Source organism: Neovison vison, chromosome 2 (genome assembly GCF_020171115.1).
Source record: "Neovison vison isolate M4711 chromosome 2, ASM_NN_V1, whole genome shotgun sequence".
In the NCBI taxonomy this organism is placed as follows: Eukaryota; Metazoa; Chordata; class Mammalia; order Carnivora; family Mustelidae; genus Neogale; species Neogale vison.
The window spans coordinates 176363314-176435402 of NC_058092.1; the positions used below are offsets into that span (position 1 = coordinate 176363314).

The 72089-nt window shown below is 37.3% G+C and overlaps 1 protein-coding gene across 1 annotated transcript; it reads right to left on the reverse strand.

Annotated features, from left to right (window-relative positions):
• Window positions 1–4781: 4781 nt before the first annotated feature.
• On the reverse strand, window positions 4782–58467 carry TMEM26 (transmembrane protein 26). Its single transcript, XM_044239591.1, has 6 exons — window positions 58082–58467; window positions 34605–34683; window positions 27838–27951; window positions 25685–25905; window positions 11842–11918; window positions 4782–8926 (listed from the first exon to the last, which is right to left on the reverse strand). Exons 1-6 carry the CDS (start codon window positions 58270–58272, stop codon window positions 8502–8504), a joined length of 1107 nt encoding a protein of 368 aa, XP_044095526.1. The 5' UTR covers window positions 58273–58467; the 3' UTR covers window positions 4782–8501.
• Window positions 58468–72089: the final 13622 nt, after the last annotated feature.

Consider the following 72089-nt stretch of genomic DNA (forward strand, 5'->3'; position numbering starts at 1 on the left):
AAAAAAAAAATAAAGAAAGAGTCAGGGTGAGGGTTGCTGGAAGCACCAGCAAGAACAAAGTCCCCAAGACAGAAAAAAAACTTGTTTTCTGGGAACAGATAAAATTTCAGTATGTCTGGAGCTGTGTGGTTTTATGATAGACTATAAGAGATGGCCTATGCCCCCAAACAGCTCATAGGCACAGGAGAGACAGACACATAAAGAAATCATTACATATATTATGATAAACACTGAGACAGAGGCAAGTATAAAGTGCTATGAATACACAGGAAGGAAGGAGAGTCACTCCGTTCTGGAAGCTGTGAAGATATGAGAAGTAAAGGAGGAAACTTCTGAGAGTCATTGGCCTGCTGCCTCTCCTATATAGCCTCTAGTCTGGGACCATGATAACTGATGAATCCCCCAGTTCTACACAGAGTTGTTTCTTGGAGGGAAACCCTAGAAATCAGAGACCTGAGACTAGAGCATCCTCTACTCTCCAATAATACTTGTGTTCACTCTCCTAGAATTCCTACAGCATGCAGAACAATCTTGGCCAATGGGATTGTGTCTCCTCCCCTTATCTATCAACTCTGGATGGTGAAATGAGCCACCCAAGAGAGATGAGGGCTGAGTAGACAAAGAATCACTAATAGACTAGTAGTAATGAAGTGCATCACTGAAAAGAGAAATAGCCAAGTGTGCCAACTTTACATTGTTATGTGAAATATAATGACATATTTAGGGGAGCATGAGTACTATTTACAGCAGAAGGGGTGTGTGTGTGTGTGTGTGTATGTGTGTGTACTTGCGTGTGTGTGTGTGTGCACACATGTACATGGTGATGGTAAACGAAGTTGAAAAGTCAAGTTAGGGTCAGCTTATGAAAGGTCTTCAGTGATTTTCCCGGGACTTTATACTTGATCTTGTTGGCAATGAGGCACCATCATTTTAAATAGAAGAGATACACGATCCATTGCACATTTTGGAACAGCTCTAAATGCAGTTTGAAATATTTATGGGGGATTAACCAGGAGGTTGGAGGGTCATTTGGGAAATGACAACAGTCACTGATGCAAGAAATGATGAGACGCTAAAAGAGGACAGTAGCTGTTGAAAAAGAGAGGACAGGTTAAAGATTTAACGAAATTATGAGCAGCATAACTGAAAAAATGAGGTGATTACTTGGGTAGGAAGGATAAGAAAGAAGAGCAGAAGGTCAGGGATATCTCCAGATTTAGTGTGGGTGCCTGTGTGGCTAGTGATGCTGCTAGACATTACATGGACCACAGGGAAGAGAGTCTATTGGTAGTGGAGTGTGTCAAATATGTATTCTATATAGACTGAGCATGAGATGCTTACAGAGCAGCTGAGGGAGATGCAAATCCAGGCATGGAGTTCAGGAAAGAGGTTGAAGTTAAATACCAAAATCCCCACAAGCTACAGAAGTTAGTTGAAACCAAGGGAGCTGATGATATAATTATAGCTTTTGACCCAGCTGTTAGCTGTCATTCAGGTCATATGGGAACCTTTGAATAATAGGGAAGAACATTCTTTGCCAGAAGGTAGAAACAATCCCCAAGATCCCAGAACCACAACCATCTGAATTCTCCAGCTATGCACTTGGCAGACACTAAACAACAGCATCCACAGAGAAAACATATTTTGTCTTGTAGATTCAAATTTCCTTGCCCAAAATTCTTAGTTGGATACAAAGACTATACAATATCTGACATATGGTTGGTTTAGGAATTTTTGTTTTCCTCAATCAGATTTACATATGATCCATTTGATCACTTACACAATCAATTTTAAGTTTAGTAAATATTTGACAAAAATCTGAAAAGCTTATATACACAAGTTAGATGGACTATGAATATGGACTTGGGAACAGATGCACAGATTCCTTCTGACTTCTCTTTCAGGGCTCTTTTAGCTATCCGTTTCTCCTGGGAAAATCAGTTTGACTCTGTAATTCAATTGGGAAATTCCTCTGTGGTTTGTTTTGGTGGCTTCAAAAATGTAAGGAGGTGTGAAAGTATCAGACTGGCCATTGCAAAGTAGCCTTCGTGGTACCCATCGAGAACCAGTGAATCGTTTTGCTCAGTTTGATTTTTCTGTGGTCTTATAAGTCTATTCATTACTTAATTACCTAAGGTTTGACGCTTCATAAGGCAAGCAGAATTTGACATGGTTTTAACGTTGATTCACCTAAAGAGTCTAAAGATTGTTCTTAGTTATAATGGCAAAGTCTATATTTTCTTTAGTGAAAATGATTGATGTGCTTTTGCTCTATTTGCAAAATGATATCAGAGTGTCTTTACATGGCAAAAGGCTCTGTAAGTTGGTGAGGTTTCTTTTTTATTAATAATTATTTTTAAAATCACTAAAGTAATGAATACTTAAGACTTTCAAACTATGAAAAGTATAAAAGCTAAAAAAAAAAAGCTCAGGAAAGGTGGGAATGTCTATGATCATCAAAAACTTGGGGATCATTTTCTAGGCTTACCAGCCACTTATAAAGGTATGAATAACATTTATAAAAATAGCGACATACTAACCTCATGGTTTGATCCCTTGGTGTTACCTAACAAAATTTTAAAGTGGTTTTTCCTTATCAGCACTTACGGATCTACTTTACTCCCTTAAAAAGCTACACACTATTATGTAGTATGGATATTTCATAATTTAATAATGACCCTATGGATGGACACTATGCTTCTGCTACAGAAAATACTGCTTTGATCCATCTTATACACACATTCTTGTGCACATTGTCTGTAGAATACTTCCTTAGAAGTTGAGTTGCTGGGTCAGATGACAAATGTATTTTTAATTCAGACTGTTACTGCCAAATCATTTTCCAAGTTATATCCTCACTAGCATTGAGTAAGAATTCCTACTTCCCTTGAGCCCCTCTAATGCAGCATCCTAAAACATTTTTGAATCTTTGCCAAGCTGATAATTGAAAAATGGTATCTTGTGGTTTCATCTGCATTTGAAAAATGGTATTTCATTGTGGTTTGATTTGCATTTCCTTGACTATTCCTTTCACATTGAATCATGTATCTTTGGTTGATTTTTCCAAAGGATTTTTTTTTTCTTATTTGTAAGAGCTCTTTGTTCATTAAGAAAACTAATGCTTTGTTACATTTGTTGAAAGAGTAGTTACCCAGTTCATTGTTCAATTTTTCAATTCACTTATGGTATATTCGTGATGTTAAAACTTTTTTTTTTTTTTTTAGATTTTATTTATTTATTTGACAGAGACAGATCACAAGTAGGCAGAGAGGCAGGCAGAGAGAGAGAGGAGGAAGCAGGCTCCCTGCTGAGCAGAGAGCCCGACGCGGGACTCGATCCCAGGACCCCGAGATCATGACCTGAGCCGAAGGCAGCGGCTTAACCCACTGAGCCACCCAGGCGCCCCAAAACTTTTTAATTTTACAAGTTGAAATTTATTCATTGCCTATGGTTTCTGGTTTTGTATCTTGCTTAGAAAACATTCTCATCATTGCAGGGTTTTTGTTTTTTTTTTAAATTTGAGTGTTTAATTCTTTGGTCCATCTGGAAATATTTTGGACATAAAGGTTGAGGAAGGTATTTAATTTGATATTTTAAAGACCTTAAGGCACTTACAATACTTTATCACTCCCCACTCATGATTTATCATATATCAAAATCCTTATGTACTTAGGTTTATTGCTTGACCTTATTCTGTTCTATTTTCTGCCTGACAGAATTGAATTTTCTTGGTTATTGTCGATCTATAATATATTTAAATATCCTTAAAGCTCTTTCTCATTTTTTTCTTTACTTTTAATGTTTCCCAGGTATTCTTTCATGCTTTTGTCATAAAATCTTTAGAATTAACATGGTTCATCTTTGAAAATAAAAATCTTGTTGCTGTCATTGTGGAGATTGTGCTAAATTTGTAGATCAATTTAGGAGAAATTAATACTTTTTAAAATATCAAGGTATCTAACCATTCCCTAATAGAAATATAACCTTCAGTTTGTTAAATTATCCACTGATGCTTTTCAAAATCATTTTGAAGTTTTCTTCACATGGATCTTGCACATTTACTAAGTCTATTCTTACATATTTTATGGTTCTAATTTATATTACAATGGAACTCCTTCAAATATCTTATGTAATCTTTGTTTATGTATAGAAAAGCATTGATTTTGGCATAATTTTAGATTATTATTTTTAATAGTTTCTTATGTTTTTATGTGCTTTTCTTGGATGTTCAAGTTTCAATCTTCTACAATTAAGTGATAAATTTGACTCCTTTCTAACTTCTATAACTCTCACTTCTCTTGTATAACTGCACTGACACCATTCCCCAGAAAGGAGAGTAATAGATATATTTATGACACCTTTGGCCATTTAGAAATTTTAAACCTTTATGTAGAAAAATCTGTCCATCTTTTCTCTCAGAGATTCTGGATTTCACGTCTTGCTTTGGAAGATCTTTTCCATTCCCTGAATGCTAAAGACACATCCTGTATTTTCTTCTAATATTTTATAGTTTTCACTTTTATATTTAGTTCTTTAATCCATCTGGAATTTATTTCTATATATTGCGTGAGATAAAAATCTAACTTTATTTTTTCCAGATGGTTCACAAATTCCCCAACATCATTTATAAAGTTGGTCAGCCTTTCCTCGCTAGTTTGAAATGCCACTTTAGTCACATTCTAAATAGATCTGTTTTTTAAAATCAAAGCTTAAAAATGAAATGAAATGAATGACAGTAGAGAACAAAGACAAGAAATGCAGACAAAAAACAGACATCAAGATAATGTTGTATACAAACTCTTTAATGTATATAATAAAATACAAAGGTCATTCGTAGTAAAATAGTATTGACATAAATAATTTGGAGAAAATATTCTCACAAAATATTCTAGAAAGGACTTAGAGGATGGACATGCGTAAAATATAAGGCTGCAGCCGTAGATTATTTGAACACTGTTTAAAGTTCCTCCCATCATATGGAATGTTATTTGAAGCCTCAGGGCTATAAATGTCCTCCAGCTGCTGATTTTTACCCCCAAATAGGTTATTTGCGAGAGTGGGTCAGAATGGCCCAAAGTACAAAGAAAATAGCAAAACCAAACCAAAACAAAAACCCAAACAAAACAAAAAAAGTAACAGTCTCTTCTTATAATTCAAGATTTTTTGTGTGTGTATGTCGTTAAGTCTCTGCAATATATTTCAGCATTTCACTTTCCTAGCGCCAAAGCAGAGTGAAGGTGGACAGACACTTGGCCTTCTACAATTCTTTCTCTCTCTTAATCAGAGAATAGATTAAGAATTGAAACTAAGTGCCAAAGGGAATAGATGTCAGTGCTGAAATCTGATACCTTGGAGGAAACGTAAACCATGTGCACGTATAATGCATACTTTTTCAGAGCTTTGGAAGCTTTCTATTAAATCACAAATCCACAGTTAATATTACAGTAGAGAATCCCAATGCTTCTTGGTTGTGTCTTTCTGTTTTACAGGGCCTGAAGTGCTGCAACATATTAGTGGAAGCACTACAGGTCCGACCGGTAAATTTGTGTAAGAGTCTTCATTTTGGAAGATTAGCTAGAATGTTATTGGCCAATAAAAATTTTTATTTTCCTATGTTAGCAGTTCCAGCTGAAATAAAAATTCACAGAATAATGAAAGATAAAGACAGTTTAAGGATCTTGCAATGGGAAATCATCTTTGGGACTCATCTAGTCAGGGTCAAAAGAAAACCCATGCCATGGTTACATTTCCATGCAACATCATTAAAACATGTACCCTGTGTTTCCTCGTGAGTAGAATGATATGTTTTTAGGAAAGACATTTGATTGAGTTTCCAGTCTACGGCCATACCACCCTGAACACGCCCGATCTCGTCTGATTGAGTTTCCATCAAGGAATTAGGTAACAACAACCACAACAATAACGACACTACCACAAACGAGCCACTCTCCTCATTGGCTGGGGATTTGGTGTGTTGTGGGTCTGTGAGGGATCGTAGAGAGGTATGGCTTGCAACACATCGTACAGATGATCTGAATAGTTATCTGCTTACACATACCATGGAAGCAGGTCCCGGGTTGTCAATATACGCATGGCAACTGCTGTTCTAATCACTTTATAAAAAATGCTGGACTGTTTTCAAACACTACAACGTTTAGCAATCTAGAATAAAAACAGACAATTACTGAATACAAGGTTAACTCTTTTCATCAGGGGTCTCAGATTTAGGTTGGATTTAAGTTTTGTTTTTAAATGACCTAAATGACTATAAAAATAGTCCATGAGAGTAGGGGTACCCGTGGTTAGGTTAACGCATGTCGCCCTTCACAGATTTTCCTGGAAAACCTGTGGGAGCATGTGTCTATTCTGCCACCATTTATTGCCGAGATGGTCCTCCATGCCCTCTGCCTTCCTGGAACACTAAGTAAAGCCAGACTCTGGACTTCCCATTTCCAAGGCCTTTGGAGGAGTGCTAATTACAAAATACTTTACTGAAACACTAGGAACTCATTCACGAAGCCAAGCCAAGTCTCAGATTTGAAAACGTTTAAAAATATCCTTGCAACAGCCGTACTACTTTATAGTTTATCTATTTTTAGATGCTCAATGTTTGTTTTGCTGGAAGAAAAAAATTAAAACATGAAAAGTATGCCATGAGCAAATCTGCAATAATAAGCAGCACATACATGTTGTAGAAGAAAACATTCAACATAAAATAGTCAACAGAAAAACAGATTCTGCCGAGGCGTTTTTATAAATAGTAGCACTTATTATTTTGCTTCCAATTGCTAAGCATTTTAAATAACATGCCCTTAAAAGTTGTCAAGTTCTTTTCTTTATATAAATATAATTTCCTGATCTTAACGTTCATAAAATTATTATGAAAATTATAAATGTATTCCACTCGTCTCATGTGTAATTTTACAATCATCATACTGTTAAAATTAGAAACACAAGGAAGAAAAGGATGAAATAAAAACATGCTATCAGGCACTGAAAAAGCCAAGGAGTGGAAAATATTAATTTCTCTGTATAAAAATAGAATTTGCCAATGAAACATTTGAATCAAATATTTTGAACAGATATCCTGTCACACAGATTTATAGATAAAATTGTCCCCAGTGGTTGTCAAACAGTCACACCCAATTTAAGGTCATACTCCAGTCTTATCTTTCATGTCCCTTTGAATTCCTCAGCATAATAACAAGGAGGAATTCTGCTTTGAACCCTAAAAGAGCAGTTTCGTAACTGCTTGCCTCGAATGTAATCATTGCTATACAGTCAGGTAAATTTTCACACTGGATCTTTAAAAGCAAAAATCATTTAAAAATGTTCTGAATGACCTCCATCTGGAAAGTACAGAGGTGTGTAAGGGGAAAGAATGTCTATTTCAACACTGGGGAGGTGAAGTCTTAATGCGGGGAAGAAAAGCGAATTTCCTGATTTCCACAATGCCATGGCGTGGCGTACTCTGAACCCGGTCACCAGTCAAGGGCTGCTGGCTGCGTGTCCGGCTGATGCAAGCCTCTATCCCCGACACCTTACCAGAGACCAAAGGCCGACTCCGGTTCCCATAGCCGCAGTCGGGAGGGGTTCCATCTACCTCTGGCTGACTCCAGAAACTATGGTAACTCTTAAAGGGCCTGAAACACCTTTACTCCCTGTTTCAGTGCTTCCTTGCATCAACCCACGTAATTCGACTTGGCAATACAGAAAATGGCAAAGTAGAGTTAAGAAAAATACTGATGAATACCGCAAATCATGTTTCAGAGTGGAAATTGTGACTTTGCTAGCATTACCAGTATTTCCTGCCTCACAACCGAAATGGCTTGCTGTGAATTTTGCAGCGCCCAAGCCAAAAGCAATAAAATTTCTGTAAGAGCATATGCACCATGACAGAATACCACATCAGCCCAGAAAAATGATTTTCCTGGGAAGGTCTGTGCAGCAATGGAGAGGGCTCTCAATGCTATGGAAGCTGGGCAGAGATTTTCACTGCTTCCAGCTCACAGTGAGGTAATTTTAAAAGCACTTTTCCCTTCATTTGTTCTGCATTCACTGAATGTACATTTTTTGATGTCAGGGACATTGCAGGAAAGATCAGATGAGATAGTCTGACAATGGAGCCAAAGTTCAAAGCTTCTCTATTTTCAGGTAACAGCCGTGACAGTTTGTCTGCACTAAATCTTTTGAGGGCATGTCACTGTAACCCTGTCCATAGCTTTTCAAACAGTTCAAGACAAACAAATCACTTAGTCGTTGAACAACTGTAACATCTGATACCATCACACAGAAGTTGTAGCGATAGCCACTAATCAAAGTTCTTTCCATTCAGTTGAAAAAAGAAAATTCCTCAGCTTTGGTTTAAGATCACTTTTTATGTTGTTCTTTTGAAAATTATTATATGCCAAAGTTAAAAAAGAGGGAGAGAGTGGAGATTCTGTCCATAAGAAGGACCAGGAAGTCAAACGTTCTAGTGGCTGCTTTCTGTCAGTAAGGAGCTATGGGGTGGACTGCGAGTCCTCAGGGGTGACTGGTGAAGTCTGCAAGGGGACCCCCAAGTCGCCCTTAGAGCCGCTCTCCGGGTCTCCAGATGAGATCCCACTCGCAGTGGGTTCACACGGGCAGTGATGTTTTGCTTTCAGGCGGCCGGGCTGATGCAGCAAGGAAGTGCGGACATCCATCGCCAGCACCACCAGGCGGTAGAGCTGTAACACCACCACAAGGAAATTCTTGGCGGCAAAGAACACCAGCATCTGGTTTATGACTTTGAAGTAGGTCATCAGTATGAGACGCACGATGAGGAAGGGGCCGTCTTGTATGAAGATGCTGATCCCAATGTTCCAAAGATCGGCGCTGTATTGGCAAAAGAAGAAGCTGGGGAACCCCCTCATTGCCATGGACAAGGGGCAGACCACATGCTGTACTGAGAGCACAAGACAGACCAATTAGTGCACCTCTGAAATGTGTAAGACAGAATGAAATGGGGACAAGTCATCAACGATGGGGGCTGTACTACTTAACAGTTAGGACTGATTCTATAGTTTAATTCTGGGGGGAAAGCGTGAGCTCATCCTTAACACTGAACACCACGTTTAGCCACCCCTTAACCACTTAACATCTGTGGTCATTTTATGTTTAAAATCAATTGTCTGTTGTAATTTCAATAAAACACACAAAAGAAAGTCCTCAGCTTTCCATCCATGTCACAAGTTTTAGATCACCTTCTAGTCCCCATCCTGGGGACACCACACCACCTTTTCTGTTTCTAGGGTCTGCAGTGTAGAGAGAGAGCACAGCAGGGCATTTTAGGCCTCAAGCCAGATAGGCTGGCTGCCTCGTTTTTTTCTTAGTAAGATGCTGGCCAAGTTACTTAACCTTCCTGGGCCCCAGTTTTTTCCTTAGAAAACCAAGGTAACAACGATGTCTGTGATGAGGGTGCCCCTATTCCTTGGCTCTTTTTATTTCCATGAAAGTAACATCCTTGGCTCCTCTCTGATTTCTCACTTCTCTCTTTCCCTTGGGATAATGAATGACTTAGCTAATGCTGAGTTTGGGATCCTTCTGTATCCTCCCTTTGGGATTTACCTGTTTTCTGGTTGACTCACTTAGCCACACGTGTAAATTATGTTGTGGAAATGCAAGTGTTTATAATTCAAATTCAAACCTAATTCATGTTAAACATATTTTTCTAATGGTGGGTGGACAAAAGCCCAAAATAAATGCCATTGTTATTTTATTTTGTCTAATGCCGTATGGTTTCATTTCACGGTTTACAAGAAACACTGGATATAATTACTGATTTTCCAGTTGAACAAAAGGAGGCCCAATCAACAGATGAACCTTTTTGTTTTAATTTCTAAAATGCAAATTTAATTCAAGGTCAAGGGCATAAAATAATCCTTTATAATAATGAAGCCTTCCATTTGGAATTTTCAAACAAAGAATGCCTTCGTCTACTGGAGCCTGCAAATATTATGAAGCTGCTTTGATATGGGTGAACATAATGTACTGTTTGTTGGAAAATACAATAGTGATTTAGTCAGAAGTAACATTTGGTCTTTGTTTTTCAAACAGCTGCATAACATTATCACCCCTGAAAGTTTATACAATTTCTTTCCCAAATAAAAATTTTCTTAGCAAGGCTATAAACCACAAGATATAAGAGGGTGAGGAGGAACAGTGTGAATAAAAAAAGAAAACCTAACATAAGATCAATAATGGCTTCTCTCTGTTTTTTTAAAAAAAAATTATTTATCTCTTTTAGAGGGTGAGGAGAGAGGAGGAGAGAGATGGGGAGAGAGAATCTCAAGCAGAATCCCTGCTGAGGGCAAAACCTACACAGGGCTTGATCCCACAACACTGGGATCATGACCTGAGCCGAAAACAAGAGTCAGATGCTTAACTGACTGAGCCACCCAGGTGCCCCAATAGTGGCTTCTCTTAAGAAGTTAGGGTCAGGAAATGGTTCCAAGGGACCTCCTAAGAGTGTTCTTCAACATCTAAAGTGATGGTACCAAATATTCTGTCAGGAAACACCACCTGATCAAGAGGTATAGATTGGGCACATTACAACAAAATGTGTTTGTGTGTGTGTGTGTGTGTGTGTGTGTTATTAGCATACATTTGTTTATAATTATTAACTGGTAATTAGATTTTGGGTATTTCTAAAACTCCACCCCCATTCTTTCCATCTATTTTGATGACAGTTTTGTTTCAGAGAGTGTTTGCTAAATTCTAAAATGGCCTCCGAAAACTCTGGGCCTATTAAAGTAAGCCAAAAGAAGATGCAGAAAGATTAAATATCTCTGTTTTAGATTAATTTGAATCCTGAGGCCATCGAGTAGGGTGCCATAAAAAAAGAAGTCAGGCTTAAGGAAAATATAATTATTTTTTCTTTTTTAATTATTAAATCCTAGAATTTCTTCAGGGTAAAGTAGCATCCTGGAGAATGCTCAAGTCAGAATTCCAGGTATCTTTCCTGGAAGTTAGGGGATGGCTCCAATTGACCTTCCTGAGATGGTAAAAAATGTTCTGCCTAATGCACTGCCTACTACAGCAGCCATATGCAATAGATGAGCACTTGAATTGTGGCTAGTGTGACCGAGGAACTGAACTTTTAATTTTATCTCATTTCAATTAATTTAAATTTAAACAGCCACATGTGGCTAGTGGATGCTGTATTGGACAAGCAGCTCTAGATCATCACTAGTATGCTATGCTTGGTAAACAGTTTCTTCTTGTGAAGTCTTAGGAGTTGATGTATTTATTAATATGACCAATGGAATTCGAAGGGCCACTACTGAGGAAAATTTTAATTTTCCTTGTGGCCCCCAAACTGCTCTTACTCCCTGTGATATTCTAAGATATGGGCCTGACAAAAGAATGAAAATGAGGTCTGAAAATATCAAGAAGTAATATTTGTATCCCAGCAACTATGCTAAGTACTTCACAAACTCTATCTTATTTAGTCATCACAAGAAACTTCAACTCTAGTTACTATGATTAACAGTCCCATTTCATTGGTGAAAATTGAGGCACAAAGGTCTTACGTAATTTGTGGGAGATTTTACAATGCTTAGGTGATGGAACCACTCTTTGAAGTGAGTGTAAAGCTGTGCTTCAGTACACGCAACTCTCTCAGGATCACCAGGTCCCAGAATGGATCCACTAGTGGTTTTCTTAAGTTTCAGTCAACTTTTCTTCTAAACTGAACCAGAACTAACACTGGAATATCAAAATGATTAAAAATGATAATCTTCTCAAATGCCTACAAAGATTATAGCTTGTAATCAGGAGTTACAATTTTCTGTTTCTTTGAGCAAATATTGAGACATTTACCTGCCAGGTCGAGTGGAAACTGTAACATGCTCCAGGTCCATATGACAAGGATGGCATAGACCAGGGCAGGACTATTCCTAGAACATAGACAAAATTTTAAATTAGTAATAAAAAATGATCATTTTTAAAGAAATATTTTCTCTTTTTTCCTCATATTTGAGCATACCTTAATAAACCTCTCAAGTGTTGTCAAAATATCTTGGTGATATAAGAAACCCATGAAAAAAAATCCATTCATGATAATAATGGATTAATGAAAAAGTAAAAAAAACTCTGAGACTTAAAATCCAACTTCCACATGTGTCAACATCTGTGTAAATTATGGCAAAGCCTCTTTGTCCCATATTGTCATCTTTAGTTTTACAAAATCATGGAAACATTATTGGAGATAGATGCCAGGGAAAATGTTAGACTTTGACTCAGAAATTCAGAGGGCTGACTTCAAGAATTTTCAAGGAGAAAATTTAAATTTTTTTTTCTAAGATCATGATACGCTATCCTAAAGATACATCTCAAAAGGACTACATGATGCCCAAAAATTAAAAGTTCAACACATAAAAGAAAACTACCTTCAGCCGGGAAAAGAAAGTGGGAAGATAAATCCAATAATAAAAAATTTACACCAATTTCTAGGATGAAAGTCAGGGAATGTGACAGTTTCATTCACTATTGTATCCCCAGTGCCTGGAACAGCAAATAAGAGAACCTCCACAAATATTTATGGAAGAAATTATTGAATGTACGAAAGAAGGGCCGTACTTGGCAAATATACAAATACACAAACGTCATTGACCTATGAGAATGGTCTTGAAGACTTAAGTCAGAAAGAATATGTGTTATAAAAATACAAAGGATATTAAAGAAATATCAAAATTATTTTTTTAGCAAAAATACAAAGGAAGGTAACAATTTGAGGTTAGTGGTATAATAGCAGATTTTATTGCCAACTTCTCTGTCAAGAGAGATTGTCAGATTGGAGGGGGATAGAAAGGCATCAAGTTGAAACCAAATATAAATGAGGTGGTTGCAAGAGATATCTTTAAATGCTTCAAGTATTGAGGCCTGGAAAAATTGGATCTCAAAAACTATGAGAGAAATTGTAAATGACATTTCTAAGCCTCATTATCTTGGTAGTTAGTGGCAGAGACAAGGGTGATGACAAAAAAAATAAATAAATAAGTCTTAATTTTCAAAATGAAGCAGAAGTGTATCTTAAAGTACAAAATGCACATTTACAATTAATCCCTAGTTAGGTTATATAAGTGGTTATTTAGAAGATTTCTGAAAGCCCTTATAGAAGACAATAATTACTAGGCATTAGCACGGGTTACTTGGAACAATTACACTCAGCATACTAAGATTTTCTCTCTCTGTCTCTCTCTCTCCAATAGAGTTAGGATTACCAAGCAAGTAATGATATATAAATTAATATAAGACATTTGGGTTTAAATAAGACTTGTGAAAAGGCCTCCCACAGTGTTCTTATTAACAAGATTAAGAAATGTTCTGGGTATAAGCACAGTTAGGTGGATTCCTAACTGTGTAAATGACTCCCCAAAGAGAGCTCTCTCAGGGTTGCTGCAGGCTCTGCCTTTGATTCGATTCCACTTCACATTTCACCAATGACTTGGTTGCCACATTGATGGAAGGCTTCTCATATGCACATATGACATCGAGGCTGGATAGAAAACAATTACCCCAGAAGACACAATCAGGATCTCAAAAGATCCTGACAAGATATAACCGGATGACCTAGAACAGGATAGAAGAGGTAGCATTTCACAGCAGCTGCCATAAAAAAGGCTCAAGGATTTTCCCTTACTATTATCTAATTATAAGTTCACAGTATGACATGGATTTATGACTTTCCAAAATTAAATGTAATCATAGGTCATTTCATAAGAATTATAAAGTCTAGAATTTTAAGTGGAGTTACCTAGGGAATGCAGTCTATAACTTTATTCCATCTTTGTAATGTCAATGTCTATACATAATAGACCTTCAATAAGTAGCTGAATTATTCAATAATTTTACCTACAGTTTCTGAACTCATACCGTTTCAGGAAGTTTCTAATGATTTAACTATGATCACACTTAATCCTCATACCAATTTCACAAAATAATTATACTTGTCCCTATTTGACCAGTGAGGGAGGCATAGAGTTGTAGAAACTCTAGTTGTCTAAAGTAATGTGGTTATTTTAAGTGTTGGAAGCAGAAGTCAGAATTGGATAGCTTGTTTCAGCATCCACACTTTTAACCATGGTACTATACTATTTCCATAAAGGAAACAGTAAATTTTAGCCCTGTTGTATCTATAATGTTCAGAATATATGAGAAATATTACATATTGTGCCTAATGTTTTAGGAGGAAAATTTATAGTTTTGGGGCTAAGGGAGAGAGGCTAGGATGGTGAGAGATCTCACAGTCATGTTATATGTGGGATAGCTCAAGAAATTTTATATATTTAAAAGGCTATCATATGGGGGCGCCTGGGTGGCTCAGTGGGTTAAAGCCTTTGCCTTCAGCTCAGGTCATAATCTCAGGGTCCTGGGATCCAGTCAGGCGGGCTCTCTGCTCAGCAGGGAACCTGCTTCTCCCTCTCTCTCTGCCTGCCTCTCTGCCTGCTTGTAATCTCTCTCTCCCTGTCAAATAAATGAATAAAATCTTTAAAAATAAAAGGCTATCATATGGAAAAGAAATTAAACTTACTTCTTCTGACTTCAGAAGACCAATTCAGATTCAAAGAACTTTAGTGGTGCCTATAAGAATGCAAATTTTATCACAATAGAGAAAAGTACTCTGTAATAATACCAACTCAAAATGGAATGAGTTGCCCTGAGGTTTCTGAAAATTTTCAAAGAAAGTCTGGACAAAAATTTGTTGAGAAAATTCTGGAGAGGATTTTGCAACAGATGTAAAATAGATTGTTCAATAGATGGCTACTTTTGAAGTTTCTTCTAATCCCAAACTTCAATAATTCTACCAAAAACTCACATGCAATTTGTCTGCAAGGCAGCAGGAAGCAATGGTAAAGAACAAGGTCTGGTGCCAGGTTGCTGGAGTTCAAATACCAGCTCCAAGCCTCACCAGAGAGGTAGGATGTGGGCCTTCAGTCCCAGATCCATATTTACTGATACATGACCATGAACAAGTAATTTCACATCTATATGCTTTAGTGTATCCATATTCCATGTGAGCATAATGATAATAATTTAATAGCTACTAGATTTTCTATGATAATTACATTAAATATATTATAAAAATGTATTAAACATATAAAGCTCTTAGAACAACACTCAAAACAGACTAATTATGAAGGTTAGGTTTTATTTTTTTATTACCATATAACCTTGAGACCTTCTCAACTTCTCTTGCCTGCCACAGTTCAACTTATGAAATGGTGATGACAGTACCTACCTCATAGTTTATTGTAAAGACTAAATAACTTACCATAACTAAAACCCTAGAACAGTACTTGGGACACAGAAAGGTATAAACATTACCTAGCAGTAGTAGCAAGTGGCAGCAGCAGAAGCAGCAGCAATGTTAGCAGTAGTATTTTTATTATGTGAACATATCTCTTAAATTTTTTGTTTTAATTCTATCATTTTACAAAATAAGGATAAATAATGAACACTAGCCCTTAGTAAGTCAAATTCTAACTCTACAATATAAACATATATCTTTTGCATATGCAATATCTGAGCACACACAAAATATAGGAAACTCAGTGTTGAGAAACATATTACTAAATTTATCAAAAATAACTTTGGAAAAAACGGCCAGAAAAAAATTTAAAGCAGACAAATTTGTACTAAGTCAGATAGTAAACATTACTCAGGAAGGTTAAAAGGAAAGTAAATAAATCACTGAGCTTAAATGATGATCACTCAAAATGTGAAGGAATTTTGGAGTAAATTTATTCAACATTATTTCCATTGTGTAATTGTCTCCCCTAATTGTCTCATCCCATTTTCTCATGTGTAATGTCTTCATAAATGTCAACTGAGAAGCATGTAAGCAGACAATGGTCTCTACTTATAAAGAGACAAAAGATCTTGACAAATACAATTATATATGTGAGCATCACTTCTCTACTTGGAAAATTAGAAGGATAAAAGACTGGAATTTGGTAGATCAGTGCACCAGATTTTATGGGTGTAAAGTAAAAATAAAGTCATACATTGCTAATTTGCTTAACTGTTTCTTTTTGGACTTGTAAATGTTCCTATAAATAAGAGATAACCAGTGGATAGAATCCACCTCATTTTTACTTTAAAAAAATGTTTATTTATTTTAGAGAGAGTGTGTGTGAGTATGGGGAGAGGGGCAGAGGGAGAGAGAAATGAGTGCAGAGCCCCAACATAGGACTCAATCTCACAGCCCTGAAATAACAACCTGAGCTGAAACCAAGAGTTGGAATTTTAATTGATTGTACCACTCAGACTCCTCTAATTCACCTAGATTTTAGGAAATCATCAACCTCTTCAGAAAAGGGAAAAAAATAAAGGGAAAAAGTAAATGAGAAAATGAAGTATTAACTGACCTTAGAAGAAAAGCAAAAAGAGTTAAATGAAAAGAAAATACAGTGTAAACATAGAAAAATTCTCCTTTGTGTGGTCAAATATAGTGAGATAACAGTAATGTTATGAGAATGGACTTTTTCCTCTTTAATAAATGATCTGTGCTCAAAAAAAAAGACTGCACATTAAAAATTATCTCTAAAAGTGTAAATAACCAGTTAGCTCTTCCTGGCAATGATATTGACATTCAGAATTTTAAAAGTGTTGGAAGATAGATGGCTGTAGCAGAATGAAAAGTTCAAAAACCTCTCTGCAACAAACATACTTGACCAATTGTCAAAAATAACCACTTTAGATCTCTAAAAAATCAACCAAAGGCAAAAAACAAATTGAATGACATTTATTTATGAGAAACTGGTAGAACTTCAGTTAAGAAGAGTGGGAGTTTGAGGCATTCTTTTCCATGGGATATTTTCACACCCCTCCAGCATGGCTATGTTAAAGAAAAATTGCATCAGACAGAATTAAGCAGGCAAGGAAGACTTTATTGTAGATTATTGCAAAAGGAGAGAAATACTGAGTTCATCCCTACTAAAACAAAAGGCAAGAGAGGCTTTAAGCACTGGAGTGAGCTAGTGCAAAGCTACTAAAGGACATTAGAGGGGGAGATTGGTCAACAGGATTTGACCTTTTTTTTTGAGTGTGTGTTTGCTAATGGGCGTTGAGGTAAGTTACGGTTCTAATATCACAAAGAGACAGAGAGATAGGAGTGCTATCTTTCTTGATGATCACATTTTGAAGGATTACTCTTTCACCCATTAGAAAGATTTCTGTGTAGTAAAATAAGAAAAAGGTTGGAAGAAGACTTAATCTTGAAGGGGCAGAGAAATAACTTATAATTCCAAGTTTTCTAAAGTAAATGCTATAAGGAAAGGGAAGTCAAAGGTCTATACTCAGCAATAGATCTTTTTTTTAAAATTTTTAAAATTGTATACCATCATCCTCATTTAATTTAAAAACTTTAAAAAATAATTCATTTTTTTATTTTTTATTTTTTCATAAAATGTTTCTTTTTTTAATGTTCAGTTAGCCAACATATAGTACATCATTAGTTTTTGATGTTTTGTTCCAATGATTCTTTAGTTGCAACAGATCTTTTGAAAGATTAGTTAAACTGAGAGGAATGTTAAGGCTTTCTTGGTAGAATAGTAGTTTTATGAGGGAGGGTCTGACAGTGAAAACCAGAGGCCCCTCATGGCCATAGTGTGCTGATTTGGCTTGGAGTGGATTGTGAAATCTTATGCTTAGAGGTGTGGTCAGCAAGAGTAATAAACTTTGTTGGAAATGAATGGGAGAGACCACAGCCTTGCTACTTTATGGTTGCAATTCCATTTGGGGTGAATGGTAGACTAACTTGAATTTTAATGGAGAGATTTTGAAAATAAGAGCCTTAGATGGGCTATATAATGTCTCCACATATGCCAGACATGTGTCAGGAAGATCAATGCAAACCCAGTGGAAATTGAAAACTGAGTATATATGAAAACTTTCTGAATTTAAATGTGCTATCCAACTCATACACAGATCCATTGGCAGAGAGTATAGGTGATAAGGGCTTGAAGTGTTTGATCACAAATCCTGTCCAAATCATTGGCTAATCACAAGCTCTGTAGTCATAGCTACAATCCTAATAGGCCATGCTAAAAACAAATAAGCAAAAGAAGGATTAGGGTAAAAAAAAAAAAAGGCAGAGACATCAGTGGCTACAATCTAAGGGATGAGAGATTCCTTAGATTAAGTTCAGAAAATTTACTGAGACAACAAAAACAACAACACTCAGAAACCTAAAGTATAGGGGAAGTTTGAGGATAATACATTGCTACAAAATATAATCTAAAATGTCCAGTTTCCACCAAAAATATAAAACATCAAAAAAAAAAAAAAGAAAAAAGAAAAAAAGAAATAGTGGCTGACCTATACACAGGAAAAAAAAAATTCAATAGAAACTGACTAATGGGGTTCAGATGTTGGGCTTAATAGACGAAGGCATCAAAGCAACTACTATAAGTATGTTCAAAGGATAAAATAAAACTATGTTCCACAAACTAAAGAAGAATATGATGACAATGACTCAACAAACAGATAATCTAAATAAAGATATATAAATTGTAAAAATAAATAGAAATTCTGTAGTTGAAAATAGAAGACCCCAAATGAAAAATTCATAGGTATAGTCTACAATTTGAGTCTGGACATAGATTTGAGATGGTAGAAGAAAGAATCAGTGATCTGGAAGGTAAATCAATGAAAATTATCCAAATTGAAAAAAAGAGAGTAAAACGGATGGGAGACAAAACAGAGTGTCAGAAACCTATGGAACACATTTAAGCATATTATCTGTAATAGGAGACTCATAAGGAAGGTGAGAGAATAGACCGGAAAATATATTTGAATAGGTGACTGAAAATTCCTAAATTTGAGGAAAAACACAATTTACAGATTTAAGATCAATAATCAACAAACTTATAGTAAGGTTAAGGAGACAAGGAGAAATACACTGACATACATCAGTGTCAAATATCCCATGCCAACAGTATCATAAGAGAATAGAATACCTAAGTTCATATGAGACAAAATGGACTTTCAGACATATTACTAGAGAAAGAGTGACATTTCATAATGGAAAAATAGTTACTTCCTCAGGAGGATGTTTTAAAAAATTAACATATGCACACCTAAAAACAGAGCCTCGAAATACCTGAAGCAAAAACTGACAGTATTGAAAAAGGAAATAGATAATTTAACAACTAGAGTTGAAGATTTCAATGTCCCACTCTCAAAGTTGATAGAATAACTGCACAAAAAATCAGTAAGGATACAGAAGAATTAAATAGCCTAATAACCAACATGACGCAACTGACATTTACAGAACACTTAACCAAACAACAGATAAATACACATTTTTTTCAAGTATATGTAAAACATTCTCCAGGATAAGCCATACACTAGGTCATAAGATAAGTCTCAATAGATTTTAAAAGATTAAAATAATTTAAAGACGACAGCAGAACTAAAATAGAAAACAACAGAAAGGAATTTGGGAAATCTCCATATGGAAATTAAATAGCTTACTTCTTTTTTTTTTTTTTTAAGATTTTATTTATTATTTGACAGAGATCACAAGCAGACAGAGAGGCGGGCAGAGAGAGTGAGAGGAGGAAGCAGGCTCCCTGCAGAGCAGAGAGCCTGATGCGGGACTCGATCCCAGGACCCTGAGATCATGACCTGAGCCGAAGGCAGCGGCTTAACCCACTGAGCCACCCAGGCTAACCCATGTGCCAAAAGATAAATCACAATGGAAAATATTTTGAACCATATTAAACAAAAAGATAACATATCAAAGCTTATGGGACACAGATAAAGCAACAGTTAGAGGGAAATCTGTAGCTTTGAATGTCATGTTAGAAAAGCAGAAAGATCTCAAATCAATAATCTAAGCTTCCATCTCAAGACACTTGGGGGAAAAAGAGCAAATTACATCCAAAGCAAGCAGAAGAAAGGAAAAATTAAACATCAGAGCACAAATCAATGAAATGGAGAACAGAATAACAATAGAGAAAAATCAATGAAGTCAGAAGTTGGTTATTTTAGAACATCAACAAAATTGATAAATCAAAAAAAAAAAAAAAAACAAGAAACAAAAAGCAGAGAAGACACAAATGACCAATTCAGAATATAAAATGGGGCATAATAAGTGACCCTATAGAAACTGATACAAGTTTAAGGGAATAATATAAAAAAACCCTTAATATTAAAAACTTTATATGTAAAACTAGATAATTTATTTGAAATGGAAAAATTCTTAGGAATAAAAAAAGAAAAATGTAATCAAAATTTACTCAGGCAGAAATAGAATAACTGAGTAGGCTTATAATGAAATAATTATGCCAAATTTGTAATAAAATATGTTCCCAAAAGTAAAATCTGGGCCCAGATGGCTTCATAGGTAAATTCTACAAAATATTCAAAGAAAAAACAGTACTAATCCTGTACAAAGCTTTTGGAAAATAAAGAAAGAAGGGATGCTTCCTGAGGCATTCACTGAGTCTAATATTATCCTAATACTAAAACCAGAAAAACATACCATTAGAAAATATTACTATAGATCAATATGCTCATGAGCATAGATATAAAAATTATTAATAAAGTGTAATTTTACCAATATCAGTGATACACTGAAACCATTATACACCATAATCAAATTTGATTTATCCCAGGAAGTCAAAGTTGGTTTAGCATCTGGAAGTTATAATATACCATATTTATAGAATGAATACAACCATGACATAATAATCTTGATAAAAATAGAAAAAGAATTTAAGAAAATTCAATGTCCAAAAGAGAGAGAAAGGAAGGAAGGAAGGAAGGACGAAAAGAAGGAAGAAAAGAAGGAAGGAAGGAAGGGACCCTTGGTAACCTAGAAATAAATAGGAATTCCCTCCAACTGATCAAGGGCATATACAAAGTGTATCTGTGCAAAACCTATACCTATCACATCATCCTTAATAGTGAAAGACAGAATGTTTATCCTTTGAGATTGAAATGCCCACTCTTACACTTCTATTTAACATTTTACTAGAAATCCTAGCTAGTGTAATAGAATAAGAAAAATCAATTAAAATCATACAGACTAGAAAAAATGAAAGCTACTTTTACTTACAAATGGCATTATCCTGTAAGTAAAAAATACTAATAATATACAAAACTAATAAAGAAGCTGACATTATTGCTGGGTACAAGATCATCATAAAAAAACAATTGTATTTCTATGTAGTACCAATAAGAACACGAAAATTATATTATGAAATTAAGAAAATAATTCTATAGAAAAAGAATAAAATATTTAAGAATAAATTTAGGAAAAGTAGGACAAGACCTATATTTTGAAAATGATAAAACATTACTGAGAGAAATTAATGGATATTTGGATAAATGATAAGATCATTCATGTTCGCACATTAAAAGACTTAATTTTAAGATGTCATTTCTTCATAGTTTTCTGCTTAAATTTAATACAATCCTTATCAAGACTCCAGCAGGATTATTTTGTAGAATTTGACAAGCTGATCATAACTTAAACAGAAATACAGAGGACCTAGGATAACCCCCTCACTCCCCAAAATTAAAAGAACAATGTTAGAAGATTTACAGCATCTACTTTCAAACTGACATAAAATTCCAGTAATCACAATAGTGTAGTGCTGGCATAAGGATAAATATACAGAGCAATGGAATACAATAGAAAGTCTATAAAAACTCTAACGTGTTGCCAATTGATTTTTGACAAAGATATCAAGGAAATTTAATAGGGAAAGGGTAGTCTTTTCAGCAAATATTGCAGAGACAATTGGTCTCAGGTAGGACAAAAATCTTCTGGGACAGTGTGAAAAACGAGACAAAATAAGACAAAACACAAATTTAGATCCTTACTACACACACACAAAAGTCAAATCAGAATATTATAGAGGGAAATATTTCTGATTTTGGGTGAGGAAAATATCTCTTAGGTATGACTCCCAAAACACTACTTAAAATTAAAAAAAAAAAAAGATACGTAGGACTTTATCAAAATTTTTTTTTAAATACTTTTTCTTTTTTTAACAGAGACAGATGCAAACCTTAAAAGACTCTTAACTACAGGAAACAAACTGAGGATTGCTGGAGGGTATGTGGGTTGAGGGCATGGAGTTGTGAACACCGGTTGTTGTATGCAACTGATAAATCACAAAATTCTCTGAAACTAATAATATAGTATATGTTCATTAAATTGAATTTAAATAAAGAAATTTAAAAGGACTTTTTAAATGACAAAAATGAAAAGCAAGCTGTATACTGGGGAAAAAATTCACATTTATGTATCTAATGAAGGACTTGTGTCCAGAATATAAAGAATATAAAGATCTCTTAGAATCTCTCACAATTCAACAACAAAAAAATCAATCCAACCCCCCAAAATGGGCAAAAATTTGAACAGGCACTTCACTGAAGGAAGATATAGGATTAGCTAATTAGCACATCGAAAGATGTTCATTTAGTAACTAGAGAAACAGAAATGAGAACTACAGTATGATACCACAAGAACCCAATAGAATGGTCATAATCAAAATATTGAAAAAAATGGTAAGGATGTGAAGGAATGGAATATAGAAAGGTACAGCCACTTTGGAAAACAGTTTGGGAGTTTCTTAAAAAGTTAAACATGTACTTAACATAAACCCATTCATTCTAATCCTAGGTATAGACCCAAGAAAAATGAAAACTGATCTATTCAAAGGATTTTAGTGTATGTTTATAAACAATATCATTCTTAATAGCAATAAGGTAGTAGTACGCATGTATATCAATGAATGAATGAATCAATTTGAATGAACAAATAAAATGTGGTGTATGCATGTGGTATATGCATCTATTCAGCAATTAAAAAGGAGCTCACTATCAATACATGCTACAGTGTGAATGAATCCTAAAAGCATGCTAAGCGAAAAAGCCACACACAAAATGCTACATATTTTATGATCCCAATTGTGCAAAATTTCTGGAAAAGGAGACTCGGTACAGAAAGAAAGCATATCAGGAGTTGCTTAGGGTTGGTCATGGGAGGAATAAGAATTGACTCCAACCAGCTACAAGGAATCTAGATTCTCATGATGGTTGCACATCAATAAATTTACTAAATATCATTGGACCACAGAATAGTTGAATTTTATGGTGGGTAAAATCAAGCTCTTAAGAAAAATTTGTAGCATCTCACAAGTCTATGTAAATTCATAAGAATTAGTCAAATGAACTTAAAGTGGGCATATGGAAAGAAATTGACTTAAGTTAAAAAAAAACTGGAGTTGAGGTGTTTAGCAAGGATACAGGAAAGAGAAGTAGACATCATTTCAGTGTATACATTATTGAAGATTTTCTCCTAAATCTTTCGCCCAAATTATGGAATTAAATAAAATAGAAAATAAAATGTTATAAAAATAGGTAAATGCTAAGCGGGTTATAATTAAGAAGCCAAACAAGTGAACATCTTTTATGGTACATTAAATTTATTTTTCATGATGGTCTTTTTGAATCTAAAGGGGAAAGCTCTGCCTCAGTGTGAGTTTGTCTGTCCTTTGAAGAGACAGATACTTGTTGTGTCAATTCTTACAGTATAGATGAGACCAGTGACAAAATCACGAGTCAGAAAGTGAGTTTTAAGAGGGAGAGAAAATTCTAGGTTCTTTCTGGGCCTCGACTTTGGAGTGATGGAGACAGGTGGGAGAAGAGACTACATATACACTGACACAATGTAGTTATATTAAAAATAAAATGACTTCAGTCTGAGACCACAAAGCCCGAGAAGAAATTTTAAAACAATAACCATGGTGTACTTTATTTGATCACTTCTTAGAATATAATGCAAGTTTGAAAAAAAAAAGATTTTTGAAACATATGATTAATTTGTATGTGGCAGAAGAAATTGCTGAATTGAAATCACCTACGTTGGGAGAGGACAGTGTGTCCAGAATTTCTCTCACCACTAACCATTTGCTCCCAGTCTCCACCTAGCACATTGCCTGGTACATACTAGATAATCAATCTGCAGTTGATGAATTAATGAATGCCTCATTATTTTCGAAGATTTTTTTTCTGGGAAATTAAGATTTTATTGATTAACTTATTGAATATTTAACATCTATTGGCAAATACTGATCTATAAAACGCATGTTGGTGTTATTTGTGGATGGGCCTAATAAACAGATCATTTAAGTAGCCAAGTTTGGCATTTCTCACATTTATATTACCAGCTCCACAAAACATATCCCTCCTGAATGCTCCATTTCCTGCCCCATATCCTTCTCATCTCCCTAGATATTAAGCATGTATGTGTTTATTTCTATATAGGTATAGCTGGTTATATTTATTGTTTTATGTCCTTGTCACTGTGGCTGTAGTTATTTATTGTTTTTATGTTCTTGGTTATGATTTCTTCACGTTTTTCTTGTAACTCCATTGTATTACAACTGTTTTAAAGTATCTGAGCATTTGTTATACAGTGTACAGCACTGACCAAATATAAGATATTAAAGATACAAAATTGACATCAATATTTTGAGGACAACAAATCAACTTAATTTGTATTCTTTTTAAAATTCTATGTCTACTTAATAAAGTGTAAGAAAAATTAGTATAACTGAAACAGGAAATGATCATGTAAAGGTAACCCCTGGTTACAGATATACTTCGTGCTATAATTGGGATATTAAGTTTACTCAGTAAGTTAGTGTATTTTGCTCAGCTTTATGTTTCATTATTTGAGAAACACAGCATAAAGTAAACTGTAGCATTAAAAGCCAGCTTCATTGCAATTTATTTTTATAGCATAGTGCAAAACAACCCAAGCTGAAAGTACATTCAGGCAGTGAGACTTAAATCCCTAAAGGTAAGAAAGTGGTTCCATAAACAGATGTGATCATGGATTCTGAGTTTATTTGCTTGTGGCAAAAATAAAAGTACCAACTCAATAAGTTTTAATTTATAGGCATCTACACCAGAAGGCCTTTAGGCACTTTGAACAAAACTGACTAAAAATAAAATGTAGTAAAATAAACCTAATCTGCCCCATTCTCCATTCACACCAGGGAATATCAATTCCCAGCAAGGTAGAGAGGAGAAATTTCTCCATGTCTTTTCTAGATGCTTTCCTGGAATTGTAGCTATGCTATGCTCTAGAAGAGAATTTTATGATTGGCTGCATTTCAGGACACTTGAGAACATGAGAGAGGAACTACGGGTGATCATTCCACCTCCTGAAGGTTTTCTAACAACCATGGCCCCACCTGCATATGGTCACGCAGAAGTATAGAGCTTTTCTGTTCTCACCCAAAGGAAATATTACTTGCCCTTTTTATTCAGCAGGAAGTTCAAATATATATATATATATATATATATATATATATATATATATATATATACACACACATACTGGCTGGTACCTAATATGTATCTGAACATTAAGAAATTCTATGATTCTATCATTGGACATATAATAGACTGAAAATCCTTATTTGTGTATAATATAAATACATATATTTATATTCATATAATAAACTGAAATAGACATATAATAGACTGAAAATCCTTATTTGTGTAGAATATAAATACATATATTTATATTCATATAATAAACTGAAATAGACATATAATAGACTGAAAATCCTTATTTGTGTAGAATATAAATAGACAAGTATGGGGGTCCTGACCTTGTAGACCTCCTTACCTCACATTTTGTTCTTCCAGTGTCTCACTTGTGAATTCCAGTATGTCAGCAGCTGTCCCCACAAACATAAGGAGAAGTTGAGAGAGTTGGTCCCGAGTGATCCCTCCTCCAATGGGTAGAAGCCATCTTCCAATTATGAGCATTAACAAGAATGTCTGATGGAGTCCCAAAGTCCAAACTTTCTCACATACTGTAGATAAGTTATTTACAAAAACTTGGGCCTGTGTAACAAAAATGTCATACAGTGAGAAGACTGTGAGCTACCACCTTGGAGAGATACGCCTTCTTCACCATGGCTTTCAATCAAGAGTTAGCTTTTGTGGAAGGTCATTTTCAGAAAAATAATTCCTCACTTACTAAGGAAAATAAAATTCCTTTCAACTGGACTTTCTGGGGGGAATAAAAGGCTAAGATGGTCGTTAAAAGGGGCAGCCTTATAACAGGAAATAATTTAAACCTCACACTTGCTAGTAGGATTGTAACATTTGATACTTAAAGAGTCAATTTGGTAATGTTTTAAAGATCATTTCTCATTTTACTCTTCTCCATAACAAAGTATTGCACACAGCAAAACTGTTTAAATACATATCAAAATCACACACACAAAAATCCTATATTTTTCTTTCAGGGATTTCAAGTCTGAATTTACTAATCTGAAACTATTTTAACATAGTACAGATATCTTGTTTTTTATTGGTTTAGAGCACTACTACATCAAATAAGAAAATGCATAATAATGTTTATTCATTACCTAAATGCAAAGAAAAAGATTAACTGTAGTTATTATTTTTATTCTGAATATTTAACATACTATTGAAAAATCCATTAACTAGTAACCAAATTTTATTCTGGCCTTAATCTTGAACTCAGAGAAAAATTTACATCCTTTTCATGGATTCTGAATGATATCTCTTGCCCATTTAATTTCCAAATAAGTTTTAAAATATATAAATTATTGGCTGTAAAGTCTATAATCTTTTTTTTAAAGATTTTATTTATTTATTTATTTATTTATTTGACAGAGAAAGATCACAAGTAGGCAGGGAGGCAGGCAGAGAGAGAGGGGGAAGCAGGCTCCCTGTCAAGCAGAGAGCTCCATGTGGAACTCGATCCCAGGACCCTTGAGATCATGACCTGAGCTGAAGGCAGAGGCTTAACCCACTGAGCCACCCAGGTGCCCCTAAAGTCTATAATCTTTTAAGGGACTCCAGCGGCTTGGATAGTTGATTGTGGGTCTCCAGCGGCTTGGATAGTTGATTCCAACTAATTTAGACAAGTAACTTAGCTATGTCTATGCAAAGCCTATTTATTACCCTATTGATGACTTACAGATGTTGAGTGTAGAGGTAGAGGGAGGATAAAGGACAGAGCAGGAGGCTAACGTGATTGAAGCCATGCGTGAAGATCAGTGATTTTTCATTACACAGTGTTTCATACTTTTTCTATTGGACTTCACATACATCCTACTTGATTCTCACAGGAAGCTTACTAGGCAGGGTGAATATTAATATTTTCAATTAGATGAAAAACTGAGATACAGAGTGATTAAGTGACTTGTTCAAAGTGGTATCAGTCAGTTGTGATTGGAGCTTGAATTAGAATCCAACGCTAATTCAATTAAACCTCTTAGAATCAATAATCTATTGTATTGTTGAAAATGTGACTTATTGGTAGGGAGGGGTCTGGGCCTTGGGTCTCTCCCATATACCATTTTAGAATAGGCCATGGTTAGTTTGACAAATATCAGGCAAGTGAAGAACAAAAACTGATTCATTCTGACTAGAAATCTTCCCTATTTTGTTAATATACACTCTTAAAAATATATAGGCCAGGTCTCAAACTTTTAAGTATATCATTCATTCACAAATAATATGTATCTCACCTTGTGCATGTAATATCTGAGCTGCTAAAGGCTACTTAATGCTGCAAGTTAAATATATCTATTAACATATATAAGATATATGTGACTATTATGTATATTAAATGTGTTTAATAAATAAAAATACAATTATTTCATAAATTCCTGAGCCAAACAATTAAACAACTGGCAAATTTCCTTAGGGAAGAGTGAGCTGAAAGGTGTAGAGCATGTTATCCTTTGAATGAAAGGTGATTTCCTAGATCCTTTAAAATACAATGGAAAAATCTCTCACCGTCCTAATGAGATCATCTGCTCCATTGTCTTGGTCACTTGATATCAGAGTTTGATTGAAGTTTTCTTTGCTACTGGAATTTTGTGATGTTCCTTCAGGTTGGCTACTGCAATACTAAGAATTTGGTAGAAAGCCAATATGTTAAAAAAAAAAACCCAAAAAAACCCCACAGTATGTAGAATTTAAAATGGCTTCAATTATCTAAGAGATTATGAGTAGATATGTGTATTTACACAATATGCACAAATATTTCAAGTTACAGTCTTAAAATAGAAAACCACTTTTTAATTAATATGAGATGAAAATCAACTATACATGTTTTATTTTCCCACAAGTCTATGAGGATGTAGTCTCCAAGTTCATTGTACAGAGCTGTAGAATTTTTTAAGTTCTTATTTTAATTTCAGTTAGTACACATAGAGTATTTTATTAGTTTCAGGTTACAATATAGCGACTCAACAATTCCATACATCACTTGGTGGTCATCATAACAAGTCACTGCTTAATCTCTGTCACCAGTTTCCCCCACTCCCCCACCCACCTCCATTCTGGTGAATATCAGTTTGTTCTCTATAGTTTGTTTCTTCATTTGTCTTTCATTTTTCCCCTTTGATTACTTGTTTTCTTTCTTAAACTCCATGAGTGAAATCAATGGTATTTGTCTTTCTCTGAATAATTTATGTAACTTAACATTATACTCTCTAGTTCCATCCATGTCCTTGAAAATGGCAAATGGCAAGACTTCATTCTTTTTTGTGGCTGAATACACACACACACACATATGCATGCCACATCTTCTTTATCCGTTCTTCTGTCAGTGGATGCTTTCGGCTACTTCCATATCTTGGCTATTGTAAATAATGCTGCTATAAATATAGGGGTGTATGTATCCCTTTGAATTAGTGTTTTTTTAATTCTTTGGGTAAATACCCAGTAGTGCAATTGCTGGATCATAAGGCAGATCTATTTCTAACTTTTTGAGGAGGCTCCATACTGCTTTTTACATTGGCTGTACCAGTTTGCATTCCCATCAACAGCGCAAAGAGGTTCCTTTCTCTTCATACCTTCACCAACACCCATTGTTTCTTGTGTTGTTGATTTTAGCCCTTCTGATAGGTGTGAGGTGCTATCTCATTGTAGTTTTGATCTGTAATCAAAGTGATGATGAACATCTTTTCATAGATCTATTGGCTATCTGGATGTCTTCTTTGGAGAAATGTCTATTTGTCTTATACCCATTTCTTTTCCCATATTCACATAACTTTTATTATAGTACATTATTTAACTGTTCTATTTTATTATTAGCTATTGTTAATCCCTTGCTGTGCTTAATTTATAAATTAAACTTTATCATAAGTATATACATATAGGAAAAAACAGTGTATATTGACTTTGATACTATACACATTTTTAGGCATCCACTGGGGAAACTTAGAACTTATCCCTCATGGATAAGTGGGGGGCAATGTATTTCTTCAGCTGAGAATTAAGAACTATGGGTATATCATTCACTTTCTTTATGCTATCCAATGTATTTTTATTTATTTCTCTATTTATCTATTCATTTATCTATCTATCATCTTAGATAGCTTATGTGAGCGAGTGGGGAAGGGGCACTGGGAAAGGAGGAGAGAATCCTAAGCAGGCTCCAGGAGGATCAGCATGGAGCCTGACGTGGGGCTTGATCTTAAGACCCTGAGATCATGCACTGAGCCAAAATCAAAAGTCGATCTCTTAACTGACTGAGCCACCTAGGCACCCCGATCCAATGCATTTTAAAGCAGTTATCTAAATGTGCAGTCACTGAATTCCTCTTAACTTTCATAGTTAGTACTTAATGATTGCATTTGGACTGTACCCTGAGGCTTTGTTTCCAATGATTGACCACAGATTATATTGAATAAGACATTTAGGTCTGGTGCTAAACTACATGCCATTTAGGATTCCTTCTTAAAATGCAAATGAAATTGTACTGTCATTTTGCTATCCATTTTTTTAAATTGGAATATTTGTTTTTTGAATTTTCTAAGTTCTTCATATATTTTGGATACTAACCCTTTAACAGATATGTCATTTGCAAATATCTCCTCCCATTCTATACATTAGCTTTTAAGTTTATTGATTGTATCCTTCATTGTGCAGTCCTTTTTATTTTGATGTAATCCCAATAGTTTATTTTTGTTTCTGTTTCCCTTGCCTTAGGAGACATAACTAGAAAAAGTTGCTATGGCTGATGTTAAGGAATTTAGTGTCTGTTGTAGGATTTAATGGTTTCAGGTCTCATATTTAGGTCTTTACTCGATTTTGAATTTGTTTTTGTGTATGATGTGAGAAAGTGGTCCAGTTTCCTCCTTCTGTAAGTTACTGTTCAGTTTTCCCAACACCAGGTGTTGAAGAGACTGCTTTTTCCCATTGGATATTCTTTCTGTTTTGTTGAAGATTAACTGATGATATAATTATGGGTTTACTTCTCGGTTTTCTATTCTGTTCTATTGATCTATGTATCCTGTTTTGTTCCAGTAACATACTGTTCTGATTACTACAGTTCTGTAATATAATATGAAGTCTGAAATTGTAATGCCTCCAGCTTTACTTTCTTTTTTCAAGATTTCTTAGCCTATTCAGAGTCTTTGGTTCCATGCAAATTTTAGGATTGTTTGTTTTGGTTCTGTGAAAAATGCTGTTGGTATTTGAGAGCTGTACAATTCACAGAGTAATAACTGGGGTTCCTTTTTTGAAACCTGGACCAGTTGTAGAACAAACAAATCAATAATGACAAATGAAAACATGTATGATCTGGTCAGAACATCTATTCTAAGAGTTTATTTCTTGTCCAGAAGGATATTTATCTAAAATAACATTTGCTTAAGCAGGTAATCCAATTATTTTCAATCTTGCCTGTTAAACACTGAGACAACCAAAAAAATTAACATATTCCTCTACTAAAATATGTATTTTAGTGTCAGTTTGGAGGTCAGCTTGGGTTTATGGAAACTTTGACAAAGACCCAAACTTGATGTTTTACGCTTTTTGTTCCTTCATTTTGCATGTAAATTTCTACAAGTTAACTGTGCATGATTTTTATCCAGATGCTAGGAATCTGAGTAGAGAAAAAATATGTAAGAGAGAAAAAGAGTGGTACTTGAGGGGCACCTGGGTGGCTCAGTGGGTTAAGCCGCTGCCTTCAGCTCAGGTCATGATCTCAGGGTCCTGGGATCGAGCCCCGCATTGGGCTCTCTGCTCAGCAGGGAGCCTGCTTCCCTCTCTCTCTCTCTCTCTGCCTGCCTCTCCATCTACTTGTGATTTCTCTCTGTCAAATAAATAAATAAAATCTTTAAAAAAAAAGAGAGAGAGAGAAAGAGTGGTACTTGAAAATATAAGTGTAGCTAATGATTATTTCACAAATTAAAAAAAAAAGTTTTAAAAAAAGTTGATTTTTTTCAAACACCTGCAAGGCTAATGTCCTTTTGAAACACACACATACACACACACATCACTACCACCATCTTCACCACCACATAACCACACTCACATATTTGGACTTAGAGAAAGTATTTTTTTTTTTAATGCTAATGCTATAAGAAGTGTATTTTTCTTAATTAGTCTAGATACTACATCAATCAATCTATAAGCTACTTGAAAAAATAAAAGAAAGTCTGTCAAGAAGCTATTTTTTTCTACTCCTCATCAAAACAACTAGTGTTATGGGTGAAATGACAGGAATACTTAGGAAAGATGGCCATGTGCCATATCTCTAGGAGCAAAAATCCAGCTGTTTGCACACCTTTTTTTTTTCTGTGCAGCTTAGACTCCATGGAGAGATAATGAAGATAAAAAGTTAAATCTTTGAACCAAGCCACAAATCCTCATTGCAGAGTAGCTTTATGAGAATCAAAAGGGCAAGAGGAAATAATTTTGACCACTTCATTCCATAGGCATGAAATCTATTTATTAAAAGTGGTGACCTTGATATGATTTTTTTTAATCCTTAGCACGAAAAATTTATAGACATCTCATTACTACCAAAAAAAAAAAAAAAAAAAAAAACCAAAACAAAAAAAAACAAACAAAAAAACCCCAAAACTTCATCTGCCCTGCAGTGGCCAATAGCTTGTAGTCCATATTATGATAATGCAACCTGAGTCCCATTCCATTCTTGTAATTCTACTTGTTACAAATTGATGAAATTTTTCCTTTAAGTGACAGCTGCTTGGGACTGTAAAGATCAACAGGTTTGATTCCTACAACCTAACCTGGCTTGTATTGTTTTTATGGTAATATTATTTCCACTTAGCATTGTATAGGTGAGTTCATTTAGATGATCTGGATACAAACAAGTCACTTTTTCATGGGTCTTAAAAACTCTTATTGCTTCAAGAATATGCCTTTGGGTCAAACCAGACCCTAACCCCATCAAGACCAGAAAGTTTCCATTGCTTTAATTCTGTCACTTCACAGATAGATCTAAGAATTATGGTCATAACTGTTGTCATAATCATGTTGTTTCTAGTCATGTGGACCTAGGCAGATGCAGAAATGAAGGTACAGAACTGATCACCTTGTAGGAATGTCTTCATGAGATAGGTCAGGATGCTTTCCTAATGCCAAGACATAGGTTAGAACATTTAGGATGTAGAATACGTGGAAACTGTGAAAAGAAATTAAATCACTAACTTGTCATGAAAAAAAAAATCAGGTAATTTTGATAACGCCTCTAAAATATAGAACACATAACAGAGAAAGGCAGTGTGGTTTAACAGAGTAGGGGTTAAGACCTAGGTGCTAAGCCCCAGGACTGTTATTGATTAGCTGTGTGACCTTGAGAAAATTACTTAACGTTTCTGTCTCGGTGTCCTCCTCTGTAAAGTAGAAATATATATAACATGCCTAACTCATGGAATTGATGAGTTCATAAAGGAGAAAATACATTTGAAAAATACTTTGAAAGAAAGGACTACATAAAGAAAAGTGGTTATTATCACAACCAAATTTTTTTAAATGAATGGACTAAGAGAATTGTTGTACCTTCCTTTATTCTGCCATTTCTCTTTTCTTTAAATGCAATTCCAATACTGTTTTGTCTCCCTTACACTTACTTTTTTCTACTTCCATCTCTGCCCACCCTGCCCAATTCAATCTTTGGGCATTCATTTTAATTCTTAGTGTCAAAATGAGTCAAATCCATTACTACTAAAGGTCCAATTTCTTTTGTAGTATGAAAATTAGAGAGGTACTGCCTGGGGCTCAAAAATCTTTTTTTATTAAAAAGAGAGCTTTTGGTTGCATGCTATTTGTTGTAATGGGATTTGACCTGTATATCAATTAACTGTGCAACGCATTTATATTATAAAAGCATTTGGGGAAATGAATTGTTATTGTGGATGATAGTCATGTTATAGAATTGGATGTGAAAGAAAGAAATGATTCAAATCACCAGAGCTTATTTCCATCCCCCTGAAAGTAGTAAGTAGTAAGGAAATTGAAACAGTCCCCTAACTCCTTATGGTATGGTTTTTAAAAACCATGATAACTTGAACCAGCCAATCTAGTGCTACAAAAATATTTTGCTACAGTCATAGAGATAGCCCATGACTTTAATATTTTTAAACAGGGTTAAAGCAGATAATGTTTTCCTCAGGCCTATTTTATTGGTATGTGCTTGTGGAATTCTTCAGAAATAGTCCACAGAGCTAAATTCCCCTGTGTGTGCCTAAAATTTGGAGCAAGCATTTTCCAGACAAGGTTTGGATATCTGAAACATATATCAGAGGCTTAACTTTACTATAAAATGACTAACTGCAGCAAAGAAATCTATATAGGGGCAAATTCTTATCTTGAATAATGCACTGTATCAGTGAAAGTACTATAATAATATTATATCATAACTATAGCTTATCTATAAGATAGCCCTATGTTATGACCCAGAAGATATGAAGTCCAGGCTGGCATCTGCTGGAGTCTGCCTTTCACAGTGTGGTACAGGAACATTAATAGTAATAGATTGTAAATCTAATCCAGATCCTGATACCTGGGGTTGCCCATCTAAGAAGCAACTCACTTAAAAATCAGTAGCTCTTTCTCTCTCTATAGATTAGGGACTCTCATTGGAAGCCATTGTTTATTTTTTAAGTCAGTCCTTATACATGTAGCCCACCTCTCCCAATGGTAGATCTCATATTCCTCTTTTTAATTCTTCATATCTGGCTCCAGAGTAGAATACCCATTTCACTAAAACAGCTCATGGGACCCTCAAAAAGGAATCTTTTGTAATCTGTAAGGCCTGTATTTTAAGAGGCTCTTTTTAGTAGCCCCTTCAAGTTTGATTGCATTTGCATAGCAGAGTCTAGACAATGGGGTTTCTTTTTAATTTCTGCTACTTTTATTTTATAGGATGCTAGATTATTGAGCCCTGCCCATTTTCAGTACAATATAGGAATTCATTGAATCTGCGAAGTTTAAAGCCAAATTTTTACACACAACCCTCCCGTATCCCACGTAAAAAACTCTAGCATATTTGAGGTCAGGAGTGCTTAAGAACAAGATCTTTAACATAAGTTATTAATTAATTATATAATCTTAACTCTTAACTATAACATTTTTATTGGCTTTGATAGATCATGAATTCACTTTCTTTTGCTAATGGCCTCTTACTTTTTCAATTTTTGATAACTACAATTCCTTTGAGAAGTGCATTTCTGAAATAAATTATAGTATGAAAATAGTTTACTGATAAATATTCCACTTTCTTACTTTCCAAAGGGACATACCTGGGTCTCATCATGCATTTCAAGAAGCCATAATGATGGAACAATGCTAATCAGATATAAAAATATGGCTGGTGAAAACCTGTAAAAGAGAGGAAAAAAGTTCAGTTTTTACAAAAAAAACCCTCTTTTTTAATTAAAGAAAAACAAATACACATACCCTGATCACATTGAGTTAAACCTTTTTATCTCAAGTGTTTATTTCAATGGGAATAAAAGCATTATGTGATTTCTGCCATATGGATTGTAGAGAAACAAAGTAACTGCAAAAGGCACTAGCAGCTGTCATTCTCACTGAATTTCTAATCCAATTAATAGAAGTTAATTTTAATATGGCTTAATGGGACACTGCCAACTAATTTCAGGCACAAAACTGGATATTTTGTATTTAATGTGTTTTACAACAAGCAAATACAGCAATAGTAAATCTTCTTGGATTTTTTCAACATTGCAATTTCAAGAAGATTAGCTACATTTTTAAATATTAACCTGGAATTCTGAAAGCCCAAATAGTAACATCCTACTAGAAGATAAAAATCAGATGATAATGAATAGGAATGAACAAAATCAACTGACTTTGTGATATCTGATAAACCTAGTAAAAATTAAAATGCAAAGAAACAACAACAGATGAAGTGCTTGGTATTGTTTTAAAAGACTATCTCTATTCATTATTTGCTGGCTTAAAATTCAGAGGGTAGTCCAAAGTGGGCTTTTATAGTCAAACATATTTAGGTTCAGATACCAGTGGCTCTGTCTGCTTCTTAGTCCACAAAATGGAGACAGTCACTTAATAGTCAGCATACCAATATACCACAGACTGGGTAGCTTAAACATCAGATAGTTATTTTCTCATGGTTCTGGAGGTTGGAAGCATGGTGAGGTCTCCCTTCCTGGTTTATAGATAGCCACCCTCTTGCTGTATCCTGGCCTCACATGGCCCTTCCTCGGGGCATGCACATCACAAGCAGAGAAAGACAGAGATCACTCTCTTCTCTTCTTAAAATTTGACCAATCTTAATGGATTAAGATCCTACCTTTATGACATCTTTTACCCGTAATAAATTCCTAAAAGTTATATCTCAAAATAGAGTCACACTGGGGGTTAGGCCTTCAGCATACAAATTTTTGGGAAACACAGTTTAGTCCAGAGTGGTCCCATTTATCTCACAGAGGTCTTTATTACACTTTCTGTAAAGCAGTGCATGGCAGAGGTGGGTATTCCATAATAGATAACTATTATTAGTATTTTATAGTTATATAATGAAAATATGCCCTTAGAAATTCAAAATAAGATAAAAGTAACATACTTTCCAAATTTATTTCTTAAAACTGCACCTCTATCCTTTTAGATAGGACTATTGCTTTATAGGCAATATAAAGAAAAAAATTGTGAGTTAATATAATTTTATTAAAATACTTTAAGTATATGCATGTGATGGTTTAAAATGGTTTGAAAAACAGAAATGTTAATTTCTCAACAAATAGAATTACTTTAGATGAAATGGTATTAAAACCATATTATCATAATCCAGGAGAGAAAAGTGAGCAAACCTAAATGGAAGACAGCATCTAGAATGGGCTTTTTCAAGACTGTTAACAATTTCACTAATACTACATTTCAGCTTTTGGAAAGAAGGGAGAAAGAACAAAAGAAAGTGAGGGCTTTTAAAAAAAATCAATATTTCATATAGATACTCTTCCACCTTTGATTTCCTGCAAAGAACCAATTTTGAAACAAAAGGTTATGGCTCATGATATTATTGAAATCTGACTTGGAAGATGGCTGGGTGACAAAGAGATAGCAAAAGCCCCCATGTTGAACATACTCTTAAAAGAAGGGAGAACTTGGTGTGCCTGGGTGGTTCAGTCGTTAAGCCTTCTGCTCAGGTCATGATCCCAAGGTCCTGGGATTGAGCCCTGCATCAGGCTCCCTCCTCAGCGGGAAGCCTGCTTCTCCCTCACCCACTCCCACTTGTGATCCCTCTCTCGTCCTGTGTCTATGTCAAATAAGTAAATAAAATTTTTTTAAAAAATAAGGAAAATTTGGGACGCCTGGGTGGCTCAGTTGGTTGGACGACTGCCTTCGGCTCAGGGCGTGATCCTGGAGTCCCGGGATCGAGTCCCACATCAGGCTCCCAGCTCCATGGGGAGTCTGCTTCTCTCTCTGACCTTCTCCTCGCTCATGCTCTCTCTCACTGTCTCTCTCTCTCAAATAAATAAATAAATAATCTTAAAAAAAAAATAAGAAAAATTTATTCCTTGGCCTTACATATCAAGGGAAACATCAGGAGAGAGTATTTCCTTTGTAAGATTGAGAAAGGAAATGAATTCCAATTGCAAGGACATTTGGAATATGTAAATGTTTGTTTGGCTATGTCAAATGTTGACTGGATTGCAATTTTGTTGACTCTCTAGGAATTAATTTTGGGATTGACTCCCCTAAAAATATCATAACAATAATATCCAGGGAAACCATGGACTGACCATATAGTAACTCTTGAAAGAGGTTCAACATGAAACAAACAACCCTTAACATCTTGTATGCATAAGAATGATTTCTATAATTGGAAAAAAAAATACTACCCTATTTCAAGGTATTTCCTCTAATTAGGGATCTAGTTATTGAAAAACAAAAACAAACCTAAAAAACAACAACAACAACAAACTTTAAGACCTGAGATTGTCTATATTACCTGCCACAGAATATCTAAATTCCATAATCAGACATTCAAAGCCTCTGAATTCTAGTTTTTCCACTTCCTGTTTCTCTTTCTGCTCTACGTCCTCGAAACGTTTTCTACAAAGTTCCCCTCACTTCAATCTGTCTTCATAATCTTTTTCAACATAAGTGAGAAGGGGGTAGAAAGAAGATATCACGCTGAGAGTCTAGGAATTTACCATATTCAACTTAGTCCGTAGCGTTTCTCCCCATATGTTCCACCCTCCTAACCCTATACCGGAGAGGATTTGCTGGTTTTCAGGAGGCTTCCAGGAAGAGTTACTGGGGACGTGGATAGCACGCCTAAGTGGTCAAGAACAAATCACCATCCAGAACTTCCTCCTGTCCTTCCTCTCTAACTCCCCTGTAGTCAGCAGCAGTAGTTGTACAGCTGAAATTAAAACAACAAACCTTATGGAGAAAATAGAAGTCCCTCTTATCTAAGGAAGTATTAAAACATATCTAAATATATTTTATTTTTTCAATATGAGGAATACATTTCAGCCACATATAGCATATGTTTTGTTGGACCGTTCGTCCCTGTTAGAAACAAAGTGTTCCATGCTCCATCAGCTTGATTAATCTGAAGAGAGGTTCTGAAATGACTTTAGAGGAAATGTCCCTCCAAATTATGACTGTTTTGGAATGCTCTCCTCTTGCCTCTCCAGCCATCAACATCCTACCTGTATTTCAGAGGCATAGTAGGAATTAATCTTAGCTTATATTTCTCTTGTGACCTAACACATTCTCCACTATTTCTTGATTATGTGTGTATTAGCCTTAGCTTTCCTAATACAGGCTCCTTGAAGGCAGATTCTGCCTTATTTATATTTATCTCCCTCTCTTCTTTCTTCTCATTCATCTTTTCTTCTTATCAGTGATGTCAGATGTCTTACTAAGTCTTTAATAAACAGTTATTAAGAAAATGCTTAAGGGGCGCCTGGGTGGCTCAATGGGTTAAGCCTCTGCCTTCGGCTCAGGTCATGATCCCGGGGTCCTGGGATCGAGCCCCGCATCGGGCTCTCTGCTCAGCGGGGAGCCTGCTTCCTCCTCTCTCTCTCTGCCTGCCTCTCTGCCTACTGTGATCTCTCTCTGTCTGTCAAATAAATTAATTAAAAAAAAAATAAAATGCTTGAGTGCCTGAATTTATGAATAAAATGGAGGGCATGGAGGGTACTGGCATCTACAAAGACCTTTTTTATTCCCATTTCAGGAGCTCCAGTAGCAAGTACACCCCTGGAGTTGTGGCCTGAGAAGAATTACTACACAAACCTAGGAGACCCAGATTTGAATCACCTGTTCCAAGGCACATCTTCCAAGGTAGTGGAGATTTGCTACCTTCCCTATGGGTCAATGTCCTCATCTATAGAACAGAGATAAAATATCCAGGTCATAGGATGGTTGTGAGGATGAGAAGACAGAGTGTGTGTTATGGGCCTGATAGTGTATGGCTCAACACATGCACATTGCTGCCTTACCTAGGCTCAGCTCTGCAAGTAAACTCATAGCTACATATTCAAGACCTACACCTAAAGAGGACCAGAGGATGCCAGGTTAGAAGGCTGTTTCTTCAAATAACTCACAATCAATCCTATTGTCAAACTATAATTCCCCAAATGAAACCTGTTTAAGACCTCTTGAATCAGAGGAAATTGTTTGCACTGCTAAAGACATCATTATCTTTAACTTCACATTTGATATGAAGGCCAATCCTGTCATCCAGTCATGGTTTGCACGGGTCACTTGCCCACAATGGCCTACAGAATGCTGCACAGTCAGGGCCCTGCCTACCTCTTGGGCTTTGCTGTGCTCCCATAACATTGTTTTTCATTCAGTTCCGGAGAAAACCTACGTACCTTCCTAACTCAGGACTTCACACATGTGTTTCTCTCTTGAAACATCTCTTTACCCCACTCTTCACCTGACTATTTCCTTCTCCTGGTTCATGTCAGGTGTATGAGACCCTGTGGAAGAACTTTCCTGGTCCTCCAGTCTAAATTAGATCTCCTTGTTATACTTGTCCTATAGAATTCTTCATTATTACCCTATAGATCTTCGAAATTTAAAATTATATATGTGCACATGTGTGAGTGTTTGCTGGCACTTAACTGTCTCTCAGCAGCTGTAAGTAGTATAAGCACCAAAGTTGTGTGTTCATCCTTATATCCTCAGTGTCTCCCACAGTACTTGGCTGTGTGTTCTCCACAAATATTTGTTGACATGGTGAGGTCCTGGTTGATTTAAAATTTCTATTTTCTTGACACTCTGTTGCTTGTTTGACTAGCAACCTCTTCCTGATAGATCACATTAGTTGATTCTTATCAAAAGTTTTTTGAGGGAAACTAATTATTCTGTTCTTACATGAATTTAATATTGTTTTGCTACTATGAAAGATTTAATATTCCAAGGTGACATTCCAGTCATTACTTTTTAGTTGATTCTTGATCATGTGTTGTCTGTGCAATTCAGTTTCAGAATCTGGAAACTGAGACTCTGAGTCTCATTCAGATTCAGGAGAATCTGAACTCTAAAAATTAAAAACTATACCTGATCCTACCTTTTTCTGTGTAATTAATCAGATTGCATGCCTTTTCTTAACAGCTACAAAACAATTTTACTCTAAACTTTATGTTAACAGCATCAGAAGTAAGTAAATGCCAAGCATTTTGTATAAAGTCTACAACCATAGAGGGGGCTAGCCAATCCAGAAATAAATTAGTTTTCTGGATACTTGTTTATGAAAATGAGATATACTATTTATTAATAAGCTAACAAAAACTGATAAACATGATAAATTCATAAGACACGTTCAAGTGGGAAATTTTTAGAAAATGTGTAACACCTTATTACTAATGAGCTATTTGGCCTTAGAGGCTCAAATATACTATGATACAAATTACCACTATCCTGTCAGAAGACAAAAGGTAATTAAAACCTTTCAAAAGATACTCTTTCTTTCCAAGAAGTTTGGTGTTTTTGTTTTGTTATTCATTTATTTATAAAGTTTTTTAAAGACTGTATTTATTTATTTGATAGAGAGAGTGCACACACACAAAGAGCTATAGACAGAGAGAGGGAGAAGCAGTCTCCCCACTGAGCAGAGAGCCTGATGAAGGACTTGATGCCAGGACCCTGAGATCATAACCTGAGCCAAAGGCAGGTGCTTAAACAACTGAGCCACCCAGGCACCCCTTGTTTTGGTTTTTACACCAAAGCCCTTATCCAACCCACCAGTTTTCTCTGAAGTACATGGCAGGAGCAACCTCTTAAAGGATTTTTTTATCCATTTGTTTATGTACTCATTTGTTTACTAATCAAATGTGTTAAAGGTCTTGCTACCTGCTAGACACTGCCCTGTGCTCTTAAAGAACTATCCTCATTTTTTTTTTTGTTTGTTTCATCCAAAAATAAAATATTAATCATACAAAGTTGTCATTTCAACAAATTACAGTGTTCTTTACAAAATGATTATGTCATGACATTTAGCAGTTTAGCCCTACAAGACATCTTATTTACTTTATCTCATCATTAGTCTAAAGTTAGGGTTCCATTTTCTTTTTTCAAAAAATGACAGTTACCATTTTCTTATTGGGAAGTAAACTTTGTTCCTTTTAGAAATGTATTATAATATATATCAGCAAATAGAAAAATTAACCATAATATCCCCACTACCCTGTATGGCTTTGCTCTCTGCGAACAGTGAGGATTCTAGTCTTCTAACCATACGCATAGATCTGAAAATAGATAATATTTAAGAGAAACAAAACTACGGTTCCAAGATTACTTCGGTGTGGATCACGATTTTATTTGCACTTCATTCCTCAGTATTTCCTAAGGTAGAAAGGCATACTGGAGTTGTAAGGATACTAGACCCAAGTTTCACAGTCTCATATTAAACTGCTTTGAGTGTCCTCAATAAAATTTCCAGAGCACTTTATAATAATAGGCCTATTTTCATGGAATCAAGAAACTAGGTCAAGATACCCTTTCATGAGCCCCCAAACGGTGTCTAACTGTTTAAGGATTGTCTGTTCTCCTTTCACACAGACTACTTTGTCTAAGTGGGCCTTAACATCCGCGATTTCCCTCTGGGCTGTTCAGCAGCGGCTTGGTGTCTGTCCACGCTGGGAAGAGCAACCGGCATGACACCCTCCACACACAGCTGAAGATAGTCTTGCAGAACACAGAACCCTGCACACATGGGAAGACACGGATCCAACCCCAGATACCCCCCGTCTGTCTTCTTAAGCAGCTCACCCTCCCACAGCCTTTGCCTGTGTTTGCCCGTTAGGCAGGGGAGGAGGCCACACCAACGGGCCGTAAGCTCATGAGAGCTCCCTCCGAAAGGAAAACTGAGTAAGCGCTGAGCATGATTTAATTGGTACCCAAATCAGATGATTGGTTTGTGTTCTCCATGATCTTCTGGGAGAACAGGTGAAGTACAAGATCACAGGAGACTGGAGGAATTTCATGTGGGCTGGGAATGCCCCTTCTTTATGCTGTGAAAGCCCTTCACAAACGCCTACATTTGGTTTTGCCAAGAGAATACTTCTGGAGGTGAATAGTAGGGCTCTTCATTGTAATTTTCACTGCTATTGCCAGTTGTTTTTCTAATAAAGTCATATTCCCAAATTATGATATAAACTGGTGGCAAAATTAGTAATAGATTCTTCACTTAAAAATTTCCCAAAAGGGGCGCCTGGGTGGCTCAGTGGGTTAAGCCGCTGCCTTCGGCTCAGGTCATGATCTCAGTGTTCTGGGATCGAGTCCCGCATCGGGCTCTTTGCTCAGCAGTGAGCCTGCTTCCCTCTACCTCTCTCTCTGCCTGCCTCTCTGTCTACTTGTGATCTCTCTCTGTCAAATTAAAAAAAAAAAAAAAAAAAATTTCCCAAAGTAGGGGTGCCTGGGTGGCCCAGTGGGTTAAAGCCTCTGCCTTTGGCTCAGGTCATGATCCCGGGGTCCTGGGATCGAGCCCTGCATCGGGCTCTCTGCTCAGCAGGGAGCCTGCTTCCCTCTCTCTCTCTGCCTGCTTCTCTGCCTACTTGTGATCTGTCAAATAAATAAATAAATAAAATGTTTTTTAAAAATTTCCCAAAGTGGGGAGGAGTCAAGATGGAGGAGAAGTAGCAGGCTGAGACTACCTCAGCTAGCAGGAGATCAGCTAGAGAGCTTATCTAAAGATTGCAAACACCTGCAAATCCATCGGCAGATCGAAGAGAAGAACAGCAATTCTAGAAACAGAAAAACAACCACTTTCTGAAAGGTAGGACTGGCGGAGAAGTGAATCCAAAGCGACGGGAAGATAGACCCCGGGGGGAGGGGCCGGCTCCCGGCAAGCGGCGGAGCAATGGAGCACAAAATCAGGACTTTTAAAAGTCTGTTCCGCTGAGGGACATCGCTCCGGAGGCTAAACCGGGGCGAAGCCCACACGGGGTCGGCGTGACCTCAGGTCCTGCGGGGTCACAGAAGGATCGGGGGTGTCTGAGTGTCGCAGAACTTGCGGAACGGGAAACCCGGCTGCAGAGACAGAGCCGACAGTAAGCTCGCAGCTTGGAGTTGCCTTGAACTGGTTGCAAGCTCGGTGAGCTCGGAGCGCGGCGGGAGGTTGGGCAGATGCGAGTTACTGGGAGCTGTTCGCTGAGGGCGCACTGGGGAGCGGGGCCCCGGGCTCTCGGCTCCTCCGGGCCGGAGACCAGGAGGCCGCCATTTGTATTCCCGTCCTCCGGAACTCTACGGAAAGCGCTCAGGGAACAAAAGCTCCTGAAAGCAAAGCCGAGCAGATCACTCAGCCCGGCCCCTGGTAAGGGCGGTGTAATTCCGCCTGGGGCAAAGACACTTGAGAATCACTACACCAGGCCCCTCCCCCAGAAGATCAACAAGAAATCCAGCCAAGACCAAGTTCACATACCAAGGAGTGCAGTTTCAATACCAAGGAGAGAGCAGCAGAATTCCAGAGGAGGAGAAAACAAACCACGGAACTCATGGCTTTCTGCCTGTGATTTTTCAGTCTTGCAGTTAATTTAATTTTTTTCTTTTTCATTTTTTTTCTCTTCTTCTGCTAAAATTTTTTATAACTTTTACCCTTTTCTTTTTTAATGTTTTTTAACTAGATTATCTAATATATATATATTTTTCTTTTTTATACTTTTGTTTATTCATTTTCTTTTTTTTTTAATTCTTTTTTTTCTTTTTTTTCTTTCTTTCTTTTTGAACCTTTTTTTATCCCCAAATCAGAAGAGATCCTAATCTCTTCAATCTTTTTTTTCTTAATTCTTTTTTAAATTCTTGATTGAATTTTTAATTCAATCTTTTTTTTAATTCTTTTTTCTTTTTTTTCTTTCTTTCTTTTTGAACCTCTTTTTATCCCCAAATCAGAAGAGATCCCAATCAGAAGAGATTGGGAGATCCCAATCAGAAGAGATTGGGAGATCCCAATCAAAGGAGATCCCAATCAGAGGAGATCCCTCACCCAATCGTGAGGGGGAGAAATCCCCCCTCACGATTTGGGATCTCTTCTGATTTGGTTAAAGCATATTTTCCTGGGATTGTTGCCACCCTTTTAGTATTTTACTTGCTCCTTCATATACTCTTAGCTGGACAAAATGACAAGGCGGAAAAATTCACAACAAAAAAAAGAACAAGAGGCAGTACCGAAGGCTAGGGACCTAATCAATACAGACATTGGTAATATGTCAGATCTAGAGTTCAAAATGACAATTCTCAAGGTTATAGCCGGGCTTGAAAAAGGCATGGAAGATATTAGAGAAACCATCTCCAGAGATATAAAAGCCCTTTCTGGAGAAATAAAAGAACTAAAATCTAACCAAGTTGAAATCAAAAAAGCTATTAATGAAGTTCAATCAAAAATGGAGGCTCTCACTGCTAGGATAAATGAGGCAGAAGAAAGAATTAGCGATATAGAAGACCAAATGACAGAGAATAAAGAAGCTGAGCAAAAGAGGGACAAACAGCTACTGGACCATGAGGGGAGAATTCGAGAGATAAGTGACACCATAAGACGAAACAACATTAGAATAATTGGGATTCCAGAAGAAGAAGAAAGAGAGAGGGGAGCAGAAGGTATACTGGAGAGAATTATTGGGGAGAATTTCCCCAATATGGCAAAGGGAACAAGCATCAAAATTCAGGAGGTTCAGAGAACGCCCCTCAAAATCAATAAGAATAGGCCCACACCCCGTCACCTAATAGTAAAATTTACAAGCCTTAGTGACAAAGAGAAAATCCTGAAAGCAGCCCGGGAAAAGAAGTCTGTAACATACAATGGTAAAAGTATTAGATTGGCAGCTGACTTATCCACAGAGACCTGGCAGGCCAGAAAGAGCTGGCATGACATTTTCAGAGCACTAAACGAGAAAAACATGCAGCCAAGAATACTATATCCAGCTAGGCTATCATTGATAATAGAAGGAGAGATTAAAAGCTTCCAGGACAAACAAAAACTGAAAGAATTTGCAAACACCAAACCAGCTCTACAGGAAATACTGAAAGGGGTCCTCTAAGCAAAGAGAGAGCCTACAAGTGGTAGATCAGAAAGGAACAGAGACAATATACAGTAACAGTCACCTTACAGGCAATACAATGGCACTAAAATCATATCTCTCAATAGTTACCCTGAATGTTAATGGGCTAAATGCCCCAATCAAAACACAGGGTATCAGAATGGATAAAAAAACAAAACCCATCTATATGTTGCCTCCAAGAAACTCATTTTAAACCCGAAGACACCTCCAGACTTAAAGTGAGGGGGTGGAAAAGAATTTACCATGCTAATGGACATCAGAAAAAAGCAGGAGTGGCAATCCTTATATCAGATCAATTAGATTTTAAGCCAAAGACTATAATAAGAGATGAGGAAGGACACTATATCATACTCAAAGGGTCTGTCCAACAAGAAGATGTAACAATTTTAAATATCTATGCCCCCAACGTGGGAGCAGCAAACTATATAAACCAATTAATAACAAAATCAAAGAAACACATCAACAATAATACAATAATAGTAGGGGACTTTAACACTCCCCTCACTGAAATGGACAGATCATCCAAGCAAAAGATCAACAGGGAAATAAAGGCCTTAAATGATACACTGGATGAGATGGACATCACAGATATATTCAGAACATTTCATCCCAAAGCAACAGAATACACATTCTTCTCTAGTGCACATGGAACATTCTCCAGAATAGATCACATCCTCGGTCCTAAATCAGGACTCAACCGGTATCAAAAGATTGGGATCATTCCCTGCATATTTTCAGACCACAATGCTCTGAAGCTAGAACTCAACCACAAGAGGAAGTTTGGAAAGAACATAAATACATGGAGACTAAACAGCATCCTTCTAAAGAATGAATGGGTCAACTGGGAAATTAAAGAAGAATTGAAAAAAATCATGGAAACAAATGATAATGAAAATACAACGGTTCAAAATCTGTGGGACACAACAAAGGCAGTCCTGAGAGGAAAATATATAGCAGTACAAGCTTTTCTCAAGAAACAAGAAAGGTCTCAGGTACACAACCTAACCCTACACCTAAAGGAGCTGGAGAAAGAACAAGAAAGAAACCCTAAGCCCAGCAGGAGAAGAGAAATCATAAAGATCAGAGCAGAAATCAATGAAATAGAAACCAAAAAAACAATAGAACAAATCAACCAAACTAGGAGCTGGTTCTTTGAAAGAATTAATAAAATTGATAAACCCTTGGCCAGACTTATCAAAAAGAAAAGAGAAAGGACCCAAATAAATAAAATCATGAATGAAAGAGGAGAGATCACAACTAACACCAAAGAAATACAAACTATTATAAGAACATACTATGAGCAGCTCTACACCAACAAATTTGACAATCTGGAAGAAATGGATGCATTCCTAGAAACATATAAACTACCAAAATTGAACCAGGAAGAAATAGAAAGCCTGAACAGACCCATAACCAGTAAGGAGATTGAAACAGTCATTAAAAATCTCCAAACAAACAAAAGCCCAGGGCCAGATGGCTTCCCGGGGGAATTCTACCAAACATTTAAAGAGGAACTAATTCCTATTCTCCTGAAACTGATCCAAAAAATAGAAATGGAAGGAAAACTCCCAAACTCATTTTATGAGGCCAGCATCACCTTGATCCCAAAACCAGACAAGGATCCCATCAAAAAAGAGAGCTATAGACCAATATCCTTGATGAACACAGACGCAAAAATTCTCACCAAAATACTAGCCAATAGGATTCAACAGTACATTAAAAGGATTATTCACCACGACCAAGTGGGATTTATTCCAGGGCTGCAAGGTTGGTTCAACATCCGCAAATCAGTCAATGTGATACAACACATCAATAAAAGAAAGAACAAGAACCATATGATACTCTCAATAGATGCTGAAAAAGCATTTGACAAAGTACAGCATCCCTTCCTGATCAAAACCCTTCAAAGTGTAGGGATAGAGGGCACATACCTCAATATCATCAAAGCCATCTATGAAAAACCCACTGCAAATATCATTCTCAATGGAGAAAAACTGAAAGCTTTTCCACTAAGGTCAGGAACACGGCAGGGATGTCCATTATCACCACTGCTATTCAACATAGTACTAGAAGTCCTAGCCTCAGCAATCAGACAACAAAAGGAAATTAAAGGCATCCAAATCGGCAAAGAAGAAGTCAAATTATCACTCTTCGCAGATGATATGATACTCTATGTGGAAAACCCAAAAGACTCCACTCCAAAACTGCTAGAACTTATACAGGAATTCAGTAAAGTGTCAGGATATAAGATCAATGCACAGAAATCAGTTGCATTTCTCTACACCAACAACAAGACAGAAGAAAGAGAAATTAAGGAGTCAATCCCTTAATCAAACAATAAGATACCTAGGAATAAACCTAACCAAAGAGGCACAGAATCTATACTCAGAAAACTATAAAGTACTCATGAAAGAAATTGAGGAAGACACAAAGAAATGGAAAAATGTTCCATGCTCCTGGATTGGAAGAATAAATATTGTGAAAATGTCTATGCTACCTAAAGCAATCTACACATTTAATGCAATTCCTATCAAAGTACCATCCATCTTTTTCAAAGAAATGGAACAAATAATTTTAAAATTTATATGGAACCAGAAAAGACCTCGAATAGCCAAAGGGATATTGAAAAAGAAAGCCAAAGTTGGTGGCATCACAATTCCGGACTTCAAGCTTTATTACAAAGCTGTCATCATCAAGACAGCATGGTACTGGCACAAAAACAGACACATAGATCAATGGAACAGAATAGAGAGCCCAGAAATAGACCCTCAACTCTATGGTCAACTAATCTTCGACAAAGCAGGAAAGAATGTCCAATGGAAAAAAGACAGCCTCTTCAATAAATGGTGTTGGGAAAATTGGACAGCCACGTGCAGAAAAATGAAATTGGACCATTTCCTTACACCACACACGAAAATAGATTCAAAATGGATGAAGGACCTCAATGTGAGAAAGGAATCCATCAAAATCCTTGAGGAGAACACAGGCAGCAACCTCTTCGACCTCAGCCGCAGCAACATCTTCCTAGGAACATCGCCAAAGGCAAGGGAAGCAAGGGCAAAAATGAACTTTTGTGATTTCATCAAAATCAAAAGCTTTTGCACAGCAAAGGAAACAGTTAACAAAACCAAAAGACAACTGACAGAATGGGAGAAGATATTTGCAAACGACATATCAGATAAAGGACTAGTGTCCAAAATCTATAAAGAACTTAACAAACTCAACACCCAAAGAACAAATAATCCAATCAAGAAATGGGCAGAGGACATGAACAGACGTTTCTACAAAGAAGACATCCAGATGGCCAACAGACACATGAAAAAGTGCTCCATATCACTCGGCATCAGGGAAATACAAATCAAAACCACAATGAGATATCACCTCACACCAGTCAGAATGGCTAAAATCAACAAGTCAGGAAATGACAGATGCTGGCGAGGATGCGGAGAAAGGGGAACCCTCCTACACTGTTGGTGGGAATGCAAGCTGGTGCAACCACTCTGGAAAACAGCATGGAGGTTCCTCAAAATGTTGAAAATAGAACTGCCCTATGACCCAGCAATTGCACTACTGGGAATTTACCCTAAAGATACAAACGTAGTGATCCAAAGGGGCACGTGCACCCGAATGTTTATAGCAGCAATGTCCACAATAGCCAAACTATGGAAAGAACCTAGATGTCCATCAACAGATGAATGGATCAAGAAGATGTGGTATATATACACAATGGAATACTATGCAGCCATCAAAAGAAACGAAATCTTGCCATTTGCGACAACATGGATGGAACTAGAGCGTATCATGCTTAGCGAAATAAGTCAAGCGGAGAAAGACAACTATCATATGACCTCCCTGATATGAGGGAGTGGTGATGCAACATGGGGGCTTAAGTGGGTAGGAGAAGAATCCATGAAACAAGATGGGATAGGGAGGGAGACAAACCATAAGTGACTCTTAATCTCACGAAACAAAATGTGGGTTGCTGGGGGGAGGGGGGTTGGGAGAAGGGGGGAAGGTTATGGACATTGGGGAGGGTATGTGCTTTTGGGTAAATTGGAAGGGGAGATGAACCATGAGAGACTATGGACTCTGAAAAACAGTCTGAGGGGTTTGAAGTGGCAGGGGGGTGGGAGGTTGGGGTACCAGGTGGTGGGTATTATAGAGGGTACGGCTTGCATGGAGCACTGGGTGTGGTGAAAAAATAATGAATACTGTTTTTCTGAAAATAAATAAATTGGAAAAAAAAATAGTATTGGGAAAAAAAAAATTTCCCAAAGTATATTTAAAGCAAGAATAAGTTTTATTAAATTTGAAGCTGTTCACATTCAAAACTCAGCAGTATGCTTCAGTATGACTAAACAATTTATAGGAACAAAATATGCATCAATTTTAAGATCTATGTACTATTTCTCTTGTAAAATTTCTGAGGCAAAGAAAATCACAACATCTTCTTAAATGAATTGGTTCCAACTAAAACCCTAAGAGCTGCCGTCATGATATCCCCCCAACCTGAAAAACCTTTCTCTCTTTCCTGCACTCTTGTAAAACCCCCAGCTATTACAAAGGCCAGTACATAAATCACTTACCTGAGAAGTTTCCCTTGTCTAACAAGCCTACTGTAATGATTGTATCTTTATTCTGCAAACATTCTTCAGTCTTGGACTTAATTTGTGGAAAATTATTTGGTTCTTCAGGGTGTGGTTTTTTTCCTGTTCTCATATAACTGCATGTATTTTATATTCCTTCAAGAACATCATTATAGCACTTAGTACAATAACTGATTGTTTAATGATTAAGTGAACCTAAGTGCTAATGACTACAGGAATTTTAATGGTCTCTGAGAGGATAAAATGCATGATGGATGTTATTTATGTAATGCTGTAACTCATTTCATTCTGTAAAAGAAAGTGGTATTTACTTGTTCTGTAGAAGAGCTTATTTCTTCACCTTAGGAACAAAAATACAGGCGCTCGAGGATTTTCCCCCTCTTCTGTTTTGTTTTACATCTTGTGTTGGTTTTCCAAGCATGTCTACTTGTGCAAGAGTGTCTCTGAGCCATGTCCATGTGTAGCCTGGACTCCTCTACATTCCGTTCTAAGCAAAATTATCCCACTGCTCATTTTCAAGTCACCCCAATTTTGAAAAAGACAAAATACTTTGACCCTTTTCCCGCTATCGGGAATCCTTGATCCTAAAAATCTATGTAGTTGTATTTTCCACAGACAAAACCCAGTCTGCTTATTGAATGCAGAGCACAAGAAATCAGCTGATGGTGTTCAGAGCTGGGATGAGGATGCCTCTGAGCCTTTGCTTCCTTCTGCGCAGGTAGAAGCAAGAATAGTGCCTCCAGGGCTCTAGCGAGGATCGAATGAGGTAATGTGGGCCATGTATGTTCCCGGCTCAATAAATGTGAGCGCTCTCTCCCTTCTCTTTTATAACGCACTTTCTGAAATTGAAATAAAACATGCAAACAGAAAAAAAAAAAAAGTAAATAAATGGGAGCACTAACCAGATGCTGGGAATTGTTCTGTGATTTATTATAATTAGTTGTGACCTTAGACAAGAGGTGGAGCCTTGCTAAGCAGCAGCATCCTTCTCATCAAATGGTAATAAAGAGTAAAGCTCTCATCTAGGGTCCTCGTGAGGATCACTGACATAATGGATGGGAAGCAGGCTTGGAGCACTGTCAGTACTCAGTAACTGATAACAGTTTCCACCCCCATTGTCACCATCACCATCACCTTCATCATCATGCTCATCACTACTATGAACGGACTGTCAGAAAATGGCACAGCCAATTTATTAGGAGACTGTTCGAGGCAGATTAAAACAGGTGTGTGAGACAGGAAGCTCAATCAGGGACCTACAAAAGCAAAGGAATACTGGAAGGACCCGACCAGGACTGGCAGCAAGGCTGATAGTAGAGAGGACTCCTCCCCCTAAAGAATACTAATTTTTATTCTAATAAGCATACAACATTAAGTCAGTTATATATCCACGGTCTTTTAAAAATCAGTCGGACAAACTGAAGATAAAATACAACACTCTTCTCTAAACAATTACTGTAGGTTTGTATTCAGAGAAAAGAAACCAAATCAACCCCACCCTGGCATTTTATATTAACAATCTGTGTGTCCTTAATATCACTTCAATGTGACTTTCAAAGAAAGTTCAATTTTCAACACCTGCATATAAAAACCCCTGTTTTGTTTAAAAACAAAACACTGTTTTTTGCACCACACCCAGTGCTCCATGCAATACGTGCCCTCCTTAATACCCACCACCTGGTGCAAAAACAATGAATACTGTTACATTGAAAAGAAATTAAAAAAAAAACCAATGATAAAAAAAGTTTAATTGTATATATATTTTTTTAATTGTATACCTTATTTAAGGTATAGGGTATACTGGGTGATATGTGAATTGTATCTCAATAAAGCTATTTAAAAAGAAAAAAAAATACAGTGTTTTTTTTTTTTTAAACAAAACTTATATCCCCTAAGTCTCACCCTTCTGATACCTGTACTCCAGAGAAATTTCTGGAGTAATGAGGGTCATGTCATGCACATGAGGAGAAGTGAAGTGACCTTGAGTGAAAGGTGAATTTTCCATTGTTGGAAAAGAAGTTAAACTATTCAGATTTGTCCTGATGCCGTATGCAAATAATGGCACTGCATGAGAAGGAGAAATGCATGAAATTGAGGAGGAAGGATATATTTATACCAGCTGATGGGAGCTGCCCACATCAATTTGCACTTTGTTTTTCTCTCTGTCAAGTATAAGAAGTTACAAAATACTAGAACCTTAATTTTTAGTTCTAAATGTCTATGTTGAACATACTCTTGAAAAAAGCATGGACATCACTTAATAGTTCGGTTTCCTGGGGTTCCCATTCTAAATGCAGACATAATTATTGCTTTGATCCCAAGTCCATTGCAAAATAAAAGAAGAAAATATGACAGTTTCTTAGGAGTGAAGCATTTTACTAATTCGAGTTAAGGTAAGACTCTTCTTCCTAAACCGTGAGTCAGATCACTAAAAACAAAATCATTTGCTGATAACATTCAATGTGTGCTTCCAAAACAGATGCAAACCTTGTGCATTGAACTCAAGGCTCAGGATATAAAACACATACACGCAACCTGCGAAGACAATGAGTATTATAAAACTCTGGGTACATGCTTCAGACAGGGCTGATAAATCCAAAGCACAGTGGAAAGTGTTCTAGAATAACTTAAAAGCTAAAGAGAGATTTCAAGAAACCTGGACAGCAAGTGCGAACAATAAGAGAAATAGTCTATCTGCTGGGAGAATTTCCATTGCCCAAGATGGCCATATGGAAATCACAGGGTCTCCTTCTAAATCTCTCCATTTCATCCTCCCTGATATCTGAAAAGATCAGCAAGAGTGCTTTTATTTCCCAACTTTCTCGCTGGTTAAACAATTTTGATGAAGGAAGATACACATTGTCAAATACTACAGAATGACAAAGATTCTCCTACACTACCCAAGACTTGTTCAAGGTTAGGCTTCATATGGTTTCTGTCAAGTCTGTGTTTCCACTTCTGCTGTTGAACCTTCTAAATACAATTGAGTATTCAGAACAGACTACACTGAGGTGTTTTGTTTGTTTGTTTTCTTTTGTTTTGTTTTGTTACAAAATTGGTTTGAATTTGAAATCCTTTTAGGATAGAATCTCTTCTGACTCCCCATTTGTCTTTCCTGTTTGTAGTTGGGGCCACCCATGCACTGTCCAACACACGGTGTCTCAAATGAGATATGGTAACATTATAAAATTTATTTTATTTTTTTTTAAAGATTTTATTTATTTATTTGACAGAGAGAGATTACAAGTAGGCAGAGAGGCAGGCAGAGAGAGAGAGGAGGAAGCAGGCTCCCTGCTGAGCAGAGAGCCTGATGCGGGACTTGATCCCAGGACCCTGAGATCATGACCTGAGCCGAAGGCAGCGGCTTAACCCACTGAGCCACCCAGGCGCCCCAACATTATAAAATTTAAAAGGAATTTTTCACTTAGAGGCAAAGGACCTGGGGAAGAGCAGAGACCTGGAAGAAGAGAAAAGAAAGGCAGTTTTATCTGTCTTCTGGGGAGTATGTCAGAAATGTCCCAGGGCACACTTGGACTTTCTCTCTCCCTCTTTTCATCGCCCTGGCTATTCCCACATTGACTCCTTCTCCTCTCTAAACAGACAATCCTCAGATGTCTCGTCTCAGCCGGGCTTCTCTAACCACCCAGTGGGAACCCTGCCCCTGCTCCTTTATCCCTCTGTGACTGCTACCACTTAGGCCTCCAGAGTTGAGATCCCTCTTTGTTACATATGAGCTCCCTTGTTTCTTATTGACTTCTTTATTTTCTGAGTCCCTGGACTAAAACGTGAGTTCCTTCAGGGAAGAATTTTACCTGTTTTTTTTTCACCCTCCATACTCTTGACACTCAGTGTCTAATACCTATTAGCTAGTCCACATACGTTTGTTGAATGAAGACTGATAAGGCTTTCCAGAGAAACGTGCTCAAGGTTTCCTACACTCCCCTCCCTCAGGACATCCTTTAACTACACAGCCTTTGCACTCCTGTCTCTTACCCATTATCTCCTGTTCCAGCTCAAATGCCGTGACGGCCCTTCTCCCTACTCACCCCACCCCATACACTTCATCACATTCCTTCTCCCCTAAACAGTTGGACTCTTGATAACCCGCTCCTTCAATTGCCAGCTAAGGAGTTGTGAATAAAATGACTTCATAACTCTGTGCCTCAGTTTCCTCATCTAAAAATGGGGAAAAACAGAGAAACAGAAAATCAGTGCAGCTGCTGTCAGGATCACATGGAATAATCTGTGTAGGACGAAAGAGCCTGATAATCAACAAATGCTAAATTATTCATAATTATTCCTACATATTTGAGCACTTAATCAGAATGCTACCCTTAAATTTAAAATCTCAAATATTTTGGTTTTCTGTTCTTTCTGCCTGTTCACACAGAGTCTAGCATAGTATCATATGTACTTATTGGGTAATTCAACAAATAGACATTTGGTTAAGCTCAATAAAGGAAATAGGAAAGAGATATAATGAAGAAAGGTGACCAGGTAGGTAAGGTCTTTTATTAACTCAATTATATTTACCTTATATTCTTGAAATTCTGATGAGCAAATCTAAAGGCTTAATGAATATTTTTTGCCAATAAATTCAACTTAGATTTCTAAGTTGAGGATTTGAGGATATTGCCTCCTTTCATGAAAGGAGTCTTTGATCATTTACAAAGACTCAGTTCTTGAAATTTTATAAGTCAAATCTACTATTTTCTTTGCTTATTTTCAAATATTAGTCTAGATATTTTCACAAACTTTTCACAATCTTGGTCCTTTTTCTTACTCCTGAGAAATATTTTATTGGTATTGGCAAATAAGCAACAGAAACATTGTCTTGTGTTTGATTTTACCTAAATGGTAATTCATAGATCTATTAGACTGTTACCTGGATAATAGAAAATAAAATCAAGAAAACAAAAAAGCAAGCAATACTAATCTCCATCGTATACGAATGTAAGTGAATGTTCATGTGAAATTAATAAATGCCAGGTGAAAGTGAGCAAATTACACCAGCACACATTTATTGGGCTTAACAAGGGATGTGTCATTGGCTTACCCTCTCTATCCTATAGGATTCCAACAAATTAAACTTCTCCAACTGAAAGTTATGAGTGTTGACGTAATGTTGCTGTCCCTGGACGGCTGAGCTCAGCAGTACTAGTTCCATGTTTCCTTTCCAAAGGATAGCTAAAGAAACATTCTTTTGACAAGTGTAATATGTGTGCTATGTTTCAGGAATTTTTTTTCACATTTTCCTCTATAGCTCAATGTATCGTTCTATGATTTCTGTGGGTTTGATTTATGTGGGGTCAGGTGTAAAAGTTAGTAAAAAGCACAATGTTCAGAATAGACCTGAATAATCTAAATGAGGGTCATAGATTTGATGCTCCGGAAAAGAAATGTTCGCCTCCTGTATGTGTGGAGCTTCATCTACCATCCAGGCATTATTTGACTGGTTGATTGATTTTAAGTATGGAAAGGTTTCACCTTATTCTTCTTCTTAACTTGTAAATGGATAATGTATCCAACTGATACAAAGGATAATTCTTTGACAAGTCCTTTAAAAAAATTAACCCATAGTATACATAATTCTGTAACTTTATTCTCCTGACAACATGTCATAGGCATCTTTCTAGGTCAATAGCTAAACTCCAGCTCATCACTTTTAATACCAACAAAATATACACAGTATGGATATATTAACAATTTTCAACCAGTTTTTGATGGCTAATCAGGTTGTTTTTAGGTTTATTTTTTACTTACTACAAGATGGAAATTAATATTTTCATATGTATGTCTTTACATACGACCACCTTGGGTTCTATAGGGTAGATTCCAGATTATAAGACCAATGGATCAAAAGGTATACAGTATGTAGATCTGTACATAAATCTATATATTTACATTTTTTCTATAGAAAGATCTAGATACTGTCATATTTACATGGGTTTTTTTTGTTTTGTTTTGTTTTTGTTTTTACTTCATCAGTCTTGATTTCCTGATGGAAATTGTTTTTTTTAATCACACAAAAATAACAGAAGTCATGCCTTGCCTTACTCAGAGAACTTCGACCCAGCAATGAAATATGTCTCAAATCAAATATTTTTTAATTGTTACCATGTTATACATGGATTATTGTCTATATTTTTTCAGCATCCTATCTTCTGATTTTTTCCCCCTCAAACTTACTGACAATAGTGTGTGAGCTTTGTCCACCACAAAAATGACCACATTTTCAGGCTCAGCAGAACAAAGCATTTAGTAATATCAGTAGAACAAAGCATTATTAATCACATTTTTATTTAGATCATTTACAAAGACTCAGTTCTTGAAATTTTATAAGTCAAATCTACTATTTTCTTTGCTTATTTTCAAATATTAGTCTAGATATTGAGCCAGCACAATTTTTTCAATAAATGTTAAAATATACAGTACTCATCATGGCCTGCTCTGAAATAAAGATGAGAAATGTTTTCTACTTTTTGATTCTGAGCCAATGGTTTATTGGCCAGTCCCTCAAGTAAAGTTGTTGGACTTGTACAGACAGAAAATGTGTCCAATTGACTCATAATATTTTTTAATAAGAAGAAGAAAAGAGAGAAATCCTAGTATTTAAAAAAATAATTCCTTTTTTATTCATCAACCATAAAATATATTATTTCATTTAATTTATAATGACCTATAAGTATTTATAGATGAGGAAACTGAGGGTCAGAGAGGTTCAGTAATATGCCCAATGCCTCAGAGCAAATAAGTATTGCTCCATTGCTCCATTTTCCTTCTGATTTTGAGACCACACTACACACGAATAGGTCCCTAGTTTCCTATTTAATTCTATACATTGATCACCTATTTTCGCCCCAATCATTTTTCCTCTCATAGTTGTAATCAGCTGCCAATGATGGTATAGACACGAAGGTAAAGTTTCAATGGGCTATAGTATTTCTACATAACTGGTTGGAAATTCTGACTTAACATGAGTGAAGGCCTCTGGTCTACTCTTGGAACACAAGGGAGAATATTTCACGGACCATTGGGTTGGTCCCCCTTTTAAGGCTGACCTTTCTTCCAGAAGCTGTGCTGGTTGGTGACAGAACTACGTTCCATGGAACACTTTTTAGCCTTAGATTGCAGGCTCCTGCTATGAAGATATTTTCTACCCTAGCATCGCAAAGCTGCTCAGTAAAAATGAAATAAATCTCATATGGTCTGCAGGGTGAACATTCTTCTCCCCTTCTGTTTTTTTAACTTATTGGCTTATTGGGGAAGCTAATGACCATTTTTTTGAGGTTTTTAAAGGACACATTGGAAAGTACTTCAGATCTCTCCTCCTTAATAAGCTGATAATAGGGTGGGGGGAGGGGTTGTAACATTTCCATCCTTATTGTATTACATTAGGATTCTACCTGAATAATTTTTTCTCTGAAAATTCTGGCAATTTTTAAAAGTGGAAAATTTAAGCAAGATTCACATAATCTTAAGAGACACAACAACACATTCTCTCCCTTGGACTGTCACAAAATACAAAGCTTTTTTGCAGTTTAATATGCAAAATTGTAGATAGGGGGTTTTACCCCCCCCTTAATATGGTTGGTGGCTGAATATAATGCCATTGTGTATGTAATTCTTTGATTTGACTAATAATATTTTCTTCCAGCATTAAGTATTTTTAAAACTACTGACATATGTGAAAATATTGCCTTACTGTTTTTTTTAAACTAATGTATAGTATAATTTTACTGAATTTTTATGTGACTGTAGTCTTACTCTTTTTAAAAATTAATGTAGGAAGAAGCCTAGCTTGGAGAAGTTTGGATGAAAATCTACTGGGAGTGGAGGGATGGAGGTGGAAACTCTTTGTAAATGGCAAGAGACTCTTTTTCTCAACTCTTCTATTGCCAGTCAAGTCTTCCGGGAGGGAATAAAACATCACACAGAGCCTGTCCTTCCTGCAGGTTGAGGTTAAGTTTGAACCTTCCTTGCTCTTCCCTCCACCAGTGTGGCAACCCTTCTCTGACAAGGTGAACCTCCATTAACCAAGCTCCCACGGAACCAACCTGCGGCACCTGAAGCTTATGCAGAGCGGCACAGAAGTGCTTCGAGGAGCTTCTTGCCCTAGGCGACTGTTCTATGCACACAAGCTCTTTCAAAAGTCGCTTGTGCTCAGCGAAAGGCATCCCCCCACCTGCAGGCAGAGAGTAACGAGTGCACACCCACACACCCCGAGTTCAGGAAGCTGGGCTCATGAACATCTCCCCTGCCCCACGACTCCCCCGCTCTGGAGCACCTTCTGCAGAGAAGGCAAGCTTTTCCCTTCTTTTTTTTCACATCTTCCAAGTTGCCAAACCTGGGACTGGGTGACACGGGGCAGAGACTGAGCCTTTCCTGTGTTGCCCTGGGACAGGAAGAACCCTGAGGTACTGCGGTGTGTCCCAGAGATGCGCAAGCATCTCGCGCTCCCTGGAAGCTCCCGGCGAGGACAAAGAGGGTCAGAATCCGAGTAAGAAATGGGCGGGCTGCGGGGAGACTGGCTCTTGGGCTGCAGGCGAATGCCATAGGGAACAGTGCCCAGGGACTCCGCGCGCCCTCCCTTTCCCGGGGTGCGCTCACCATTTGTAGCCTCTGCCGCGCTTGAACTTGAGGGTGAGCCCAGTCTCCAGAAAGAGCAAGAGGTTGAGCAGCGCGAGCAGCCAGTACCGCGGCTCCTTCTTCACCTCGGTCACTCGCCAGACCCCAACCAGAGAGTGCAGCACGAACAGCAGCCGCGTGGCCAGATTGTTGAGCAGGACCAGTCCCTCCATGCCGGCCCGCGCACTCTGCCCGCGGCCCCCAGACCCCTGCCTGCGCCCCCGCGGGCCCCCTCGGGAGCCCCGGAGCCCGCCCGTGGGCGGGAACCTGACAGCTCGAGACCCGCCGCTGCTGCCGTCCCTCCTCAGCCTCCGGAGCAGGGAGAATAGGAGACAGCGGCTCGCCCCTCCCCCAAACTTCCTGACAACTCTCAAAGAGGGGAGAATCTAAACCCAGCCTGTCTAGACTGCTGGGGAGTTCTGGGGCTGCGCCTCCGGGATCTCCGGGGGCGTTATTCCCCGGCGCTGCCCATCTCCTTCTCAATCCCGGGAGCCAGGCTCCAACCCTGCAATCTACCCCATCCCACCCCCCGCAGGGTGTCCTCCAAAACTTCCCGACTCCCAGAGATAGGGTGGAGTGAGGGTCGAGGTGCTACATAGCCTGAGAGGGGGGAGGAGGACGCATCCGTGCCATCTCCTCCCTGGCTTTTCCAGCGAAGTAGTTTGATTCACTCACACTTCTTATGGGAACAAGCTGTCATAGTATCTCTAAGCTGGAACGGAGGAGGGCCAAAGAATCCGCTGTCCAAGCAGTTTTGGAAACGCTGTTCCTGCGCAGTTTGAAGAAGGAAACTTCACAGGACTAGAGGAAATCAGATGGGGGTTTTCTGAGAGCGGTCCCTGTACCTCGTTTAAGGAGTGGGTAGCCCGGGTTACTGCCACTCTTTGGTCAATGTGTTATCAAAGCAAAGAGATGTTCTTTATTATGTCGTCCCTACTCTCACTCCCCCCCACCCCCCACCTCTAGGAATTTCTTCTGAAAGTTGGAGGTTAGCAAGGCAGGAAGGCAGAGGGGAGACAGAGGAAGGAAGGAGAGGATAAAGCCAGGGGTTGGACTTGTGGGAGCAATTCATGCAGCTGGGAAGGCACCCTCGAGATCAATGACCAATGAATTCAACTCTGGTCTTTCTAGCATCCAAGGTGAAGAGGAGACTGAAGTCAGGGTTTCCTAAAACACCCTTCATGATTTCTGTTCCCTCGTTTCCCTACTGCCTGTACCACTATTTATTTGACACTTTTCTTTAAATGAACTCAAATTTTTACTGAAATAATTTTTAAATGACACTTTATATCACTTACAGATGGAAAAACCAGTATAGTAGGCCAGAGGTAGAAGGTATTACAAAAACAAATAAAATAAAATGAAACTAAGTTATTGAAATCTCAGTAGATATTAATTATTGCCTTCTAAGACTCTGTACCTCAGCCTCCTTCTTTCTGGGGAGATAAAGAAATGCCAGGGGGCACCTGCGTGGCTCAGTGGGTTAAGCCTCTGCCTTCCCCTCAGGTCCTAATCCCAGGGTCCTGGTATCAAGCCCCACATTGGGCTCTCTGCTCAGCAGGGAGCCTGCTTCTCTCTTTCTCTCTGCCTGCTTTTTTGCCTACTGTGATTTCTGTCTGTCAAATAAATAAAAATAAATAAATCTTAAAAAAAAAAAAAAGAAATTCCAGTCATATTACTACCAAACAGGGATGTTCTCTTGACCACATTAGTAAAACTGAGAGAAAAACACAAAAGAAGTATCTTGGTTAGGTTTATTCAACTTATGATCATCCCTTACCTTTCTTAAAATTAGGTTGAAAACTCTGAATTATATGATTAGTGTTTTCATGAAGTAAAAAAAATCCAGTTGCTTAGAAGCTCAGTTACTTCTGATACTATTATCAGGAAGATTTTCTTTTCCCTGTGGGTGTGTATTCTTCCATATCTTTCAGGAAACTCAGCAGTGATTTCCTGGGACTTCTTATCATAGTGCTTTTCATTGTGGGGTGATGGCATAGTGACCAGTGACCTCATGCTATTCAGTGACACACAAGAGCACAGTGTACCAGTGCAGTGGGAGGCAGGGTGGTGTGGACACTGGAGTCTAGAGCCAGGCCAGCTGGCTGCCGTGGAGTCCTGGCTCAGCCACTTAGTAGTGTATAACCTTTGTACCTCAGTTTCCTTATTAAGCCTATTAACTTATAGGGCCATTGAGAGGATCAAATGAGTTAATCTATACAGAGCACCTGGCAGGTAATAAGTACTTGGTAACACTGGTGATTATTGCCTGGACCAAAAAAAGTTAGTTCTATGAACCATTCTTTGATGATCTGTGACAAGTAACACTAAGAGTGAAGCAGACAAACATAAGACCCGTCAAAGCCTCAGGCTGAACACCATCAGGAATACGTCTGTTGCTGAACAAGTTGGGTTTACTGGTCTTTTAGGGAGAAAGAGCACACTCCAAGGAGAACTGTGGGCATCTCAGGAAGAAGATATTAGAAGGATTAGAGAGAACTTACTAGAAAGGATATGGGCTTGTGTTAGGTGCTTTAAAGAGGACTAAGAAAGTAGGGCTTGACTTTAATTGGATGCTCTCCGGAAGTGGGGTTAATTCTGTAATGGGCTGTCTTAATAAAGCTTAGTTAGATAGGGGACTGTTTGGACAGTTAGGACAATGTTCATGTTTTGTTTGAGTTCAGACACAATGACAGAGTGATCCTGTCTTTATCTTGATCCATCAGGCTCACAAAATGGCTTTGCTTGATATTCATACTCTGGAAGTTTTGTGTTCAACAGGAGAATGGCAAGGCCTGGCTGCTGGGCAGACCAGTTTCCTGCTGTCAGGGTTTGCTTCTCTCTTTCTCAGGCTTCCTAGGAAGGGCTCCAGGAGAAGGGTTTAACAAGAAAGGAAGAAAGTCAGTCTAACAGCTTCCAAACATCTTTGTTGCTCTCTGTTTTGAAGGTTTAGGTCAGTATAGGTTCCATTTCCTCTGGGTTTGACTGTCATTTAACTGTCATTAAATGGAACTTTGAGGTTATTTAAAAAAAAAAAAAAAAAAATTCTCCTAAGCTCATTTTAGAAGACTGGAGGTGGGGGTACCTGTGTGGCTCAATCATCATTTGGGTGTCTGACTCTTGGTTTCGGCTCAAGTCATGATCTCAGAGTCACGATCTCAAGGTCATGACATTGAGCCCTGCCTCAAGGCTGTATGCTCAGCGCAGAGTGTCCTTAAGATCTTCTCTCTCCCTCTCATGTATGTGGTCTCTCTTTCTCTCTAGTATAAATAAATAAATTTATCTATCTATCTATCTATCTATCTAAAAGAAGACTGGAAGCTTTGAGAACTATCTTGAGATCTCCAATCCAAAAGAGCAGCAAGCTTTTAAAAAGAAAAAAAATTAAGCAGTTTTTTTTTTTTTTTAAACTACTCTTCTCAAAAAATTGTTTCACCTCATGCAGCCAGTTCTTGTGGTATAGGATTGGGTTGCACAAAGTGGAGCTCACCTTATTATCCCAGGGGACAGTAGTCACCAGGCCTCTCTTGCCTTCTGAATGCAAATTGAAACCCTTGTCAAGCATTTCTTTCATTTAGAGTGATTTTGGTTGCATGCAAGAGTCTGTCTCAAGCTAATTCAAGTAAAAGGAGTAGTTATTAGAAGAGTACATATGGCCTTATAGGAGATGGAACCCCTTGGAAATCAAGCACAGGCATTAGAGTAGAGTTTTGGGCTAGAATTGTAAGACAGCTGTGGACTTGAGTGACTCTGGGATCTCATGGTTACAGTTTGTAGACCTTTTCTAGCAGCTCTCTGACCCTGTCCACCTCCAGGCAAGTCTTTCCACATTCCAAGTTCAAATTCCTGAGAAAAGGAATTCACCGAACTCTTTCAACTCTAGTTACCAGGTCATGTTATGGACAGTGAGTAAGCTACTGAATGACTGTAATCTGGTTACTGATCATCCCTAAGGGAAGACCAACATTGATGCTACTTTATCATCTTTCAACATGGGATTCTGGGTAGGGCAGTATGAGCAAGGGAGGAAGGGTCATAGCAGGCACATTGACTGACATCTAGGACCATTCACCGCTCAGCTGATATGCACACATCCTATGCCTACAGTCCTAGAGATGTCCCTCTCTGAAACTGCTTAAACACTGTACATGAAGTTATGGGCTCACCTATGACCTCCCAACAGCAATGCAATCCAAAATCATCTTCATCCTGAGGTCATCAAAGCTGCAGTGGATCTCAAAAGCTACAACTTCCTAGTAATTTTCATGCCTCCCTTAGCTCCATTTTGATACTATTCAGACATCATTCTTTTAAAATTATTTATTTATTGTTATTTATTTATTATTTATTTGAGAGAGTGAGAATGTGTGTGTGTGTGTGTGTGTGTGTGTGTACAAGTTGGGGAGGGGTGAGTGCAGAGTCCAACATGGGGCTCTATCTCATGACCCTGAGATCATGACATGAGCTGAAACCAAGAGTTAGAAGCTCAACTGACTGAGCCACCCTGGCACTCCCATACATCATTCTTATGCATATACACACATATGTATATATGTGTCTGTATACATAATATAATGTATGGTAAAAAATCATACGGTATAGGAAAGTACACTTCCACTCCTCAGAGAAATTATTCATAATTAATACCTTCCTTTTGTATTTATCCTGGTAGTTACAATTATATTTTTAAAAATACACCTTATGCTTCTCCATTTTTTAATTTGTCAACTTACCAAATTGTTGACTTCTCAGTTTAAAAGCTGGGGAACCCAATACTTCCACAGTATTTTCTTTCTTCTGCACTCCACCTCTACTACCCAATTTTGTTAATGATGATGCTGTCTATAGCAACAACACTTTGTTCTCCCCATATAATTAAGTATACTGTGCTGATACTAAAAATTGAGAATCAACAAAAAATATTTAAAATATGTAATTATTATTCAATGCATTTTTAATATGCAATGTATGTTTCCCCTGAACTTTGAAGACATCCATTATCTTCTGGAATCCAGTACTACTGACAGGAAATCTCATGTACATCTCATTGTCTTCTCTTTGTAGATAAGCACTTTTTAAATCTCTGGACTTTAGAATTTTTTTCAAACCTTGGAAGGCTTATCATTTGAATGTGCATAGATATTGGACTTCTTCCATACACTCTACCCCACATGGCAGTCATGTGTCTTTACACAGGGAAGTTAAAACTTCTGTTCTTTATTTGATAACTTCATTTCTATTGTTTCTGTTTTCTCTTTCTGGAATGCCTTATATTTTTCTTCTTTTTCTTTTTGATCTATGTCCTAGTAGACTTTCCTAACCTTATCTTCTTGATGTCTAACTTAATCTTTAGATAATTTTTTTTAGATTTTATTTATTTATTTGACAGAGAGAGATCACAAGTAGGCAGAGAGGCAGGCAGAGAGAGAGAGAGAGGAGGAGGCAGGCTCCCTGCTGAGCAGAGAGCCCGACGCGGAACTCGATCCCAGGACCCTGAGATCATGACCCGAGCTGAAGACAGTGGCTTAACCCACTGAGCCACCCAGGCGCCCCAATCTTTAGATAATTTTATTTTATTGTTTAACTCTATCAATGATTCTTTTGGCCAATTTATTTTGTAACAAGATTTTCTTATTAATTGATTAGTTAATTGGTATCTTAATTTTTTCACAACAGCTTGTTCTTATTTGATGGATGCAATAGCTTTTAAAATTCCTCTAAGAATATTACTTCTAACTTCAAATTTTCTCTTTCTTGAATTATTTCTGCTTTCACCTTATTGATTGCTCAGTTTATTCCATTCTTTCTTTCACTTTCAGGGTTTTATAATCTGGTAATCCTCAAATAATCAAACGATCCCTTGTTGTCTATTTATATTTGCAAATAATGAACTAGGCTGGCCAGAAGAACATATTTGGTATCGGTGTTCTGAGTTGCTATCTACTAAATGGGAGAGTTGGTTATGGTCCTAAGGACTAGGGCAGGATACCCTTATCAGTTCAGGTTTCTGTCGGATTCAATTAGGAGAAGCAGGCTGTGCCAAGGTAAGGAAGGTTCCTCCCACAGATGGTGCTAAGTGCACTTCATTCTGTCCTTGGTAGAGCTTCTTTGATTTATGTTCTCTACTTCATCCCCCATCCCTGGCTGTTGTGCATATTCACAGCTCCCAAGGATGCTCTGATTCTTTTTATACTTTTACTAGGAGTCTTACCCTATTCCTATCTGTGTCCAAAGAACAACTCCTAGATTTAGCTGGAAATCATTGATGACTTTGAGTAAGGAAGCAGACAAGATCTTCAACCATTTCTGCTGTTCTGAATGCAGTGATTTCACAGACCCCTTAAGCATGACTTCTCTTTGCTCTCGCTGGTAGGACTTCTGCTTCGTGGGGGCTCTCACAGAAGAACTGTGCTCACCTCTGCTAGCTTTGGCTATTTTCCTTTGCTCTCATTGCACCGTGGACTCCAACCCTATCTGTCCAATGCTATATTCCTGGAAGTCCTCAACATTCTGGGTCCACCCCTTCCTTCTTCCTAGTACTGGTTTTATTGCATACTCTTTGGTTTCAAAAATTATTTCTATATTTCAAAGATGAAGTCTTAGTTTCTAGACCAAAATTTGAATCAGAAGACTCACAGATTTCTTTGTTCTTGTGAAATATGTGGATTAGATAGAAATATGTGGATTAGATAGCAACTGCAACTCTTATACGTTATGTATGACAGTGGAGGAAAGCAGAGCTTTATTAAGTTAGCATTAACAGTAATGATTACTCTTCTTTTAAAAAAGAAACTAAAGGTCAGTGGAGTGATAAACTTTCAGAGCTAGCAAGGAAGTTCCAAAGCTAGCAAGGAAGAGAAGTCTAAAGTGCCAGTGAAGGAACAGGAGTGAGGTTTCCTTCTCCAAATTGCCTTCTTGGGCCCTGGCCTCACTTCCTAAGTGATGCAACTATAGGTCACAGATTCCTTAATCTCCTTGAGCCTTGGTTTCTTACCCATAAAGTAAGAATGATAGCATCTTCGTGTCTACTGTAAGGGTTAAATTGGTTGATGTTTCAAAAGTGCTTATAAAAATTCCTGAAATATAGCAGGCACTCAGTAAATATTTGTTGAATAAGAAGATATGAGCGAGGGTTGAATAAACAACATCTGAAAACAGAAATGTGTTATTCTCCAGCTGGTACCATCACCGAGTCTTCTTCTAAGGCCAGCTGCTTGTACATGATAGGGGAAGTAATAAAGCCAGTAAATGTCATTGGTCTGAGCTCAAGGCCTCGTTCCTGGAGGAGATCCCAAAGAGATCACAGATAAGTAGAGACCACTGCATGTTTGCTGGTGATGATAAGCACGTCTAACAATGCTGGTGGTTTTACTACCCTGAGTAGTGTGAGACTCATCTCCCAGGAGAGCTGAGCTGTTATGAATAGTTAGGATTTTGACTTTGGAGTCATACAGCTTGGGTTTGAATCACAGTTCCTATATGGACTGACTTATGTTCCCCCAGACCCACATGTTAAATCCTAACTTTTAGTGCCTCAAAATGTAACCAGATTTTAAGATAAGGTTTTTAAATAAGTAATTAAAGAAAAATGCAGCCATTAGGGTAGGTCCTAATCCAGTTTGACTAGTGTCTTTCTAAAAAGAAGAAATTTGGGCATACAGAGAGATATTGGGGATACACCAGCACAGAAGAAAGACCATGTGAAGACACAGCAGGAAGGCCGCCATCCGCAAGACAAGGAGGGAAGCTTCAGAAGAAATCAAACCTGCCAACACCTTGATCTTGGACTGGACTTTCTGTGATCCAGGTTGAGAGAAAGTAAATACCTATGGTTTCAGCTACCCCATCTGTGCTGATTTGTTACAGTAGTCAGAGCAAACTAAAGCTTCAAGCATATGATCTCAGTAAGTGTGGGTAGGTTTCACTCTCTCTCAGAGCCTCAGTTAACTCATTGGAAGAATGAGGATATTAGCAGGACTCAATCTATAGATTTTTGAGGATGAAATGAGGTTGACATTTAACACAAAGTCTGCCTCACAGTAAGAGCCTAACATGTTAGCTATCATTATTATTATTATTGCTATAAACAGTGATAGTTATTATTGTTGTTATTTTTTCCAATTTATTTATTTTCAGAAAAACATTATTCATTATTTTTTCACCACACCCAGTGCTCCATGCAAGCTGTGACCTCTATAATACCCACCACCTGGTTATTATTGTTGTTATTAATGTCTTCAGAGGGTATAGTTATCAGGCACCTTCCCTATGTGGTTTGAAAGTGAGCAGCACGGTTACACACCCAAAATAGTGCATCTTTTTTTTGTAATCACAACCTTATTTTACAGATGTGAAAATAACCCTTTTTTAAATGATTTTTGGGGTCTGTTAAAATGGCCTGAATATTTAACAGAGTAAAGTATGACTATAAAACACAAAATAATCAGTTTGAAAAAGAAAGTTTATCTGAAATAGGAATTTAAATCATGATGCTTAGTTCATGTCGTTTGTGTGCACCGTTAGGTAAATGGACATTTTGAACCATTTTGAATTTGTTCAAATTAGCCAAGGGTGATAGCTATCGTTTGAAGATGGCTTTGGAAAGCTATTGTTTGAAAATTCTCTTATTCTAAGGTTTTTTTCTTATGTGTAGTTGACATACAATATTATATTAGTCTTAGGTGTGCAGCATAGTGGTTCAATAGTTATATACATTATTTGATGTTCACCATGACCAGCATAGTTACCATCTGTCTCCATACAGTTATTACAATATTATTGATAATATTCCCTATGCTGTACTTTCCATTGCAATGACTTATTTATTTTATAACTGGAATTTTGTTCCTCTTTTTCCACTTTACCTATTTCACCCATCGCCCTATACCCCTCCATCTGGCAGTCACTAGTTTTTTCTCTTTAATGATGAGTCTATTTCTACTTTTTTGTGTTGGTTCATTTTTTGGTTGGTATTTTTTTTCCTGTCTTATTTATTTCACTTAACATAATATCTTGTAAATCCATCTGTGTTGTTGTGAATGGCAAGATTTCATTTCCTTTTTATGGCGGAGTAATATTCCATTGTGTTTATATACCACATCATTTTATCCACTTATCCATTGGTGAACAGTTAGATTGCTTGCATATTTTGGCTATTGTAAATAATGTTGCTATAAACATAGAGGGGCATATATCTTCTTGATTTACCGTTTTTGTTTTCATTAGTAAATACCCAGAAGTGGAATTACTGGTTCATATTAATCGTGAAAATTATTAACCACAGGAGCACTAAAATGAATTTACACTGGAAACCATAATAAGATGTTGCTTCCTATAAATGCTTCTTTTAGGTTTGATTTAGAAGAAGTGGTCAGGGTGCAAAGAAGAGATTAATGGGGTAACTGTCATAATGCCTTAGTTCTAGCTCTGTTTCAGGATCTTCCTTTGTAAAATGGTGCTGAAAGGGCCAGTCTTGTACACACCATGATCCTTTAAAGAGTCACATGAGGTAATGATTATGAAAATGCTCTGTGAAAATACATCAAGGTCAAGGTTAACATACTAGTGCTGAGTCGTGTCCATAGAATGTACCCTTGCTATGATGTGATGAGAATGGCACTTGATCTCTGTGGTTTTACTCCCCCAAACCCATAACCCTAATCTAACCATGAGACAAACTTAAATCGGTGACATTCTACAGGATACCCTACCAGCACTTCTCTAAACTGTCACGGTTATGAAAAACAAGCAAAAGACTAAGAAACTCTCACAGACTGGAGGAAATTAAGTAGACATGATGACTAAGTGTATTGTGCTATCTTGGATGGGGTCCTGGAAGACAAAAAGGATATTAGCTGGAAAACAAGTGAAATCCAGATAAGATCTACAGTCGTTGGTAGTCATATACCAATGTTGGATCTATAGTGGTGACTACTTTAAGTAATGTGATGATATGAGAAGAAGGAAACTGGGTGGGGGGTTATGGGAACTCTTTGAATTATCTTTGCAAATTTTATGAAAAAACTATGATAGAATTAAAAAGTTCATTTTAAAATCATATATATTTTATTTGGTTATTTAATTTGATTAGAAAATGGCTTAAAAATTCAAACACTCACTTTAAAAATGTTAGAGAAAGAAATTATGTGATATTGTGAGGATATTTTCAGAATAGAAGAGTCAATTATTCTTTTCCTGTTTCCCATGAATAGAGTTTCTCCTTTATTATCATTGTCATCTACAAAATTATCTCAGTGCTGATGAGACCAGAGAGTTTATCATCCTCCTTACCTTGCATACTGAGCCCCAGAATTGGCAGGTGACTTGTCCAAAGTCACAATTCATTTTACTTTTGGCAGTACTAAGAATGTGAAAGAAAAGACTTTTTTAATTGCACATAAAGTATTAAAAATATGGATATATATGTGTGTATTTGTGTAGAAGTATGTACACACACAAAACATATATCATATATTGCATTATGTATATAATATTCCTTTTTAATAGAAATGAAAGCACAAGACAGTCTTATTAGTGGGTCTATTAGTTTGCTGGATTTTGTTTTGTTTTGGTTTTGGTCTAGATTATTAAGGAAACACATCCAGCTCAGTTAAGGAAGGAAGTTTGAGAACAAAAACAAATAAAACTCTGTCCTTGTGACAGGCCTGTATGAAACATTAAGGATTTAAAGGGGTGCAGATCTTATCTCTAATCTTGAGGACCTCACAGACTGGTCTACAAAGCAAACACCAAAGCAGCTTTCCATTAGAACCTCGAAAGCCCAGGGGCAGCCATACGTGCTGAAAAAGCACTGAGGAGAGACACCTGACCCAACTACAGGATTAGCTTTAAAGACCCATTCATTGAAGAGTGACCACTGGAGATGTCTTAAAAGATGACTGAAGAGTTAGCCAAATGAGGAGAGAGGAGGAAGGGATTCCAGGCAGAAGGGACTTGTCCTTTGCGATTGCAAGCAAGGAAGGAAGGAAGGGTGTGAGTTTAGATAAGACAGGGGATGAAGGGCGACCGGAAGTCAACTGAGATCAGGCTTGAGGACACCACTCATCACAGTGAAGTAGGATATGAAGCCATGTGCTGATAGTGAGGAGTGGGCACTGGGTGGGCAACTTGGAGAGAGAGGTAAAGATTTGGCCCTGTGTCTGAGGGAAAAGAGAGTAAAATGTAAGCAAAGGTAAATGAAGGGCTAATGAACAATTCTGAGCTGGCATTAGTACAAACATATGGGAACGTGAAATTTCCTCTGGCAGCATTCAGCTGTCCAAGTGTAGAGAAATTACAGAAGTGGACTGTAGTATTCATTTAAGGTTCAGTATTCCCAAGCAGGGCTGGCAGAGTATAGGGATCTAAGGGAACCAAAAATGGCTGATGTCATCTGTTACAGACATCAGCTATGAAGCCCAGGATGGTCAGGGCAAAAAGGAAAATTGAGGAAGTCAAGAGACTAGAAGAAAATCAAGGTAGTAGGACATACGATGTCTCTATAGGGATAAGGGAAAGTAAAACTCTCTTAAAACTAAATTTGGTAGAAGGCTAATCCATGTGTGGAGGTCCTGAGTAAATGAAATGAGATGCCCGGATGGTGGAGAGACGGGAAATGGGCATTCAATCCAGGCGACTTCAACAGAGGATTTTGCTTACCTGAGGGTAGAAACTGGGTGCGGTGCCAGGAGAATGCATCCCAGGTGTCAGGGTTTTCAGGGGTGCAGAATGGCAAAGCAGTAAGGGAGATGCAGCAAGGAAAGGACATGGTTAGAGATGCCTTCTTTTTAGGGACCAAGGATCACAGAAATGGGAGGAAAAGCTAGAATAGATTGCTTCAAAGATAGCCAGGAGGGAAACAGTTCATGTTGAAGGAATGGGCCTTGGGATCAGGCCAACCTACCTGTGTAACTACAGGCAGGTCCATTAACTCGCTAAGCCTCCTTTTCTTCACACGTAAGACCTCTGCTCTAGGAGGCTGTCATGGCCCCAAAGAAGGCCATGTGCCCCCTACCTCAGTATGTGGGAGATACACAGTAAATGAGAGCCAGTGGGTTTTTTCTCCGTTTAACTGGGGCTGGGAGTCCCAGGGGGTCTGGCCTGTCTGAGCAAAACCTGCACACAGTGGATAGAGAGCACTATCTGCGACCCTGGTCCCAGGCAGGCAGAGTAACAGTGACAGGTCTGACAGAACTGAGGGCTCTGCCTTAAAAACCAGTAGCAAGAGATTTCAATATTAAAGTCTATTTTGAGATACAAAAGATGGGAAAAGCCAACATCCCAAATCACTTCTGCAGATACGTGTTCTAAAAACAACTCCCACTGGGGCCCCCTTTGTTCTCCAAAGGGCTAGTCTTTTGTTCCCAGGTAAGGAGGAGGCATAGACACAGCAGAAAATAAGGAGAGGGAGAAGAGGAATCAAGGAAGGGGCAGGAACAAAGGGAAGAGAAAAACCTGTAGAGAGGCAACACTGTGAAGTGAACTGGGTCGAATTCCATGGCTCTGGGCTCAGGTTGTACTTATAAGGAAAGGGACATTCACGAGATCTATGGGGTCTTTAATTCTCATTATATATAACATGTTGGTTATATTTATAAAATAGAATAATAACTACATCTGGAAACTTTACACAGAAATTAAGGTTGACGTATGTGCCAGATTGATTTATATTCCCTGATAAGATGGTAAAGTAAAGATTTATTTTACTTTGCACTCTTACAGCTTGGATTATTATTCATACTTTATTTCGCAAATTGGTGGTAACCCAACTGCAGCCAAATCAAGAGTTCACATGCCAAGTTTTGGTCTGAAAAAGTCTTTGCATCCAATATATATTTGGCCACAAAAATAAGGAGATCAAATAATAGAAAAGAGAAGAAAGTGCTTTATGTACTCTGGAGCTCAAAAACAGATGTGAATAAAGTTCTCATGGAGTGTGGCTAGCTAACATCTGGTAATCCCTAATGCATTTCACTGTCTATTTGTAAGTTTCCCCCAATGTTTAATATCAATAGCTATACAGGAACATAGTGACTTGCACAAAGAAAAAAATTTATAGATATCAAGGACAAAGCCAGAAAATTACTCTGTTCTTGGCATCCATCCTTCCTGGGCAAGGACTTCGTATTTTCTTTCTGTTGATGCTATGTTTAATAAAGCTATGTGATTGGTTAGATTTCGATTGAGCTGAACATGTTTTGTTTTGTTTCTTTTCTATGACTCAGTGACAAAAGAAACATAAAACCTTCTGCTTACTTTAATCACAGACTTCAGGTTTCTTCTATGTAATCTGAAGAAGAACTGAGAAAATATCCCCGGAAGAACTAGTTGTACCTATAGAGTGGGAGAAGGGTGAGAAAGGGGTAGGGAGGAAGGTGAATATTTTAGCTTCTTTTCTTCTTTTGGCATGCAATCTGTTTGATTTCTTGCTCCCTTTCAAATAACACTCTTCTGCAAAGACAACTCCCATTTGTAAGGAAATTTGCAGATGAGAGCAGACACCTCTGTGTCTCTGACCACAAAGGTTAAAAAGGTTGAGTGATGTGGGGCAAAGATGAAAAAGAAATTATGATTCTCATGGTTAAATGCAGTCAGTAGCTGAGATTAGATATATGTTCTCCACCTCATCCACAGATCCATATTGCCTTACATAAATTAACAGTAATCTACACATTCCTTTGACAGAACAGGCTGGCCCACAGAATTGATGGATTAGTAACAAACTCAGAGATGACAACAAGGTATCAACTTGTGTGCCTACTTAGGTCCACTGATAGAGGCTGCCAGGAATAAGAAGCATTAGAAGAATCCAAAAGCTCTTTATAAACTCAGTGGGAAAGTGTCTAGCTAGTAGGTTTTGGATATTTAACAGGGGAGGGGGCAGAGAGAGTAGCAGCCCATGAGCTACTTAGTTACTGTCCCTGGTTTAAGGGACATTAAGGAACAATAAGGCTGGGAATTTTTATTTTAAGGTCAACACATAGTAACAAAT

Excerpts from the sequence above, each read along its gene's own strand:
- TMEM26 (XM_044239591.1), bottom strand. The coding sequence starts at position 58,272 with ATGGAGGGACTGGTCCTGCTCAACAATCTGGCCACGCGGCTGCTGTTC. Across the intron at positions 27,952-34,604 it reads AAATGCATGATGAGACCCAG|TATTGCAGTAGCCAACCTGA; the intron begins GTATGTCCCTTT and ends CCAAATTCTTAG. Across the intron at positions 25,906-27,837 it reads CAGATGATCTCATTAGGACG|GCCCAAGTTTTTGTAAATAA; the intron begins GTGAGAGATTTT and ends TTTGTTACACAG.